General features: G+C 38.9%; 7 protein-coding genes and 1 pseudogene across 8 annotated transcripts; 5 read left to right on the top strand and 3 right to left on the bottom strand.

Moving 5' to 3' along the window:
• Nucleotides 1–4,703: 4,703 nt before the first annotated feature.
• Nucleotides 4,704–8,317, bottom strand: LOC144627934 (uncharacterized). The gene has a single exon (XM_078485957.1). The coding sequence runs from the start codon at nucleotides 7,564–7,566 to the stop codon at nucleotides 5,857–5,859; it is 1,710 nt and encodes a 569-aa protein (XP_078342083.1). The 5' UTR covers nucleotides 7,567–8,317; the 3' UTR covers nucleotides 4,704–5,856.
• Nucleotides 8,318–9,454: 1,137 nt separating this feature from the next.
• LOC144667299 (uncharacterized) lies at nucleotides 9,455–24,410 on the top strand. Its single transcript, XM_078528691.1, has 12 exons — nucleotides 9,455–9,484; nucleotides 9,531–9,563; nucleotides 12,811–12,896; nucleotides 13,395–13,467; nucleotides 17,450–17,512; nucleotides 19,072–19,103; nucleotides 19,404–19,434; nucleotides 19,858–19,959; nucleotides 20,917–20,973; nucleotides 22,047–22,078; nucleotides 22,993–23,032; nucleotides 23,927–24,410. Exons 1-12 carry the CDS (start codon nucleotides 9,455–9,457, stop codon nucleotides 24,017–24,019), a joined length of 672 nt encoding a protein of 223 aa, XP_078384817.1. The 3' UTR covers nucleotides 24,020–24,410.
• Nucleotides 24,411–28,317: 3,907 nt separating this feature from the next.
• LOC144667506 (uncharacterized) lies at nucleotides 28,318–31,529 on the bottom strand (annotated as a pseudogene).
• Nucleotides 31,530–33,156: 1,627 nt separating this feature from the next.
• On the top strand, nucleotides 33,157–49,745 carry LOC144667296 (uncharacterized). The gene is made up of 5 exons (XM_078528690.1): nucleotides 33,157–33,677; nucleotides 34,282–34,823; nucleotides 44,300–44,374; nucleotides 46,957–47,362; nucleotides 47,741–49,745. Exons 1-5 carry the CDS (start codon nucleotides 33,157–33,159, stop codon nucleotides 49,743–49,745), a joined length of 3,549 nt encoding a protein of 1,182 aa, XP_078384816.1.
• Nucleotides 38,155–41,799, top strand: LOC144629229 (uncharacterized). 2 transcript variants are annotated; one of them, XM_078487462.1, is made up of 4 exons: nucleotides 38,155–38,812; nucleotides 39,101–39,181; nucleotides 39,854–40,119; nucleotides 40,797–41,799. In XM_078487462.1, exons 2-4 carry the CDS (start codon nucleotides 39,109–39,111, stop codon nucleotides 40,896–40,898), a joined length of 441 nt encoding a protein of 146 aa, XP_078343588.1. In that variant the 5' UTR covers nucleotides 38,155–38,812; nucleotides 39,101–39,108; the 3' UTR covers nucleotides 40,899–41,799. The 2 variants fall into 2 exon arrangements, with proteins under 2 accessions (XP_078343588.1, XP_078343589.1); XM_078487463.1 differs by having other exon boundaries at nucleotides 38,155–38,868.
• Nucleotides 49,746–49,896: 151 nt separating the features above from the next.
• On the bottom strand, nucleotides 49,897–52,619 carry LOC144667295 (uncharacterized). The gene has a single exon (XM_078528689.1). It carries the CDS (start codon nucleotides 52,617–52,619, stop codon nucleotides 50,475–50,477), a length of 2,145 nt encoding a protein of 714 aa, XP_078384815.1. The 3' UTR covers nucleotides 49,897–50,474.
• A 403-nt stretch (nucleotides 52,620–53,022) lies between these two features.
• LOC144667294 (uncharacterized) lies at nucleotides 53,023–54,825 on the top strand. The gene is made up of 2 exons (XM_078528688.1): nucleotides 53,023–53,727; nucleotides 53,884–54,825. Exons 1-2 carry the CDS (start codon nucleotides 53,023–53,025, stop codon nucleotides 54,772–54,774), a joined length of 1,596 nt encoding a protein of 531 aa, XP_078384814.1. The 3' UTR covers nucleotides 54,775–54,825.
• Nucleotides 54,826–56,220: 1,395 nt separating this feature from the next.
• Nucleotides 56,221–59,520, top strand: LOC144667293 (uncharacterized). Its single transcript, XM_078528687.1, has 3 exons — nucleotides 56,221–56,933; nucleotides 57,186–57,258; nucleotides 59,234–59,520. Exons 2-3 carry the CDS (start codon nucleotides 57,189–57,191, stop codon nucleotides 59,518–59,520), a joined length of 357 nt encoding a protein of 118 aa, XP_078384813.1. The 5' UTR covers nucleotides 56,221–56,933; nucleotides 57,186–57,188.
• Nucleotides 59,521–61,399: the final 1,879 nt, after the last annotated feature.

The raw sequence follows: 61,399 nt of genomic DNA, 5'->3' as shown, positions 1-61,399 counted from the left end.
TCGGCTGCAGTATTTTGAACAATCGCGATTCTTATTCAATGATAATCAGGGATTAGTGAGGTACGTGCGATGTACGGGAGGGGGGAGTGAGGTACTCAAGGAATTCGTCAATGGGGTGTACAGCTGGGAGCCGAAAACCCTTGTCTTTTACTGAGCAGATGATGTTCAGCTGCAATTTTGCCAACCAATATCAAACTAGGCACCAGAATTTCTTACCACATCCAATACTAATTATAATATTATATGAAGCATAAACTTTAATTTTCATAGAGCTGGATCTTTTTTTAAAAAATAAGGGTGTGCTTGACCGAACTCACCGAAGTTCATTTATTTTAATAACCTATTCCAGACTTAACTGCTTAAAAGCTCTACCCTTGACAGCGCCACATACCTCACCTATTAAGCCTATGCATGGCATTTCCCTACGGGGGGGGGGGGGGGGTGGGGGGGGGGGTGGGGTGCTCGGCATTTAAAAGTAGTTGTGTTATATGAGAAGAAACGTTTTGTGCCGTTAGCATCAAATGTCACATTAATGTAGACTGATCTCCTAGAAAGGATAAACGGTATATTTTGACTTGCTAAAATGGAAAAGTATATAACAACAGTATAACAGTTCATTAGACTTGATTTCGAAATTAAAGCATATTGAGCTTACACTTAATTTTTACAGTGATGATAGCAACAAAAGGTTTGTTGAGCAATAATGCAAATAACTACGATTAGAATAGAGAGATTAAAATATTGTTTATTAGCTGATAGATGTTTTGACAAGCAAATAACACATCAATAAACTATAAGGGGGGCATTAGCTCTCAAATTATTTATATGCCATAGTCCAACATTTTTTTGTGCCAAACTCTATTCTGGCTACAGTGTATGTCAAGCTTGTGAGCATAATCATATCCGTAAATACAAGGCAGGGACAGCAGTCGGACCGGATCAACTCGGATCGTTTCTTTGAATAAAAACAACGATTCGAAGGAGAAGAAGCTTTTTAAGAACGAGGAAATAAATAAATAGCCGCCATTCTTATACAAATCAACAAGTGCTTTCCATTTACCCAAAGGTTTCGGAAATTTCGGTCTGAAGCCGAATGGAATGGTCCATTTTGGTTCTAAACATTTGGGACCACCTCGAGGATGATCGACATTAGTCGGTCGGACCGGTGAGAACGAAATTTACCGATCCATTTGACAAACAGTTCAGTTGCCTTTCTTCAGTTCAGTAGCTTTTCACAGATGCAGAGCACTGGGGAAAGGAATGCAAAATGGAAAGGACCGTTCGGTTAGCCCGGTTTAATCGGAAACTGTAATTCCATTTTTCAAAGGTCGTTACCTGTTGGTCCGACTGGTCCCACTGTGGAAATGAAAAGCAACAAATGATCCGAGTTGATCCGGACGGACGTTTTTTCTTGTCCTTTTTGCTTTCCAGTTTGAAACTTAAAATGTACATTTGTACCCTGGGTGCCAGAGGTTTTTCTTGCGCGGTTTCCGGTGTCAGTCATGTCTTCATTGTGACCCGCGCGAAAAACCTCTGGAAAAGAGCGCTATTCCTTTGATAGCGCCGAACCAATGACAAGCTTGTTTATATCAGTTTAGTCCAGAATCTGGACTAGAAAGCTGATTGGCTTCTTATGGCCTCCCATGGGTCTTCTAATCTAACCAACGCTGTGATTGGTGTATAAATATAGCGAACACTGCGTGAAAGACGCCTGTGAAATGTCTTGAGGTTTTCGTAGTAAGTGCCGCCGAAATGGGGGATTCCGAGGATTTAGAGATTGCGAAAACGTTCGACAAAGATCTGTTGGAAGCTGCTTCGCGCTACCCGCAAAATAAACCGCCCGTTCTGCAGGCTAATGGTGTTGATAATCTAAGCGCCGAGCATTTAGATGGAATTTCAAATTTTATTCGCCGAAAGGATGTTTTGGCGATCTAGTCTCCTCGAGAGGGTGCCGGTTAGTGAACTCCGTCGACGAATCATGAGACTTTTTTATTCCTTTACCTGGCGAGCTGGAACAGCGCTTTGAACGCGTATTCTCAGTTTTAGCTTCTGCTTTCCAGCGGGCAAGATTTTCTTTGTAACACAATATTTCTATTCGTCGGTCGCACTTCTTATAAAGGACATGCAGCCCTACAGACAGATTGTGCATTTTCCGAAACAAGGCTGTAATACCCGTCATTGAACACAACACTAGCTTCACATAACCGACACGACAACGAAGACTTTGAATTAGGAACCTTTTTCACGCGGGAGTTGTTTTAACTCCAGCGAACGCCATCAACAAATACCGCCACTTGACACCTCGTAATATCTTCACGTGCCAGTGCATGTGATTACAGCGGGAGATGTTCACTGTGATTGGTTTAAATGTAATACGAGAAAAAAGATCAAAGTTCAACGAGAACGGTAAATCAAACCACTCTGCGCCAGAGGTTTTTTCTCGCGGCTTCGCCACTCGTGGCAACGGCCTTCGGCCGCCGAAGTATCCACTCGATCGTGGCAACGGCCTTCGGCCGTCGGCGCGGCCTTTGGCCGCCGAAGTATTCACCGCGCGCGAGAAAAAATCCTCTGGTACCCAGGGTAGTACATTTGGGGCCTTTTGGGAGAAATGCGACCACGTGGGTTCAGCCTAATGATCACTCCAAGTCCTACAGAATCAAATGAGTTCCCTCACATGGGGAACTCAAAAGGTGATTTTTGGCTCTTGTAATTTTAAATGCCAACTCCTAGGTTTAACATTATTTTCACTCCAGATCCACCAAAAAGTGCCAGTTTAAAACTTAAAATGTAAATTTGGAGCTTTTTGGGGGAAATGCGACCACTTGGAATCAGCCTAATGATCACTCCAGGGCGAACAAAATCAAATGAGTTCCCTCACATGAGGAACTCAAAATGAAGGCTTTCTGCCCATTTGATTCCAAACCCAAGTTTAGTTTTTTAGACAATTGGCACGAGTGCACTAAAATGTGAAAATAAAAAGTCCTTTACAGCGAATTTTTCATAAAATTGAGAACCAGTGTCAAATTAGATGGGATGTCAACAAACTAAATATGACTTCCAGAATTTTCTCTTGTGTAAATGCATTGCGGCAACTCGGCTGGATTAAGTTCAAGTAAGTTTAAGTTCGATTAAGCTGTGTTTTCCAAATTACAGAGTTGAATGAATTATCCATTAATGCGGAAAAAACTTCGACAGTGATAAACTTATCTACATTTGCAATATTTGTTTATCAGAGGAAAAGTTTTGAATTAAAACATATTATATAGGCTATAATTTATGCAAGAACTGACAACTTTGATAGCACAATGGCAACATATTGGCTTTCAAAAATTGTGAATAATTACGTCAACGGAAGCTGTTAAAAGCGTTTGAAAAACAAGGTTGGAAGGGATTACACCGGAAGCTGGGAAAGACTTACGAAACAAGCTACATAAACCCATTTATTTTTGCAAAATAAATATCTTTTAAATAGTGCCCCAAACTTAGACTTGTTTACAAATCGAGCTCACAGGAACGAAAAACGAACAACTTTTTAGCGGAAAGTCAACCTTAAACTCCTAGCTATAATCAAATAAGCAAATTAACTAGTAATTACATCAGACATGAGCAAGTTTTCAGAGGCAAAAATGAAAAACGAAAGGAATAAAAAGAAAAGAAAAACGCTTAAGTGTTGGCACGGCATTCAAGCTTTGTTCTCGGGGCGCCCTTCTATGACGTCAGAATGACGTATCTAGTCTAGGTCATGAGAAAATGGAATATATAAAATAAATAAATAATATAGTAGGTTTAATGGTCTCTAACTGTTCCCATATAAAACACCATAAGGGGACAAATCTTCATTTAATTAATTTCTAAATTTACATCTTTTAATTTTTTGATATGAATCTTTGCAGTTGTGGCTAAGGATTGCGAGTCTTTACAAAAAGATAAGACCTTGAAGAAATCAAACTGTACAGGCTACGAGATCGCAGTACATACTGTTTGGACTGAGCTTCAGTGTCTGGATAATTGCTTCCGTCATCCACACTGTTTAAAATACATTTTCTATGGAAAAGGAAGCCAGAACTGCAAGCTAGTGAATACAGGCGATATTGACAATATTACTGCTAAAAACTTGCTTAAGATAACTGGTGCATGTGCACCAGACAATGTTAAAGTAAGTATGTTACGCACACACTACAGAAGTAGTGTTTCTTAGGCTTCGAAACCCTTGATTTCTATATTTACACTAGCAAACATCTATTGTTAGCAAAAAATTAATGTCTTAATCTGGTACTGCTGAGGCGAGTCGTATAGAAAAGAAGCGATCGCAAGTTGAGATGAAAAAGTGAGGCAAGAGAAGGGAATAGGAGAGGAGAGGAGAGGAGAGGAGAGGAGAGGAGAGGAGAGGAGAGGAGAGGAGAGGAGAGGAGAGGAGAGGAGAGGAGAGGAGAGGAGAGGAGAGGAGAGGAGAGGAGAGGAGAAGAGAGGACTGGTGCATGTGCACCAGACAATGTTAAAGTAAATATGTTACGCACACACTAGATAAGTCAGGCTATGAGACCTTTCATTTGTATCTTTACTCTAGCAAACATCTATTGTTTTTTTTTTGTCTTTTTTTATTGATGCAAACAACACAAAGTCCAGCACGTTCACTTTATAATGTTCTTTGACATTGTAATATAAACAACTTTATGTATGATTGTATTACTAATTTTGTTTGATTAATATTGTATTGTTTGTTTTGCATTAAAAATTAAAAACGTCCCAAAAGACGTCGACGTTCATTTCAAAAACTTTAAAGATCAATGTACCAATTGGATAAAAGTTCAAAATCTTAGTACACAAGAATATACAGTCTATACATTATGTACGAGTATTAGGATGAAACTTAACCCCATTTGATTCTCTCTTAGTAAATACAAATGAAATCTAACAGATTTTTCCCTAAATGGTCAAAGCACAATGACCACCAACAAGTTACTCTAATGTAAGCCAATCTGTGATTATAAAGCTAAATGGGATATGATAGAGTTGAATGTGCTCAGAGACAAACCTACAAAGTATTCGTTAACTGTATCATCAGTCTACATTCTACAGTACAACATTCTTGTATTACAATTTTGCCATGAACAGTACTTCAGACCTAGTGATAGAGTGCACAATCCCTCTGATATTATTTACAGTTCCTGTACGTATAGCATAAGCTAAGAAGAACAACATTAAAAGTGCTAAGCGAAGCAATATTCCCTTTTTTAGCCTTGTAAACAATATTTTTACCTTTTTAGCGAATATTATGTCAACGAAACATTATGATTAACATACTTATATTTGAGCACTGAAATTTTCTAGTATCTAGTATTTTCAGCCGTAATTCATCCTCTTACAATGCCTTTATAGAGGGTCAGCATGGGGTTAACTGATAGCTGAGGATTGGTCAAAATGTTATCTGGCAGCTGAGAAATGACGCGTTTTTTAACTGATAGCTGAGATCTGAGACCTGAAAAATTTACTGATAGCTGAGAAAGGGGCTGAAATTTGAACTGATAACTGAGAAATCGCCACAAATTTAACTGATAACTAAAAATCAAGCACCCCCATTCAGACCCTCTTTATACCCTAAAAACACTGTCAGGCGATTTGCAACCATTTCAGACAATATTGAACAAAGAGATCAATAATAGCTTTTTGCATCTACATACCGATTTTCTGTCAAATCTGTGCATGTTTTTCGTTTATGTCAACAAGGTCTGTCTAATATTGAGCTACCTGTTATGCAAACTACTCTCCTGCTCTAATATAGTTCAAATTGCCTTTTTGTTCACTTTTTCTTTGCGAAAACAAATTTTTCCTAGTGATCACAAGGCGCTATGTTATTCACACGACAAGCACTTTGCTTTCTTTATGATTAACTTGAAAAACTGCAGCAACGTTTTCGTTAGTAGTCACTGTGATTCCTTGTAGAGAACTGGAAATAATACCATCGACATGGATTTGAGTGCTGCGGACAAACTCGCCATCTTTGGTGTATACTTGCACGTGTAGGCGGTCTATCCCTTTCTCTACATCAGCGACGACGATATGTTCACTTGTACGATGAAATGCGATTCTTGGAAAGGTGTAACAACGTTCGAGTTCGACCTCGTTAAGCAGGTCGCCTTTTTTACCAAATATTTTAAAGTGTCCACGGTCTTCATACTTGTTCACTACCATCACACGACCATCACAAGCAGCGGCGATATCTGATGTGTGCTTCAATGTATCCTCACCAATTCTATGATAAGTGCAAATACATCGTTCATCAGACTCGATCATATCAATCACATCACCTCCGAAAGTAGCTCTCCAAGCCATCCAAACCTTGTGGCTGTCGTCCATTGTCAGACCGATCCATCTCTTTCCGGACATTTCCTTCAAAGTAAACATGCGATGTACGCCAGCGATACAGTTAAATTCGTATACTTCATGCCAGCTTCTCCCAACTGGGTGATCTAATCTGACAAGTAAATAAAAGTTGTCGTTCGTGTCTGAGGCTACGTCAATAATTGTTTGTGTTTCATATGCTTTTGGGAGACTGAAATAATGCAAAAAATTCCCGCGACTGTCGAAGAACTTTACGTTCCCATCCCTACGTATACCATTTCCATGGTCTGCTACAATGAATTTTCCGCTGGAATTGGTAGCGATACCGACCGGCTCCTTCAGCTTGTCCTCCTCCTCGCCCCCCTGGCCAAATGACCATGGTGTGACGCAGCAGTGCTTCATACCCTGTTTACAAAGAACTTCAGTAAGTCTTCCGTCACGTAGTGGATCAACTTTTCCTTCTCCGGTATCAACAGCTGGCCACACCCAAAAAGGCTCGTCTTCACCAACTGCTTGCGTGACATCGTAGACGACGCGATTCGCTTGACAGACACTGGAGATTATCTTCCTGCGTTCTTCTTCACTAAACAAAGTCTTCACTTCCTGGATGCCTTTCTTGAGATGAACATCAAAACTATTCTGAACTTCTGACAGACAGTTAAGTTCTTTAATACACACCATACACGGTGCTACTCCGTCCGCAGGATTGTCTACTGTCTCTAGTATTGTTGCCATCACCCGATACTGCATAGCTAGAATGCGGTCTGTCGTACTAAGAGCTTCATTTTTAAAAGCCCTTGTTGCTTCCCTACGAGCGTCTTCGAATCTTTTCTTTGCATTGCAAAGCGCCCTCGTAGCTGATTCATCGAGGTCAGTAAGCTCCAAGTTTCGCAATCCTTCGGCGAGAGATAACGCTTCAGCACAAGCTGCTTGTGCCGTTTCCTCGCCACGGTGCTCGCTTCTGGTTCTTGCCTTGTCAAACACTACGTACAGCAGCTCGATCCCTTCTTCAAAGAAGCTGATACTTGCGAGCAAATCTTTCCTTAAAGGTCCATCCAACTTCGATTTAATGTCGTCTATTTCACGGACGATCAAGCCACGGAATTTTTGATCCGTGACATCACCATCTCTCAGCTTCTCTGCCGCCTTATCTCTTCCTTTATTCACAAGCAAGCCAATGGTGGCTTTGAATACGGCTGTTACAATCGAAGACATTATTCTCATTGAGTAAAAAGCTAACGAAGTCTTCAATTCAGATGCAAACAAAGTAAACAGATCCTACAGATTTAAATCTTTACAACATTTCAAGACAAATTCTTTAAGTTCTTGAGCTGTTCTCATATTTCTGATATTTCGGCTCTAAAGGCAAGTGAAGATTTTTTTAGATAAGTGACGTAATTGTCTGCAAGAGGGTGTAAAAATTAATTGGCAACTGGTAAATAACCATAGCCCACGCTGCGTCATGTGATCGCAGGTAACTTTGAAAGGCCGCTTTGTTTATGCGAGAAGAAGGATTAAAGGGGATTTTCGCTGAAAAGTGGTTTTGAAGGTGAATTAAGGAGTTCGGATATCAAATCAAACTTTTTAAAGACATTCAAGTGCTATTTACATCACAAGCAAGAAAAACAACGACGCAAACAACGTAACCAGATCCTACAAATCTTTTCTAAAATACAATTTCAAAACAAACCCTTAAAGTTCTTGACCCGTTCTTATATTTCGGCCCCAAAGGCACGTGAAGATCATTCTTGCAATAAATGACGTAATTGTCTGCAAGAGGTGGTAAACAACCATAGCCCGCGTTGCGTCATGTGATTGCAGATAACTTTGAAAGGCCGCTTTGCCTATATGAAAAGAAGTATTGGGGGAGATTTCCGCTGAAAAGTGGTTTTGGGGGGACTTTAGGCGTCCGGATTCGAATGAAATTATTTAAAGACATTCATTTTCATCACAAGCGAGTAAAAAATGTCCGCCAAAAAAGGGCAACGATCAAGCTTGTTTAGAGATCAAACAGGAATATGAATAAACCGACATCCGGCGTTATGTCACGCCATCACCGTGATACGATACAATGTGATTTTGTCGTTTTTTTAGTCTTTCTTTGCGTTCTTTATTTATCTTTTATCATATTGTATAGATATAACTGATAGATTTATAACTACTTTGTCTGTAATCACAGATAACATGATAATCCTAAAAAATTGATTCTGCAGAGCAATTTCGAGAACTGTTTTCCCGTGCACGAGACCGCGCCAAAACAAACCAATTTAGAGCAGTTTTTAATTGAGTGTCGAAAAACCATAACCAAAGTTACTACTTTGGCCAATCACAAACGGCACAGACAATCCGTGAACCAATCAAAACGCCAAGCAAATACATTAAACTGGCGCGAAGTACGGGAAAACATGCAAAGTGTGTTTGATTGGTTTATGTTTTACTTCTTGTTGGACGAGAATGTGGCGGGAGATTGTTTAACCAATCACTAAGCTTAGTTATGTGTTGCCTGCGTCGCAGACGTAATAAGGGTTTAGTTTCGTCTGCGGCACAGGCTAAGTAATGCGTAACCAAAGAAAATGCGAATTACTTTCGATACTCAAGTGACTTAGATTTGTGGATTTTCAACAGAAAGCGGCTGAATGTCCCATAACTAATTCATAGGACAAAGAATGCCTACTCATTCATACAATGTTTACTTATTCACATAACAAAGTAATTGGACTTTCAAAAACAATGAAACTGACCCACAGAATGTAATTTATAAAGGTATAGTATGTTGGAACTCTTAATGGAACCTAACATTTCAAAATGTTACGGTCTTACTCGCGGGTTTTTACTATATTGCGGACCATGTACACTTAGCTAAATCCAGTTCTCTGTGAGTCTGTTTGTTCTCGGCCATGCGATAGGGAGGCATTACAGCTCACGGTAAATGCGGATGGGATGGCAGCGCATGGCTCGTTAATTTTTTTTCTTGTATTTTTTCGGCCATTTATTCAAACTGTAAAACAATGCAGTAAGCTAGCGTGTATCTGAGCTCTGCCAGGAAAAGGGGAGAGAACCTGGGATCTAGGTTGACAATGATCGCGCGCAAATAGTTCCATGTTACGTCATAATGGCAAAAGCCATTAAGAAACCTTTAAAGGTGATCGTCGAATCGACGCTGAGAAATAATTCAAGTGTTGTTTGAGCTATTAAAAGTACGATGGATCAAAACGAACCAGGTTAGTAAAGAAAGAGTTTTTCGCATGATTAGATACTCTGGTTCCCCTGATCGCAAACGTGAACAGTTTATTTTATGAAATATTTTCACAAGGAGATAAGCGCGCTAAATTTTTACATATCGCAGGAAAGTTGAAAAGCGTTAATAGAGAAATTCGCTAAAGTAGAAGAAAGCTTTACAAACTAAAGCAAACTAAGTTTTAATTTCTTGGGATGGGGCAACCCACCACACCCAAAGCAATTCTCGCAAACATTTTTCCCACGGAAGCGGCGAGGGATCTTGGCAACTGGATGCTCTGCGTAGCAACGGAGGAAATGACGTATAATTAATTGCATGATTACTGTTAGTTCATTTTTTATTTTATTTTCTGCTTAGCTGTTGCTCTTCCCCTGTAATATATCAAGGCAAAAATAGTTGACCTTCTAATACACGTTTATCACAGTGAGATAGAGCGGTTTTCACTTGAGTGTCGAAAGTTAATTGCGTTTGCTTTGGTTTTGCATTGCTATGCTTAGTGATTGGCTTAAAAATCTCGCTTCATGCCGGCTACATGTATTTGCTTCGAGTTTTGATTGGTTCACTGGTTTGTCTGTGTCCTTTGTGATTGGCCGGAGTAATTACTTTGGTTTTGGTTTTACGACACTCAATTGAAAACTGCTCTATAGGAAAACGAAGTTTGTGAAAGTTTTTAACCTGTCATTTTTACTTTTGTTTTTGTTCGTGTACAGAAAAAAAGGAGAAAGTAGACGCTGAAAGAACAAGCGAACAGAGAGACGCAGAAATAAAAACCCAGGTATTAATTGATTTTAAAGTTCCCGGCTTTCGATCAAGCAGTTATAATGATGATTTTGCGTTCTTGCTCCGCACTGTTTTGGAAAAACTATAAAAGGAAAAATTCAAAGGTAAAAAGGAAAGAAAGTGGGAAATTAGAGTTTGGCTGGATAAATAACTTCCACGCTATCGGCGATAGTTTTTATGAAAGAAGCAGATAAAAGCGCAATAATAGACAAAAAAAGGCAGAAACCAAGGGCCAGATTCTTATAGCCCTTCTAAGCTAATATAAGATGGACGATCATGTACACCAAGAAAAAAAAACAGGATTCTGCACGCGAATCTGAGTCTAGAGTCCACATGGAACGACACGAGTTTACAAGAGGACCGGAGAGCACTTGATCGGCTATTGTTGGAACCAGGATGGCGGACTACGAAAATTCGACTAGCGGAGTACCTTGGGTACCAGAGGATTTTTTCCACCGACACCGGAAACCGCGCGAGAAAAACCTCTGGGATCCAGGGAACTAGCCGAGGAATTAGCCTGAAAATTCGTCGGCGTTTTGGAAAACGACAAACTTTTATTTTCCTGCTACATGAAGAATATGCTGTTGAGGCCCTTCTAATCTTGTCAGCTAAGCAGGCTGAGCTGACATTAATTTGCATGAACTAGCTAGTCTATGTTTTGTAAGTGCAACAGGCATCGGCGAGAATCAGAAGTGTTTTATGAGTGTTAACAAATTATGCTGGCAGAAAACGTGAGTTTGAAATTAAAGATTTTAACGGGTTACTGAGATCGTTCTTTTTCTAATTTTGTTTTCCAGGAGGCAAGCGCTGAGAAGGCCGATGATGTGTAAGTACATGTAGTTTCTTTTATTTCTCCCCCGGTCATGCATTTTTGTTGAACTATAATTTCACATATCTCAAAAGATGTCAGCCACATTTTCTGCCCCAAATCATCTCCTCTGCATGCATTGCGTGCCGGTTTGGCAGCAAGAGAGTGCAAAGCTGACATGGTAATCCCCTTCAGAATGAACCCAGTTTTTTCAAAAACCCTTTAGAAAAAGCCAACTTAATATTCCGAAGATCAACGAATGTCAACAGGGTTAGCCCCTCAGAAATGACTTTCAAAACCCTTTCAGAAAATCTCATCTTTGTGGGGTATGGTCAATGTAAAAATACATGGCCCTCAGCCGCCATTTTGATTTTCAACCTGTCCACTCCTTCCTAATTGAGCAGTCTATTGCGAGTGACTTAAAAAACAAAATGTTAAAATTATTATTTGCAAGGTTGAAGGTTGTGATTGTTCATAAATGATATTAATTTCAGGAATTCCAAGACATTGGAGGAGTTAAAAGCAGAAAACTTGAAACTGCAGGAAGTCATCGAAATGCAAAAAAAAGAAAATCAATGTAAGTAACTACCGGTATTTGCATTTAGCAATTGGATTATTTTAATTAAAATTACTCACAAATAATATTACAGTCAACGTGCTTGACGCATAAACACAGAACTTTAAACATTCAAAAAATATTTCATTCACTAATTTTGTTACTCGATTAAAAATGAAATGATTCTTTGAACCTTCAACTGAACAAATGTAAATCAAATTAAAAGTATTAAAAAACAAATATGTTAGTATTGAAAAAAAGACATCTGATATGTCACTTATTGATTTAAATACGGATATGCACTATCAGAAATTTCCCTAAACAAACATTGACAAGCCAGTATAAAAACTGTTTTTACACAAGCCACATACCATATAAATAGACAAAAACTCGCCCCTAGTTGTGACTCGAAACATTAATTCTCACAATAGCAAAAGGTAAATTCTCTGGTTAAATTGCATGTACATGTAGGTATAAGGCATTTTCAAGCAGATTATAGGAAAGTCGTGAATAGGAGCCAATAAGGAATTTATTCAAAGTTTGTTTTCAACATGTGCACTGGAAGGTTTTCCCACTTTTGAAATCATGCTAAATAAAACATTACTTATATAGATAACTAGATTCTTATTTTTTTTAGATTTTTAAGATTCAGAGAGCTTTTATTAGCTAAGATAAGATTTGTCTCTTTTGCCTCTTTGATCTTGATCTTGACCTATAGTGTGAGCCTTAAGAATCGAAAATTACACTAATCATAAATTGATCGTTTCCTTGCAATCATGAGCTGAATAAATGAAAATCAAACTCGTTAAAAAATATTCACCTTACGCCGACAAACGTTTATGCGTTAAGCATGTTGACTGTAACTCTATAAAAGCTATACTGTTCAAGAAAAAAAAAACATTTCTTTCGTTTATTTGCACTAAGGCAGTGGAAAATTACCTCTTTATGAATTAAGCCCTGAAAAGAATTGACAAAATCCTTGAATTATAAATGACAAATCTTAGATTGAAGCGGTTTACGCGGCTTTTGTAAACTAACTGAACTTGCATTTTTTTCCTTTTGCTGTGCTTGCATGTATAAAACTAGGAGTTAAGGGAGAAATCCTGGAAAGCCAAGGACGAGCTGGCAAAAGTTCAACAGGAGAAGAGATCTTCCAGAAAAGACTCCACCAGGTATTTTTCTTTGATATCCACACTCTGTTGAATGGCTTTAAAAAAGGTACCTAAACATAATTGCTGTCAGTATTTCCTTGGGAAAGCGCTTATATTACTCAAATAAGCGCCCCAAACCCCCCTTTACATCAGTGTCGTTCTCACATAAACACTACACAGTCCATGTGCAAATTTCCAACAAACGTACCCTAAAACAGCCTTGAAAATTACACAAATCACAAGCAATGCTATTCAGTGATGATTATTATTTACGCTCGCCAAATAAGTTTTCCATTTAATTTTTAAAAACGTGTAGTTTATATAATTATTAACGGCGCTCAAAGCTGCGCCACTACTTATCTCTCATTATATGTCACATGTTCCAACATGCTATGGATATAATTGGAATTTTTATTCTGCTGGATGGCAAAATGGGGAAAAAACTATTGGATATTACTTGATTGTAAATATTAAATCTATATTCAGCCTTAAGATTAAAAATGCTTTTATTTTGTTCAGCAACAAGGACAAGCAAGCTGCTCAAATAAAACAGCTGGAGAAAGTGTTGAGTAATGTAAAAGAAAAGAACAGTGTATGTATTATTACAGGTCCCTCGTTTAGTATTAATTTTTACATGCATAGACTCACCAGTAAACAGTTGTCATTCGAGGCTTTTGATATTCAGGGTTTAAGATTTTAATATGCCAATATAGTTTTCTAACATTGAAAAACAACAAAGGAGTAAAAATAAGGGAAAAAATAACCAAAGATGGTTGTCACTAATAATAGTCTGGGAGCAATGGTATTCCCGTGGGATTTTCGTGAAGATTTTTGCCGACTAGTTTAGAAGTGTTAAGGGGGACCTAAGGAACACGATAAGTGTTGTTGGCAAACTTGTAACCCGTGCAAAGGCCTTCAGAAGGGGAATTGAAAAACATCGCCTATTTGGCTTAGCATGAAAACGAGGCTGAATGATGAACTTCACAAAAATGTGGTATTTATTGGTATTTTAGAATAACTATAAGCAGTTTCGATAGACTGAGATGTCCAAAAGAATATCTTAACTGATATGGATAGTCTCGATCACGTGACCATGAAATCGAGGCGGCATTTTCTTGTGGTTCATTGAGCCTGGAACGGACCTGGAACCATAGTGCCTCCCGTCCCCTCGCCAAACTGTTTCCAAGATATGTCAATAGGAATCAATGAATATCCCGGCGTTGGGCAATTTAACGAAATTAAAAGGCTTTGTATGGTCTAGTGACGCTAGTAAAAACCGTCTTTTCAATATATGTAATATGTCTACAGACCCTCCCATTCCCCCTCTCAGATTGTAGCAAGTTTTGTGGATGCACTTTCTACGCATCGCTACAGTCGTCCATTCCTCCTCCCTATTTTTTCCATCCGTAACCGTCTGGTTGTGGTAACTTAGGACTGCATATTCTGTCGTTGTTAAAAGCGATGTTCTGGTATTGGGTACAGAGAATTGCTTCATAAAGTGCACCCTGCGTAGGTGGTAGCCTGTTCTTTTTGCACATCTACCACATGAGGTCTTTAACATCATGATTCGAGATGCTTGTTCTGAGCTAAAAAGTCTGGCAAACATACTGCTATATTATTATTGCTGTCTTCTATTCTGGATACAGAACAGCGTCGTACCAAGACATCCCAAAGCATTAATTACGTCCTTGTCTGTGTCTCTGAAGGCTTTTCAGCACGCAGGACTATCAGGAAAAAAACTTCCAGTTATGTTAGCCTGCAAATAAAGCCGCCTCTCATTCGCTTCCGCTACAGTAGCGGGAGTAAATGAGAGGCAGCTGTATTCGCAGGCAACACGTAGAGCTGCAATTTTAGCACTGCCAAGAGCGCTAGCAGTCGACCCAAGTTCAATTACATGGTGGTTCTGGCCAGTGCCAGTGACTATGAACAGACCTTGATACCGTCTGACCTATCAAGGTACTGCAGTTCTACCATAGCGTTAACAGCAGGGACTCGTAGTTGCAGTTAAGGCTCCGCGTCCACATTTATTATGTCATCTTCGATATTCTGAGTAGCCGTGTTCGTTTTCTGCTGCGATTCACCATCGTGCTTGTAAAGAATTATCATTAACGAGCTCTTTGCGGAACAATGGGGCATCATACCGTCGGGTGCAAACATAGATTTCGGGACCACAGTAGATTGCCCCGTCTGGCTCTTGCATACTATCATTAGTCGAGAAACTCGACCACTTTATCCTTGCAAGATACTTTGATACCTTTCCGCTGTCTTTCCAAGGAAGAAGTTTGCGTTTATTTGTTCTGGGACCAGCGGTTCACTATGTTCGAGTGAATTCTGTCTTTAGCAAAGATCTTACAAAGTGCCCTATCTCTCTCACTTTTATGGCAAAGATCACTCTTCATTGCTTCAGGCATAATCATGACCACTTTGGTTACTACAATTTTCAAGTTCTTTACTCTTTTCTTTAAACGGGGTAGCAAAGTTCCGCATTGTGGTCTACAACCAATCAATAACCTTGTCTTCGCGTTATGAAAAGCTGCATCACTGAAGACATCCCAGCCTTTTGCTTTGCCTTAGGAAAAACTTTGCTCTAGCACTTAGGTTTAGAGTGATCCCAGTAAGTCCTCCTGCAACCTTCATGCAACGGTTGATATGATCGAGAGTGGTATCCCATCCTATATCGGTTTCTTGTTCACTTCCCTATTGCCATGAAAAAATTTCTATAGACCTCAAGGCTTCTGTAAGTAATAACAACGGTTATTTTCTACCATTTATTTTCACCCGGTTTTCACTACGTAGACATAAAAGCAGTCTAGTTTTGAAAGACCAAAGAAACAAAAGTTCAATAAATGATTGATTTTCCTCTTTGTCCACATTCAGAGCCGAAAGACTCGCACTTCATTCTATTAGGACATTTTGCAAAATAATGGGCATCTTTGATCTCTTATAGTTCACACCCAATAGGTTTCTGTTGCTGCAGTTATTGTTAATTTGAAACTTAACATGTCGAGGTTTTAACAGTTTTAAACAATATACAAAAGTAATTAATATTTAAAATCTTAATTTGATATTGGAAGTAATCAGTTGTTTCAAAGCTTGCCATACAGGGCAGCTTTTTTTTTTAAAAAAAAAAAAACATAGCTCGTCCCTTCAGACCGGGCTTTTTTTGGACCTTCTTAGACCGAGGGAACCCCCCCCCCCCCCCCCCCCCCCCCACCACCACCACCACGTAGCTTATAGAATAACTTTCGGCAATCACAATAAAGCTAATAAGATGTATATATGTCCAAACATCTAACTTTTTGTATACGTCACGTGGGATGACTACGTCACACCACTTGCAATTACATCACAATGTCAAAACAGCCGCCATGTTGGATCCGCCATCTTGGATTTCAAAAATTTTCCTAAACGCAAGAAAATCACCCAAAAGTACTGCAAAGTACTTAAAATCAATAAAACTGTGCTTACGAACCGTAAAAAGGTAAAAATATTTGCATTAAAGTTAATTTTCATTAACAGAAACACGAAAATTACGAATTTGGAAAAACATGCCTGTCAAAATGCCGTTGCCATGGTGATGTCAAGTTCCTGAAACAACAATCTATCCTACGAAATTATCCTCGGATAAATTTTAGATAATCTCGCAAAGTTTGGCAGCGTTTGGTTGAACCCTGAAAAAGTTATAAGCGTTCAAAGTCAGCGCAGGCGTGAAAAGCCCCCTCCCCCCGGGTCTCAATAGGCCTAAGACCTGTGACCAGTGTAATCAGTGCAAACATAGTATTTTTATTTCACAATTTTAAGGGCTAGGAAAACTCGGTCCTAAAATACAAAAAACGGCAATATTTCAACCAATTTAGAGCTTGCGGGAAGCAATTTAGAACTTCAGCCTCGTTTTCATGCTGAGCCACACAGGGCACGTTTAAACGCCCCATAGAAACCGTCTGCACGGGTTACAAAAGTGCCAACAACATTTATCGGGTCCCTTAGGCCCTCCACAACACTTTTACACTGGTCGGCAAAAATCTTCACGAAATTCCCACGGAACTTTTTTTAGCGACATTTGCTCCTGGACTATAACGATTAAGACAAATTGTGAATGCTAAATGTGTTGCATGTGACCCAGGGGGTTGGGGGCACACTGTATATTTTTGCGTGGGGGTGTGCAGCTATTCCAGACCATGTTCAGCTGGTTTTTGCAACCCTTTACTAGACCAGACACCAAAAATGCCTACCCTATTTAGTCCTTCCTTTTTTCTTAAAACTTTATCACTATGAGTGTTTTAATGGAAACCATCTGTCAACAACGATGCCGCGATGATTTTATTTACGTTTAGGAAAGCCTCTTTCTCTTCTGAGTTTTTATTCCTATTCTGGACTTTATTTGTCATACCACCAATCAGTTTCCCTGCAAATGCTACACTTTCTAGACCAAAACTCTCTGATTTCTATCCCAGGCTAAACTGCTTGAAAACCATACCCTTCACAGCGGCACATACCTATATAGCTCATATATGGGAGTATCCCTCTCCCGGTCTGTGAATTAGCTCCTTTAACATAACTTTTGCTTTGTTTAGGAGCTACGTGACAAAGTATGGCAATTAAAAGACGATCTCTACCACAAAGAGACAGATTTGAAGGTAACCATACCAAAGGAATTTTTATTTATAACCTAATTTGTTATCATTATGCGATTAGAAAGTTCGGTTAAGGATCTGATGGTTGACCCTCAGTGATAAGTGAGCAGCTCTTAAATTTGACATGCTCACGGGCATAATTAAGCATAATTGGCTAGCAGTTTAGGTAACTGATAGTTAAACTACTTTAATTTATCATTAGTTATTATTTTGAAAATTTAATGTTATGCTCTGAACTGCTCTAACATAACTTTTTAAACTTTGCCAAAAGTTGTATCAAAATTACAAAATTTAAAATTACACATAAATTTCTATAGCTTACTCGCAGATAAATATATTGTATGTCCGAACATCTTTCTTTTGGTATACGTCACGTGGGATGGTGACGTCACATCACGTGACAATTACATCATGATGTCAAAACAGTCGCCATCTTGGATCCGTCATCTTGGATTTCAAAATTTTTCCAAAATGCCAGAAAACCACCCAAAATTACTACAAAGTACTCAAAATCAATAAAAATGTGCTTTAAAACCGTGAAAATGTAAAAATAAATCCGTTAAAGTTAATTTTTATTAACAGAAACACGCAAAATTACAAATTTGGGAAAACATGCCTGTCAAAATGTCGTTGCCATGGCGATGTCAAGTTCCTGACACATCATTCAACCCTACCATTTTATTGCCAGATAAATTTTAGGAAAACTCAGAAAGTTTGGCAGCGTTTGGTTGAATCTTAAAAAAGGTATAAGAGTTCAAAGTCACCGTGGGCCTCAAAAGCCCCTTCCCGGTCTGAATAGGGTTAAGGCGAGTGGAGATGCCGGGACCTTAAGTTAATCTGGATCAAGTAGTCCAGGTTAGTGCCTTGGCTGGGTTCACTGTTGTGTTTTTGGATAAGACACTTTACCCTCATGGTGCATTTCTCCCCCAAGGGGGGGGGGGGGGTAGAAATATTTCTTTCAGCTTTCGCCAAATCACTGCAAAACAGTGATGAGTGATCCTGGTGCTAGTTCCTGAAGGTACAGCGAATGAAACATAGCAAGGCTGAAAATACTAAGCCCTTATTCCGGATAAAATAATTGAGGGACGTAACAAGAGTTTGTCTAACTATACCAAACTACAGTCAATTTTCTCTAAAACAGACGCTGTAGGGACCGGTACCACCTGTCCGTTTTAGAGAGGTGCCTTAGAGAGGCAGAGACGAGACCAAACCTTTTTCTCATCTTTAAGAGGTGTCCGTCTTATAGAGGGGTCCGTTAAAAGAGAGTTGACCTTATGTAAAAGAAAAAAATACAGCTTTTGAAATGTTTAGGCGTTCCCCTTGGAGCTGCGCGGGGGCATGCCACATTGTGCAAGTTCAGTTATCGCCGTTTTTTGTTAACACGTTTCATGCTACAAAAACCGGGATAAGCTCCAGCCTGATGGGTCACTAGGCTCGACGCATACTTAACTGTAACTACCACCAATTCGCAATTGTGTTTGAAAACATTTTTTCCTATTTGATTCAAAGGACGGCATAACAATAAAATTATAACAATCTTCGATTTTTTACTTTTCTTGCAGAATGCCAAGAAAGAGAAAAAATCTCTTGGGAGGTACTACCAGTAACATCAATTTTAACTTATAATTTGGTCCTTTTGAATCTTAATTGCTTATTTAATAATGCACTAATGTTAGCACAAAAACATTTCAATTATTTTATCGTAAAGAGTTGTTGAGTCAACGGTGAAACGAGGATTGTTTGTTCAGGCTTTATTTTTGTGGTGATTGTTTTCCTTATCTTTGGACGTAATTGATTTTCCTCAGTGAAAGATGTTGTATGGAAGTGTCACTTGTTTACTAGTTTGGACATCCTGCATAGCGATTACTGATTTGCAGTTATCTTTATTTTACAGTCAACTCACGGATGTAAAATCCTGTCTGGAGGTATCATTAATTATTTATTCTTACTTTTAATTACAAAGTGCTGTACAGATCTAAATTGTGTCAGCAAATAGATACGGATAATTTTTTACCAAATTGGAGCAAGCGTACACACTGTTTATAGTGCTTCTAGCCACTTCATGCAACAAAACCCTGAATTACCCAAATTTGTATCACAATATCATAATGTCACTTGTCTATTACATCAATACACTTGCATGGTGATTTTTACAAAATTGGACCACTATTCGTAGTTTCCATGTCTTTAGGCTCTTTGGGTTTTAAAGTGAAACAAGTGAAAGTGTCCCTTTAACTTGTATTTTGTGATAAATTTTTGTCGAGTACACGTTCTTTAATCACTTCCATAAATCATTCTAAGCTGATTAGTCGCGTTCCGTGTTAACTGTTTGATTGCAATATTTTCAGAGTAAAAACCTTGCATGGGAAGCTGAGAGGGCAACGCTCAATGAACAAAACAGATTGTCCAAGGAGAAAGAACTACGTGCGCTGCATGAGCAAAATATCAAGGTGAATAATTAGTTTGATTCTTTTTTTCTTATCAAAAAAATTGAGATGGTTAATAATAGCACCGCTCTACGGCCTTATGCACCTACTGGCGCAAAGATACACTACGATGCTGAATAGCACCTCCTCTGACCTGTCAGATCTGTTGCATGGTTAGCTTCCAAGGCAAGACTGTCACTCTTTTTTTAAGATTTGGAAGCTGAGAAGTCAATGCTTATTGAACAAATCAGTTCGTCCAAGGAGACATTAAAAAGAGGTTTAAAGAACTTAGTTCTCTTCAAGAGCAAAATATCTAGGTAAACAATTAGTGTGATCATTTTCTCCTATCATCAACATTGAGGTGGTTAATAGCACCCCTCTATGGCCATATGCGCCTACTGGCTCGACGAGACATTATGATGGTGAATAGCAATTTGTTCAAGTTACATAATGTTAAGGGTGTGATGGCCTAATGGTTAACAGCCTAGAAAACAGACAAATAGGTTTAGATCTTAGCCCTGGCTGGGGTCATTCTGTTCTGTTCTTGGCCAAGAGGAGACATTAAAAAGAGGTTTAAAGAACTTAGTTCTCTTCAAGAGCAAAATATCTAGGTAAACAATTAGTGTGATCATTTTCTCCTATCATCAACATTGAGATGGTTAATAGCACCCCTCTATGGCCATATGCGCCTACTGGCTCGACGAGACATTATGATGGTGAATAGCAATTTGTTCAAGTTACATAATGTTAAGGGTGTGATGGCCTAATGGTTAACAGCCTAGAAAACAGACAAATAGGTTTAGATCTTAGCCCTGGCTGGGGTCATTCTGTTCTGTTCTTGGCCAAGACCAATATTTTCAAAGTGCCTCTTTTCATTAACGTATATAATTAAAAAGTGGTGAATTAAATGTTGCAGTGGTGGTGTACTCTAGGCCCTTAAATGGAAATTGCTCTTGTTTCTGTTCTTCGTTTCCTGATTAGGAGCAGGTTATTTCCAACTTAACAACACAAAATGAAGAACTGGCCTCCAATGTTCAAGTGAGTTTACTATGGCTTGAGAAATTAAAGGTACTTATTTTAACCTATCTTGACCGTTTCAAGCAAAAAAAATAGTGTAGTTCATAAAGTTACTGCAAGCCAGTTCTTCATTTTGTGTTCTCACGTTATTTCCAACTTGAAAACACAAAATGAAGAACTGGCCTCCAGTGTTCAATTGAGTTTACTCTAGCTTGAGAAATTAAAGGAACTTAGTTTAGCCAATCCTGACCGTTTCAAACAAAACAAAAAAGTAGTGAAGTTCATAAATTTACTGCAAGCAAATTTAATTTCTGCAGTGTTCTTCTCTTTTGGCAGCATTTCTTTCCAAAAGGTGTACTATAGTCTTATGCTTAAACACGAAAGGATGGTGTAGACTAATTTATTCCTGCTGTGATGGATTTTCTGGTTCATGTTGCTCAGGGGTGAAAAGGAAAAAAAAAGGATATTCGTAGTTTGAAAAGCCAATCAGCAGCGCACTCCAGAAACGCTGTCCCAAGTTTTAGTATATACCGTATTTTCTCGATTAAACGCAGGTACCTATTAACCCTTTCACTCCTAAACGCGCATTTTAGGCGCTATTCGGAGGTGCAATCATTGAACCTCTTGTGACGTCATCAATTAGCACGTCAGAGGAATTTCATGATAAGAATCTGATAGAGCTTGGATTGACCTTTCTTAAGTCCAAATTTTGGCTTATGCGCATGCACCAAAGTAAAATATTGTACATTTGTAAACGGAATCTTTATCAAAATGTTGCGTCCAAACTCCTGTGAAAAACGTGGAGATCGGAAATGAAGAGAAGAATTATAATGGTCTGCAGACAAAGCTGAGGCAAATGTTAAAATTGGAGTTGACTCATTTGATAATTATTTCATTTAATGACACATCAGTGAAAATTGTTTTGAGGCAAGTGAAATGTCAGGAAATTTTTTGGTTTTTAATGAGAAGAAATCCAGAGTCGATACACTGTGCTATACTTGATACTATCCTACAATGTAATGTTGATTTTTAATAAAAACATAAAAGCAAATTAAAGCTTACATTTAATATGAAATTTTTATTAATTCCATCAGATCGCTAACAGTGAAAACGAAGCCGTCAGAAGGTATGTTAATACTGTAGTATTAGCCAACTAAAGGGAAAAAGTCACGAGAAATCTTGTAGGTTTCAAGTCAGATCTTAGGCCACTTCCTTTCTACCAGTGTAAAATCGGACCACGTTCTAACAACTGTCAGGTCTTGTAAAGTACGTTTTAGCAAGGCCAGGAGACTATCAATAGATTTATAATTCATATCAAAACCTTCATGGAATTTTCAATTGGCATTCAATCTCCGTGATACTTACTGTTTTTCTTAAGCATTTATTGATTTTCACTTCTACCAACCGTTTATTAAACGCTTAATTTAATGACGATCGTGATGTAACCAGCTTTCTGTTTATTGTACACGACAAGGTGACGGTTCGAATTAACATACAAATGGAGGCTGTAGTAGAAGAACGTGTGTGGGGCAGCGACATAAAACGTTTGGCCTTTTTCAATTTCACAGCTTCGTGCTGTGTAGTATTTTGTGCTCCTGTTTTGTATCTTTATTAAAAAATAATAAATAATAATAATAAATGGTGTTTATAGTGGTCATGCACTTAGCTTCGAGATAGCTAGTTTACAGGCATTCCACTGAAACAGAGGAAACAAATATTTTTAAATGAACATAATAAGGTTAAAAATCCCATCTGGCAGGAGTCAGACCAGTTGGCTTTATACAAAGCGTGATCGAGGATTTGAACTCGGGACAACCAAGAAACAAATCCAGCTAGTGGCAAGGGCAGGTCTTGAACCGGGGACCTCCGGATTACAACACCAGCGCCCCACACCACTCGGCCACGCTTGCCTCCATTAAATTGTGGGACAAGTTGTTTTAATGTACAAACTTAATTGTTACACTGCAAACTCTTTGCCTCAAAATAGTGTCATAATTTTTTCACCACTCATTTCTAACTGTGTCTCCTTTTTCATGACAGTGAATTGGAAATTGCCGAGAATACAATAATTGAATTGAAGGTATGTGACTTGGTGTCTACACTATTCCTCACTTTATTTATTTTTTATTTTTAAATATCAAACACCTTTATTAATTTGCCACCTATTAAGTTGCCATCCCTTATTAACCTGTCAGTTGGCAGTTGGTTAAGTCCTAAAATTAATTTAAAACCCTATTATTAAAAAAAAAACCTACCCGACTATGGCCACCTTTAAGTTGTCCTGATGACCGTTTTCTATTGTGTTTTCTTCTATTTAGCAGCCACCCAAAATTTAATGTGCTCGGTTTCGTTTTGTTTTTGATCAGGGATGACAGATAAGAGTCCAAAACGTAATTACATGCTTAATCCATTGTTCATTTGAGAGTAGTATAGTATCAACCGTCTGGGCTGTTTTTGCGAGTGGATACATAACACTTGCATTAATGACATCATAGACTCATGAATAAAATATGGCGGATTTTATTAAACTGTGGGTGATGTGATGTTTTATCTTTACTTTTGTTGATATAACCAGTTTGACCGTTTCATTTTTTTTATCTTAGCCAAGTATAGCAAATTTGACAATCTTTATTTATATTCGAAATCACTGCGCCACTCAACAAAAAATTGAATACAACATCACTGGCAGTTTATTTATTCTAAGCTAGTTTATTCCAACTAGAATTAGTGAGATTCTCCTGTAAAAAGCCGGTCTTACCGGTGCCTATACTGCTTTTTAATTGAAATCCTTCTTTCTAAAACTTTGATTCCCAACAGCACTCACAAGCCAAACGCACATTTAAACATTTTAAGTGCTCTTAAATAACACTTTTAAGTGTTATTTAAGAGCACTTAAAAATATGAGGCAAACATGCCGTGAGAAATTTACCTGACTGTTTTCTAATACATTATTTTACTTCTTTTTTTTGTTTAGAATGCTTCCTTCCTGAAAGAAACCTTTAATGACATCTCCAAGTATTTCACTTTTACCAACCTGGCCTATACATTTTTAACTTTCCGCTACTAATTTACTTTTACTGTTATGACTTACTTCATATTACCTAAGCCGCCATTAATTGTACTATTACATGAACAGTCTTCACTCCAATTCTGATTTCCTTAAGAACTATATTGAACCTATACTTTTAACCTATACCTATACTTTACTTTTTTTAAGATCATGGGTAAACAAGACCAACTACTTTTTAAGAGAAAGGTTCAAGTTATTCTTATTATACAATTTGTTTTTATTCAGTTTAGATTCTTACATTCCGTGAATGAAATTTATTTTGGCGAACACAAGAGCTAATTATTTTAACTATATATTAAAGTTGGATCATCGACCATTATTTTTGTGTTAAATTAACTGTTGTAAGTGGTTTTCTATCTCTTCACCATGTTTCCTTAACAGTTTTAGAGATTTTGTGAGGAAATCCCTTACCCAGACTGCGAGCTCTACCCCAAGCACCTTGGAATCGCTAGTCTTAACCACAGCTCTAAGCAATCCCATGCCTAAATCCTTACACCATCACTTAAACTTTACTCTACCCTGAACCTTACGGTACTCCCATCTCTAGCTCTACCCCTACCCCTATTCCTCGTCTAGGACCCCTTACCCCACCCATACCCTGCCTTTAACCCTTGCCCTAACCCCCTAGGGTGTTAGGCAAGGACTCAAGGCCAGGGTCCCTTTTCCTTTCACTCTTTCGCTATCCCTAGGCTCTTACCCCTTGTCCTAATTCCCTAGGGTGTTAGGCAAGGAGGTAAAGCAAGGGTCCCCCATCCATTGGTATTTCTCCCTTTACCCATCCCTTTCGTTTAACCCCTTGTCCTAACCCCCTAGGGTGTTGGGCAAGGAGTGACGGCAAGGGTCCCCCATCCACTAGTATTTCTCCCTTTACCCATCCCTTGCTTTTAACCCCTTATCCTAACCCCCTAGGGTGTTAGGCAAGGAGTAAAGGCAAGGGCCCCTCATCCATTGGTATTTCTCCCTTTACCCATCCCTTGCTTTTAACCCCTTGTCCTAACCCCCTAGGGTGTTAGGCAAGGAGTAAAGGCAAGGGCCCCTCATCCATTGGTATTTCTCCCTTTACCCATCCCTTTCGTTTAACCCCTTGTCCTAACCCCCTAGGGTGTTAGGCAAGGAGTAAAGGCAAGGGCCCCTCATCCATTGGTATTTCTCCCTTTACCCATCCCTTGCTTTTAACCCCTTGTCCTAACCCCCTAGGGTGTTAGGCAAGGAGTTAAGTCAAGGGTCCCTCATTCCATTTCTTCCCTCTTTCCCTTTTCACAAGGCTCTTGTCCTTTCCCTACCCCCCTAGGGTGTTGGTAAAGGGGTTAAGGCCAGCGTTCCCTGACTCCCTTGGGTGAAGGCGTGGAGTAGGGATAGGGCTTAGAGTTGGGATGGGGGGCACAGTTAGGTTTAGTGTAGTGTGAAGTTTAGGGGTTTGTGTTAGGATTTGGGTTATGGGATAGCTTAGGGCTGTAGTTGGGGTTAGAGGTTCTGAGGTTCTTAGGTCAGGGTTTGCAGTTTGAGTAAGGTTTTTTCTTGTCTTTTCCATCTCTTACACATGGAAGAGCAGATTAGTTTGGAATCGCTTTAATTGTTAGGAATCATGGTGCAAAAATAGAAACCCACAGATATGTATAAAATCTGTGAACAAATTCTGTGCTCTATCGTTTTGTTAATTTTTTCATCATACTTTTTATTTATTTCATTTCCTTTCATTTTTTTAAGTTGGTCTTGTTTAATCATACATTGATCATGATATTTTTTTAAAAGAAAAAATATACAAAAAAAGAAGAAGAAAAAGAAAAACCAAAGAATACAAAAACAAAAAATACGAAAACCACAAAAAAAGCTTAAAACATAAAAACCAAAAAAAAAAAAAAAAACAAGTGTAATTAAGCACAAGTGTAAATTTTGATGTACACTTGTGTTTAATTACACTTGTTTTTTACATTTGCATTTGTTGCTTAATTGCCTTCTTCAAGTCAATTTTATATTGTTTGGAGCTAAAGCTGTGTCAGGTGTTTTGTCATTCAGTTTGAAAACCAAAAAAACCCTAACCCTAACCATTCTAAAAAGCAAAGCAAAGAAGGCATGGTGACAAATGTAAATCCAATTTTATTATTAGGTGTTATAATACAAGAAAGATCTTCTTGTAAATATTCGTGGCATTTTTGTGTTAACTTTTGCTTAAAGTTAGTATTGATCTGTTTGTAGAAAAAATCGATGTATTTTTAACAATTTAGAAAAATATCAAGTCACATAAAATGTGTAGTACCGTATCATTGGAATGGAAAGAAATGATATCATTGTTATTTCATAGTGATAACAGGTTATTTGAGTTTTTGCATGGCCTTGAAACAATTAATGTATTTGCAAATGGTTGGTGTAACCATCTTTTCCAAAAAAAAATGATAGCTGGTCTTTTCATATTTAGGAAGGGTATTGAGTTGTGCTTTAACAGACCAAATAGCAGAAAAAATCTGTATATTAAGTTTTTTATTTTGAATAAGTTAGGTTACACACAATTTATAGTTACAAAACTTTTTAAAGTTAAGTATATTTAAATATGGATATAGTACGTGCTCTTTTACAGTTTTCTGAGAATGTAGACAGTTAAAGAACTGTAACGAACTATATGGAATGAAATTTGCAAAGTGTGACATATAGAATAAAATCTGTTATCTAAAATACAAGATGTAAAATCTTGTATTATTGTAAATCAATATTATAAATAGAGGGTCATAATCAACCTAATAAATTTGTAAGAAACAACCCCGCTTGTATTTTGTTATTATTATTAAAATGGTAGAAGTCTATAATAAAGTGAGTGCCAATCTTGCGTGACAAAACAATGTCACACCTTCTTCTTCATCAAACAAAATTCGTGTGGAAACATTCCATATGCGAACACCATTTTATGTTTTCCACCTTATATAGAGTGTTTTCATATGACTTCACAATGTAGAGAGGGTCATACAGGGGGGTTTCTGGCAAGATTCACGGGCGAAAAAATAACGAATCACGGATATTGAAATTTCATTCTCCCGAATAACTGAAATAAGTACTCTTTTATCCTGTTCTTACTCTGTAAAGAGTGTTTGAAGAAATTCGTCAACGAAGAATGAGCGAAGATCAGCAAGGGAAGCTCTCGGCTACTTGGTAGTTCCTGATGTCTAACGAGACGTTACGATAATTATACGGAGGTCACATTTGAAACCATTTGAGGTCTTGTGTTTCAAAATCACGCAGAATAAAGCAGTGGAATCACAAATATCGGTTATTAATTCAAGCTCTTCACGTGTCATGCAAAACCTTCCGGTCACGAAGAATAAATGTATTAAATTCACGTTTCACAGAAAATAAAATCAGCTAATCACACGTCACGAGAATACCCCTGTACGACCCTCTGTAGAGCAGTTTTTAGGACAGTGCGGTAAAACCAAAACCAATATCATACTGGCCAATCACAAACGACACAGACAATCCAGTAAATCAATAAAAACGCCAAACAAATACGTAAAACTGGCGCGAACCGCGGGAAAACCTGCAAAGTAGGAAATAATAATAATAATAATAATAATAATAATAATAATAATAATAATAATAATAATAATAATAATAATAATAATAAACCTTTATTTAACCACGATCTGTTTTAAAGCGAATACATGCTTGAGAGATCGTGTGTACGTGTGACTAACTACCTACCTAAGATAAATTAATATTACATTGTAATAAACTAAAATAAACGATATTATCTTTAAATAAGAATAAGATTTGGAGTTGTCTGGATCGACAAACTGCCAAAATTAAGTTTTTTAAATATGGGGTCCATTTTCGCTTTTTTGCAAAACTGCTTGTGGTTGGTAGCGTTATTAAAGTAGCATGACACACAATTACATAAGACTACACCTCTGTGCTGGATTGAGTTCTTTAAAAAGGACGTTGAAAGTCGTGGGACAACCGCTTTTTTGTGTCCTCTTAGGTTGTAGGGTCCGTGTCTCCACGTTACTAAATCTAAAATCGTTTTAGGAATCTTTTCGATTACAATATTTCATTGGTTTCATTGGTTTTGGTTTTACTTTTGATTGGACGAGAAAGTGGCGGGAGTTTGCCTAACCAATCACCAAGCGTAGTTGATGCGAAACCAATGCAAATGCGAATTACTTTCGATACTCAAGTGAAAACCAATTAGATTAATATTTTGTGGATTCCCAACAGATAACGGCTGAATGTCCAGAAATTTATGAACAAAGAATGCCTTCTCATTCATATAATGTCCACTCATTCACAGAACAAAGAAATCCGTTTAATTCAAATTTAATGAAACTGGTTTATAGAATGTAATTAATAACACTATATGTTGGAACCCTTAATGGAAACTAAGCATTTTTTAGTACATATTTACGAGTAAAAAAAATATAAAAATAATAAAAGATTTATATTGCGCCATATCCATGGCCCATGGCACTTTACAGTAAAATGTGAAATTTACTTTAAAAATTTACATCAGTGATAAAAGGAAATACTAACAAATAAAATAGCACGTTTTTCTCTAAAAGTTGACTGTATACAGAGTACAACCTACGAAGTATTCCTAAACTGTTTCATCAGACTTTACATTCTACAATTCAATATTGTCTTCTTACAATTTTGCCATGGAAGGTACTTCAGACCTAGTGATACAGTGCACAATCTCTCTGATAATATTTACAGTTCCTGTACAGCATAAGCTAAGAAAAACAACAACAAAAGTCTTAAGGAGGCTCGATGTAGTTTTTTTTAGCCGAAGGGTGGTTGTTTTAAAAATTAAAATTATCTAGGAAGCCAATGTTAGATTTTTGCCAAAACACACCATAACGATCAAATACAGATTTTTCTAAAATTTTTTCAACAGTTAGTCAATCTACTATACTTTAACATATCAAAAAATTAACACCAAGTGTCAATCTAGATTTCGAGAAAATCAAGCTTGTTTGAGAACAAAAGAAAACGTCAATGGTTGCTATGGTAACCTTTGTGACTAAGTGACGGGTAAAAAATTAAAATTTGGTCATATTTGATCATTATGGTGTATTTTGGCAAAAATCAAACATTGTCTTCCTGCGTAATTTTAATTTTCAAAACAACCACCCTTCGGCTAAAAAAAACTACATCGAGCCTCCTTAAGTGAAAATTATAATTGGCATACTTATATGTGAAAACTGTAATTATTAGCAGTCTATGTAGCATTTCCAGTCCCTAATTCATCCTCTTTTAATGCCCTTAGAACACTGATGGGCGATTTGCAACCATTTCAAACAATATTAAAGAAAGAAAGAAATAATAGCTTTTGGCACCTTTATCCTTCTGTTTTGCCAAATCGGTGGTATGCTTCTTATGTCAACTAGGTTTGCCTAATATTGAGCCGCTTGTTCTGTTAAATACTCTCCTGACCTAACATACATTAAATTGTCGAATTTGTCATCTTTTTGGCAAAAACAAATTTTCCGTTGTAAACACAAGACTTTAAGTTATTCACACAACAAACACCGTGCTTTCTTTATAACTTACTTTAAAAACTACAGCAATGTGTCCCTCAGTAGTCACTGTGATTCCTTGTAGAGAACTGGAAATAATACAATCGACATGTATTTGAGTGCTGCGGACAAACTCGCCATCTTTGGTGTATATTTGCACGTGCAGGCGGTCTGTCCCTTGCTCTACATCAGCGACGACAATATGTTCACCTGTCCGATGAAATGCAATTCTTGGACGGGTATAACAACGGTCGAGTTTGAACTCGCTAAGCTGGTAGGTGTTTTCACCAAATATGTAAACGTGTCCACGGTTATCATGCGTGTTCACTACCATAACACGACCATTACTTGCAGCGGTTATATCCGATATGTGCTTCAATTTATCCCCACCAATACTGCTAAAACAGCGAACATATTGCCCATCAGCCTCGCACACGTCAACCACATCACTTCCGTCAACAGCTCTCCCAGCTATCCAAACCTTGTGGCTGTCGCCCACTGCCAGGCCAGTCAAGTTATACCAGCAATCTTCCCTCACAGTAAACATATGATGTATGCCAGCGATGCAGTTAAACTCGTATACTTTATACCAAAATATCCCATCTGGGGGATTAAACTTGACCAATAAATAAAAGTTGCCGTTCGTGTCTGAGGCCACATCAATAATTTGCATCGGGGAGACTGAAATAACGCATAAAATTCCCGCGACTGTCGAAGAGCTTTACGTTCCCATCCTTACCTTTACCATCCCCATTGTCTGCTACAATGAATTGTCCGCTGGAATTTGTAGCGATACCGAGCGCTCTTTTTAGCTTGTGCTCCTTCTCGCCCCCCAGGCCAAATGACCATGGTGTAAAGCAGCAGTGCTCCATGCCCTGTTTGCAAAGAACTTCAATAAATCTTCCGTCACGCAGCGGATCAACTTTTCCTTCTCCGGACTCTCCGGTATCAACAGCTGGCCACATCCAAAAGGGTTCGTCATCACCAACTGCTTGCGTGACATCGTAGATGACACGATTCACGTGACAGACATTGGAGATTACCTTCCTGCGTTCGTCTTTACTAAACAAACCCCTCACTGCCTGGATGCCTTTCTTGAGCTGAACATCAAAACTATTCTGAACTGCTGGCAGACAGTTAAGTTCTTTAATGCACACTTTACATGGTGCCAGGGCGTCCGCGGGATTGTCTACTGTCTCTAGTATTGTTGCCATCACCCGATACTGCATGGCTAGAATGCGGTCTGTAGTACTAAGAGCTTCATTTTTAAAAGCCCTTGTTGCTTCTCTCCGAGCATCTTCGAATCTCTTCTTTGCGTTGGAAAGCGCCCTCGTAGCTGATTCATCCAGGCCAGTAAGCTCCAAGTTTCGCATTCCTTCGGCGAGAGAAAGTGCTTCAGCACAAGCGGCTTGTGCCGTTTCCTCGCCACGGTGCTCGCTTCTGGACCTTGCCTTGTCAAACACCACGTACAGCAACTCGATTCCTTCCTCAAAAAAGCTGATACTTGCTAGCAAATCTTTCCTTGAAAGTCTGTCCAACTTCGATTTGATGTCGTCAATTTCACGGACGATCAAGCCACGAAATTTTTGATCCGTTACATCACCATCTCTCAGCCTCTCCGCTGCCTTATCTCTGCCTTTATTCACAAGCAAGCCAATGGTGGCTCTAAACACGGCTGTTACAATCGAAGACATTTTCCTCGTTGGGTAAATAACTAACAAAGTCTTCACTTCAGGGGCGACGCAAACAAAGTCGACAGATCCTACAAATCTTCACTAAAAATAAAATTTCAAGACAAAGCCTTTAAGTTCTTGATCTTGACCTGTACTCATATTTCGGCTCCAAAGGCAGGGGAAGATTATTTTGGCAATAAATGACGTAATTGTCTGCAAGAGGGGATGAAAACTAATTGGCAACTGGTAAATAACCATAGCCCACGTTGCACCTTGTGATCGCTGGTAACTTTAAAAGGCTGTTTTGTCTATGCGAAGGATTGGAGGGTATTTTCGCTGGAAATTGGTTTTGAAGGTGAATTATGGCGTTCATATTTTCATCACAAGCGAGAATAAAATTTCCGCCAAAAAAAGGTCAACGATCAAGCTTGTTTAGAGATCAAACAGGAATATGAATAAACCGACATCCGACGTTATGTCACGCCATCACCGTGATACGATACAATGTGATTTTGTCGTATTTTTAGTCTTTCTACGCGTTGGTTTTCATCTTTTACCATATGTATAAATATGATAAGCGTATACAGCAAGCCTACGCACACTGATCAGTACTTAGCGTATGATTCACATCACCCTTAATCAGTAAAACGCGGTATTGTTAAGCGTCTTTACGAGCGTGCTAAACGCCTCGTAACAAAACCATCTGTTATCTCCAAATAGAAAAAAAAACATCTGTCATCTGTTCTTGTATCTAATGGTTATTTTTTTTCTTTCTTGCAGAAGATCACCAAGACTAGAAAACTGAGCATCAATGCTGGACCCGCGACCGAGTTTAAATCCACTACGGTTTTCCCTACGTCAAAGGTCTTTCCGAACAACTTCGCCGCTGCCTACAGCAACGGGCTGCAAGCTGTTTTCAAGTCGGAAACCACACTACGATCACACCTAGTACGGTCGAAAGACGCTGTTGATTCCACTAAGCAAGATGGCGTTGTTTACAGGACTCCCTGTGAATGTGGCAAAGTTTACATCGGTGAGACGTGAAGACCTATGCAACCTGTCGGGAGACGGGATGACCTAATGACCTAATGCTACCTCATCTCATAGCTATGTCTCAGTTTGCTGAGATCCACGACTCAGTACAGTCTTAAAGCGTCAAATTGACTTATTTAGCTTCTCGATAAGGCTCGGGAAACGAAATCGTATCAGGGTTAGTTTGGTAAATAAAGGCCTCTGACTGCAACTTTTGGCACACGCTTGGAGAACGGTTATTACGTCATAAAGCTAAATCTCGTGAACAATAGAAACTAAGTGGGGTACCGGTATACCTTTAATCTATTTGCGCTAGGCTAAAAAAAGCATTGCCTTATGGCATGAAATGGAAACTGGCGACGACTAAGTTTCCCAGTAGCACCAAATGTCAGTAGGCCAAAGAATCTCGACGAGACTTTATGCTACCCTATTTATTGATTGGTTCTCTTGAATCCTATATCACAGTTTCAAAGAAGCACAGGGAGTGAAGGCAATGGTCTGAAACGTGATATTAATTTCTCGCAAAAAAAGAAAAAAATATATAATTATAAAATCTCATTAATAATTCTTAAAGAAAATACAATAGAAATTAATGTTTAATGAGTGTCTTTATAGCTGATAAAGACACGGCTAAACTTTACGTCCAATTTTCCAGCTCAAATTAACCCCAAATCTAAATATAATTGCAAGAATGAGTTGGTCTACATCAGTTTAAACTTGATAAAACACGGCTGCTCATTTATTAAACATTACTAAATGAAGCATCATTTCTAAAACAGTGCATATCTTGTGTTGTCTGAGTAATCAATAACAGTCCATAAATAAACTTAGAAAACGAAATTGCTATGACGTTTGCTGTGACATTTCCCATTGTTTGTATGCTTATAAAAACCTAAAGCAACACCTCAATAACACTTCATTTTGTAAAATGGCTGCTTCAGTAGATGTCAATTCAAGCGATGAACTTAACTCCATCTTAAAAACTCTGGCAGGGAGAGACAAGGAGGCCGAAATATATAAGAAATACAACGATTTTTTTACTGGTTCACTTTTACCGCAGTTGTCTTCCACGTCGAACAAAAGTGAAGTTGATGGTGATTACGTAAAGATGTGGGCTTATGGAAGCGCTGCTGAAGATTTACAGTCTTTCGACCACTGTGATGCTGGCGACATGGATTTCATGATCTTTCCGAATTTAGATGAGATGATAATTCGCGAAGAGATGCTGGAATATTCACTCGAGAATCCACTGCACGTAACAATCAAAGGAGGCGATAATCTCGTGTTACAGTCCTGCCTAGTGGAAAACTCAGAGTACGTCGCCACTTCAGCCTTAAAAAATTTCCATCCTGCAATATTTGGATCCAAAGCACCTACGTATACGCTTATCAGCCTTCTTTCCTTTTTTGCCAGATGGAGGAACGAGGTACGATTCTATCCCTTTTTAACGCCCAGATCCCCTTTTACAACCTGAAGAATAGCCCGACCAGCCCAGCTGTCAGTCTTGGTATGTCTAGCTGGATGGATTCTGCTACCATATTGGCAACCGACTATTTAAATATTCTTTCTAACGTTACAGCAGCAGTAGTGGGGTGCATCATTCATTTAGCGTACAGAGCCAACGGAAAAGAGTATGCTAAAGAACACGCCAATTTTCTCAAAGATTCTTTAATGTTGGTGATGGACTATTGCAACTTACCTATGCTTAACCCTTTAGCAAATTTCCTTTTTATTTGTGGGCCAGCGTATCAGGAACAAGGGAAAAAACTTTTCGCTCGGCTTGAAGGTCTCGAAAGTCGATCATTGAACGATGCAGTGCATGATAATGATCAGGAAATAGTCTAGGAAATCTAGCATAATCGAGAAAGGCCTACCTGACACACTCTGACATTGTCCACAAAGTTATTCAGGAGGGGTTCCACTTGGTAGTAAAACCCCCAAAGAACAATAGCAAACCAGAGTGCGACTTCAGAATATCCTTTTCTCATGCAGAATACCTGCTGAGCCAAGAGATGAACGACATCCAGCGTGAGTGTTACCGTTGCTTGAAAAGATATCATCGCGCTTATCTTTCCACTCAGCCAAAGAGTTTGGTGTCATTTCATCTGAAGAACATTTTTCTGCAAACGATCGAAGAAACCGGTGCTGGGGTGTGGACCGAAAGCAACAGAGCCGAGTGCATGATGAAACTCCTCGGAAACCTTTTGAAAGCTCTTATAAAGAAGAATTTGCGACAGTTTTTCGTGAGATCCTACAATCTGTTTGATGATGATTACATAGAAAACCCCGAGATTCTTGAATCCCTGGCAGGAAAAGCTGAGGAAATCATGGGAAATCCAGTGAGATTTGCAAAGCAACTAATTCTGAAACAAGAAGATGCAAAAGAATGTAAAGAGGAAAAAGATACTGCCAAGGAACATTTTTCATTTGCAAAGCCTGTACCTCGCCAACAACAGACGAAAACTGAAGGAGTTTCCTCTGAAGGCAACTATGCCACCCAATGGAAGAAAGGTAGTGCAACAGTTCCACTACCAAAGCAGGCGACTCAAGGAAGTGATCCGCCGGAGCATCGATTCCACGATCTGGTACCTTCTGGTATCTTGACGCAGTTTGCACAAAGCGCTTTTTCCAATATTTTTGGGACGGAGTCAACTCAGCAAAATATGCATGGTGACATTCCATGGTGAAATGTCCCATTTGTAGTAGACGTTTGGCATTTTCTCAATCAGAGAATTTCTCCTTCGATTAAGCGTTGCAGTCTGGTTGGTAACACGCTTAGTCGTTGAGACACTGACATTTTGAATCGTATGCCCTGAAATCAGTAATCAGAGATTAGTGAGGTGAGTTCAATATCCGGTGGGGATGGGGGGGGGGGGGGGGGGGAAGGGGGTACTTTAGGAAAAGTAAGTAAAAATAAGTAAAACTTTATTTGCGCAGGGTAGCCAATTCAGCTCATAAGCTGGTATCCAAACGTGCCATAAGGAATTCGTCGATGGAGGCGTTCAGCTAGGAATCTGAAGCCCTTGGCTTATAGTAAATGATGTTCAGCTGGAATTTTGCCACCCTGTTCTAGAGTATGTGTTGTAGGTCAAATTGGTTATCAGGTTAAATCTGTTTCCAACCTAGCTGAATCTGTTTCAACCCAAATATAGAACGTTTGCAATAACATAAGACAGTTTCAAATAAAAAAAAAGAAAACAAATTTGAAAACCAATTTGACCACAACATTATGTCATAGGCACCAGAAATCTATACATTGTCCCATACCAAGTATGTAGTAGTTGTGTAAAGTGAGGAGAAACGTTCTGTATTGTTTCTAGCATCAAATGTCACATAAACGTAGAAAGAACTAGGTTTAACAGTATATTTTGACTTGTTAAAATGGAAATGTATATAAAAACAGTTATAACAGTTCATTAGACTCGATTTCCAAATATGAACATATTTAGCTTACATTTACATTGATTTGAACTTGACAGCAAAAAAGGTTTGTTCAGCAATGATGCAAATAATTCTGATAGAATAGAGAGATTAAAAAAATGTGTATTAGCTAATACATGTTTAGACAAGCTAATAACATTTCAATAAACTACACGAAGGCAATTAGCCCTTAAAATTATTTGTTTGCAATCGGTCAACATTTTTTGTGTCAAACTTTATTCTGGGCACAGTGTATGTCGAAAAACCTTAACCAAATCCGTAAATACAAGGCAGGGACAGAAGTCGGACCGGAACAACTCGGATCGTTGTTTTGAATGAAAATAACAGAATTTTCAGAATGAGCAAAGAAAAAATAGCCGCCAATCTTATACAAATCAACAAGTGTTTTCCATTTACCCAAAGTTTTCGGAAATTTCGGTCTGAAGTCAAATGGAATGGTCCGTTTTGGTTCTAAACATTTGGGACCACCTCGGAAGTAGTACCCTTTGGTCGGTCGGACCGGTGATACCAAAATTTACCGTTCCATTGAAACAATCTGTTCAGTTACCGTTTTTAAGATCAGTAACTTTTCACAGATGCAGGGCACTGGGGAAAGGAATGCAAAATGGAAAGCGCCGTTCCGCTCGGTTGGCCCGGTTAAATCGGAAAATGTCGTTCAATTTTACAACTGTTGTTCCCATTTGGTCCGACTGGTCGAACCATGAAAATGGAAGGCAACAAATGATCCGAACTCTTATTTTTGCTCCAGATCCACAAAAAATTGCCAGTTTTTGAAATTTATAATGTACATTTGGGTCATTTTTAAAAGATGACATCAACTGGATTCAACCAAATGGTCACTCTAGGTTCCACAGAATCGAATGAGTTCCTTCACATTGGGAGCTCAAAAAGAAGATTTTTTGCCCTTATTAATTTAAATGCCAACTCCTAGATTTAGCCTTATTTTCACTCTAGACCTACCAAAAAAACGCACGCCGAGCTCCCGCGCTGCCATTTTCGATCATTTCGGAAATGTAGCCTGCAATCCAGGTCTCAGCGGTCTACCGCGCAGCAGCAAGTCGAATTTCCAAGATGGCGGAATTTGTTGTGGCAGTTCATCGTGTGGTAGACGAGGTTGTTAGTGCGTCTAGTGGCTCAAAGAAGAAATTAAATCAGGAGATTGGTAGAGAACTGATGGAACTGACTAGAGCGGTTGTAAAAAAGCATACGTTTGCCCCGGAAAAAGGGTACAAGTTTCACCTTGCTCAACCATCCCGTATGTTATCGAGGTCAGTCGTCCAATGGAACAAAAGCATTGTGCGCAAGCTGAGGCGAAAAACAAATGGCTCAGCTCCTTGGACCGTCAGGTTAAAGCGACATATGCCATTGGAAGTGTTCGTCTGTTTCAAAACCGCTTCACTTACAGATGAGACTGGTGGCGTGTTGACGAAAAACGCTAAGAACGTAGAGGAAATTCAGTTCCAAAATGGAGAATCTTTCAAAAGATTTCTTTTGGGATTAGCCAACAAGTACACGAAATGCATTAAAGAAGATGACATGATGTTTAAAATGGAAAAAAGATAACTCTTACAGTAAGGTCATTATTAATCAAGCCCACCCTGCCACCTTTCACTAATCTAAAACACTGGAAATGCTGCAGGTGAAGGCCAGATATGGACATTACAACCGACTGGGGGTGCCTCAGTTTACTTTGAATTTAATGAATAGTTAAGATTGTTGAGTTAACTGGCCGTTTGAACCCAAATGTGCATTTTTCTTTTTTGGGGGAAATGACAGCAAGTAGATTCAGCCCAACGGTCACTCTAGGTAAAAAAGAATCAAATACTGAGTTCCCTCACGTGGGGAACTCAAAGTCATGATTTCCCTCACATGAGCAACTTAAAATGAAGATTTTTTGGCCCAAGTGATTTTAAATACCACCTCCTAAACTATGGGAATTAGCTCCTAAACTATGCCCCATTTTCACTTCAGTTCCACCAAAAACTGACAGTTTACACCTTAAAAAGTACATTTGAGGCCCTTCTGGGAAAATGCTATCACGTGGATACAGCATATATATGCATGGTCACTCCATGTCAAACAGAATCAAATGACTTCCCTCACTTGGGGAACTCAAAATAAATATTTTCTGCCCATGTGATTCCAAACCTACAGTATATTTTTAGACAATGCGCACGTGTGCGCTTATATGTGAAAATGAAAAGTCCTTGACAGCGAATTTTTCATAAAATTGAGAGCCAGTGTTAAATAAGATAGGATGTCAACAAACTAAATATGACTGCCAGCATTTTCTTTTGTGTAAATGCATTGCGGCAACTCGGCTGGATTAAGTTCAAGGGAAATCACGTAAAAAGGTCAATGGAAAGGTTCGTTTAAGCTGTGTTTTCCAAATTACAGGGTTTAATGAATTATCCATTAATGCGGAAAAAACTTCGACAGTGATAAACTTCGATAGCACAATGGCGACATATTGGCTTTCAAAAATTGTGAATAATTACGTGAACGGAAGCTGTTAAAAGCGTTTGAAAAACAAGGATTCAGATAATTGACGTTTAAGAAATTAAAAGTAACAATTATCCTGACACTGATAACGACGTTAGAATATACGAATGTGGAATATTGATGTCATTCCCCACGCAGTCTGACAAAGCAGTTATCTTACTTGAACTCAAAACATCATCTGCCGTGTGGCCATCAGGTAAGATTTCCACTGTCCTTCACCATTTAAAAACGTGTTTATCTTGTTGAAACTGATTCTTATCAATGGATAGTAGTGGTAGTCGCTTTTTAAATGATTAGCTCTTTTAGACGACTGCAATTAGAAGAGGTGATAATGACCGTACATTAAAGTTTACTAAGGAAGTCTCAGAATCAGATCAATGTATTCAAAATAACGATTGATACCTGTAAGTGCAAGAGTCCAGTATACAAAGGAAATGTCTAAATCATAAAAGCCTGTTTGTTTACTTGATTGAAATGTTTGTTTTCGATGACAGAAATACATACGAAAGTTACACATGACGATTGAATAAGTCAAGCTTTTCGGCTGCAGTAATTTGAACAGTCGTGTTTCTTATTTTACTAAGCTGCTAAACGTCACAAGCTAGTCATTTTCAACGGCAAACTGGCTGAGCCAAACGAATGTAAGTGTTAAAAGTCTTAACTTATTTTTTTAACCATCGATTGGCAGTCTGATCAGGTAAAGGTAACTACAAATCCATCTAAAGCAAAATTTAACTTTTCACTTGCTGACAAAATATCTAAATATCAATTAACATCCTCGCAAAAAGCCACTTTACTAACCTTTCATCTCTTTTGTTTTGCGAAAATACCCATTCGATTCAATCATTGTATACATTCGTTTTCAAAACTTTTTAACCAGAAATTAAGCCAACCTTTTTTTAGTTCTAATTTTATTATTAATTTTTTAGTTCAGAATATGGCTCGTTTTGTGAGGCGCAGTTTGTTAAGTTCTGCTTTGGTCTGCTTCACGTTTTTATGCATTGGCGTCGGTAAGTATCAGTTATGCATGACTGTTCTGTACGGTAATAGCGGCCGTTAAGGCAAGATGATCAATAAAATAACATAAGAGCTGGCGACACAGTTCTTCTTAAAGATCTTCTACTGTCAACTTTGGAAAGAAATTGAACAACCGAAATTCGCGCTTTCGACGCTTTTATTTTCTGCACCTTCAGCTAACTTCGAATTTTAGACAGGAATATGCAGTTTTAACGTTATTCGCCCCATAATAAATGTCTTTAAATACTGCTCCAAACATAGACTTGCCTATAAGTCGAGCTCACAGGAACGAGGAGCGAACGACTTTTAGAAAGTCTACCCTAAACTCTTAGTTATAATCAAATAAGCAAATTAACTAGTAACTACATCAGACATGAGCGCGTTTTCAGAGGCAAAAATGAAAATCGAAAGGAAAGAAAAAGAAAAGAAAAACGCTTAAGTGTTGGCACGGTATTCGAGGTTTGTTCTCGGGGCGCTTTTTTATTACGTCAGAATGATGTATCTAGTCTAGGTCATGAGAAAATGGAATATATAAAATAAATAAATAATATAGGAGGTTTAATGATCTCTAACTGCTCCTATATTAAACACCATAAAGGGTCAAATCTTCACTTTATTAATTTCTAAATTTACATCTTTTAATTTTTTGATATGAATCTTTGCAGTTGTGGCTAAGGATTGCGAATCTTCACAAAAAGATAAGACCTTGAAGAAATCAAACTGTACAGGCTACGAGATCGCAGTACATACTGTTTGGACTGAGTTTCAATGTCTGGATAATTGTATCCGCCATCCATACTGTTTAAAATACATTTTCTATGGAAAAGGAAGCCAGAACTGCAAGCTATTGAATACAGGCAATATTGACAATGTTCCTGGTGCTAAAAATATGCCTAAGATAACTGGTGCATGTGCACCAGACAATGTTAAAGTAAGTATGTTACGCACACTCTAGAGAAGTAGTGTTTCTTAGGCTACGAAACCTAAATTTTTATCTTCGCACTAGCAAATATCTATTGCTAGGAAATGTCTTAATCTGGTACTGCTGAGGTGAGTCGTATAGAAAAGAACCGATCGCAGGTTGAGATGAAAAAGTGAGACAAGAGGAGATAATAGGAGAGAAGAAGAGGGGGGAGGAGGGAAGGGGGAGGGGGGGGGGGGGGGGGGGGGGGGGGGGGGGGGGGAGGGGGAGGGGGGGGGAGGGGGGGGGGGGGGGGGGGGGGAGAGGGGGGGGGGAGAGAGGGAGAAAAGGAGGGGAGAGGAGAGAGGAGAAAAGGAGAGGGGAAGAGTAGGGCGACATGTTTTAACACCAGGATCACCACAATACCGGAATAGCACAGAACAGCCCGGGAAATCCTTACAAAAGCTCACCCTAGCCAAGAAAAACACTACTCCTAACCAACAGAAACATCAACTGCTAACCAAACCACCGATAACCTTCTTCTTACCCTAATCCTTACCGTAAGCTAGACATGTTTCTGTGTGTTTCGGTGTTTCGGTGCTCCTGGTTTTAGTACATGCCGAGCAGAGCAGAGCAGAGCAGAGTTTACTGCGATAAGCATTTAGGGCTTATAAAAAAAAACAACTAACTTTTAACTTGAATTTCAGACCATACAAGAAACTCTTCTTGGAACTAAAGGCTGTCCTGAACTTCAGACTGACACTGGCACTGACATTGAAAATGAGCCCTATAGAAGTGGAAGAAAGTAAAATCCAGTAGATAGCGATGACATTGGATGGCTGTTGATAAATTTATGCTGGAAGTCGCCATCTTCCTTCTTCAAGTAATGACCTTAACCTTGACTTTGCTTTCTGCTAAGCAGGAATTTCTGACAGGATTGTAGAAAACAAAAACTATATTCTGTGAACCACAGTTATTACCTACACGTTGCATATGAACCTTGGCGATTTGCACGGACCCAATAAGTTTAACTAATCACCTCTATGTGCAGTACTGCCCGAGTTCGATTTCGTTTTATAATTTCGTCCGTTTCCGTCGTTAAATTTTTATGGATTACAAATGAAGCTATTGTTTTTAGTAAAAAAAAAATTGTGTACATTTTCACGTTTGTCGCGACTTTTACTCTTTAGCGAGTCTAAATAAGAGAATAAAAGGGAAGGGGGGTGGGGAGGATAAGGTAAACATTTCATCAATCACGCACCTTGGGCGATAACTTTTTGATCATAGCTTAGAGTTATTGTTGTTGAAACCATTTTTGTTTCTTCAGCTGACCTCAAGAAATGTTGACCATTTCTCTCATATCAGGCTTTTACATTGTTTGATGTAAAGACAGTGTGCGTTTTAGCATCAAGAGCAGAAAGTAATTACGTGCAAGAACTGTTACAAATGTATTTTGACTTTATTCATTATTATTTACTAAACAAACAAGTAATTGGTGATTTTTAGAGCTAGTCGGTTGTAATAAAAATAAACTGCTATCAACAGAGTATCTCTTAGCTTTGGTGGTCTTTAGTCCTTCTACATCAGTGAGAATTCGCTCCCTATTTATTTTGCAGTGTCTACCTGCTGGTAGGTCAAGTTAATCACGATGAAGATTTTAACCCACAACACTAGGGGTTAATACAGGGTCAGTTAAAAACGTCTTCTGCCGCGCTTCAGCGATGCTCTCCGAGAAAGATACCTCAAAAACGCTACATGCTATTGGAGTTACAATCAAACCGGATGTCCCTTTGACGGGAGCTTTCCAATGTTGATTGACAGTTTGATCGAAGCAACTTGCAACTTTCAATTCGAGTGAGTTGCCAAGTTCCACTTTTCATTTTGTGGTATAATACGAGGTAGAACTTCCTCTGTTTCAAACAAACGGAAAATAATTGGCCCTTAGTCGACTGTTTATCAAAGAATTTAAGAAATTAGATAGAGCTTTAGTTCAAATCAAGTAACTTAAGGACGAAATTTGAATTTTTAAGTGCAATTACCGGTTTGGCGATTTGAACTATGCTTGTCGCCAATTTCTCGAAGTCTGGTGATAACAGTCGCCCATAGGGTAACTTTTTCCTAAAATAGAGGTGGAATTGTTATGTTTTATAAGGGAAAATGAAAAACGGAACTTGAAATTTAAATTAAAAATGTTGCGAGTTGCGACAAGCGAATTGTCAATCAATATTGGAACATTGCGCCACAGCATTGTAGAGTTCTCATAAAAAAACCACCCCATTTGACGGTAACTGATACCCGTTGGTTGTAATCTTTCCATCCTTGATCTTTCTTTCGTCGCTTTCGACAGCTGTTACGGCCGCTGTTTGAAAACTGAAATTCTTATCTTAAAGTGTAAGAAGTTTATTGAAATCTTGCTGTCACTCACTAAAACTGCGCGGTAGCCACCTTTACCTACTACCTAAGTTTCGTTTCATATGGAATATAAAGTGTGTGTTGTTGTTTTTAAATACACGCGGATGTTTTACTAGTTAATATGCGCAGGATCTGAGTAAAAGTTTGTATATAAACCCATTGTCGTTCCTAAAGCCTCCGTTTCTTCTGGTCACGTGATCGGCGAAAAAAAAAACTAACAAAAAGGGATAGGCATGCTCCGCAGGGCGAGATTAATGAAAATCTGGCACCTCGACTCTTCGCTCGTAACTGCGCATGCTTGTCGAAACGAGTGATTCTCGAATGTTCCAGTCGGAGTGTTTTCGGATTTCTAATGGTCGCTCTCAATCATTTTGCGAGCGATGCTCAAGGGGAACAAAGACAATGGGTACGAGTGCGATTAAGTGCCGAGATAAAATGTGTATATGAAAAAAAACAGTAACAGCGAAGTTTTCATAAAATTGAGAGCTGCTCAAAACCATTCTTACTTTCGACAAAAACAGATGTTAAATTAGATGGGATTTCAACAAACTTAAGTAGATACCAACATTTTCGCTTGCGTAAATACATTACGACAACTCGGCTGGATTAAGTTCAAGAGAAACCCTGTAAAAAGGGTCAATGGAAATGGTTCAATTACAGGGGATAAATATTACCCACTAACGTGGAAAAACTTCCACAGCGGAAAAATTATCTAATAATTTGCTTATTAGAGGAAAAGTTTTGAAGTAAAGCATATTAATTTATATAGCTATAATTTATTCAAGAACTGACAACTCGATAAAATAATGGTGACATTGGTTTTCAGACATAAATTGTGAATAATAACGTGGACGGAAGCTGTTAAAAGCGTTCGAAAAACAAAGATGCAGGTAATTGACGTTATAAAAATTAAAACTAACCATTTCGACACTGACAACAAGAGAAGAAAATACGAATGTCCGATATTGTTGTTATTCCTCACGGAGTCTGAAAAGGCCGTTATCTAACTCGAATTTAAAACGTCTGCCATCAGGTCAGATTCCCACTGGCTCTCACCAACTACATGTAATAAAAAAGTTTTCTTGTTTAAACTGATATCAATAGACGATAGGGGTTGTCGCTTTTCAAAGATTCGGGTCGTCTAGATGACGGCAATTAGAGAAAATGATACTGACTGCATATTCATGTTATTTATAAAGCAAGTCTCGAAAACGGATCACTAAAATGACGATTTAAAATTGCGGGTACAAGAGTCTAGTAATCAAAGGAAATTTCTTATTAATAAAAGCCTGTTTCTTTACTTGATTGAAATGTTTGTTTTCTTGAGCAAAAATACATTAGCAAATTACACATGAAAGGCTGTCTGCAAACATAAAGCAGGAGGCCGTTTTAAAATGAATAAGTCAAGGTTTCCGGCAGTATCTGGAACAAACGTGTTTACGATAATACTGAATTGCTAAAAGTCATAAGTTGCACAGTTTTCAGTGAGAAACTGGCTGAGCCAAACATGAGTAAGTGTTAAAAGCCTTTGCAGTTTCCTTTAACTATCGATTGGTAGGCTTACGAGAACATGTTTAAAAATCTATCTAAAACAAAATTTAAATTTTCGCTTACTGACAAAAGATTCAAAAATCAATTTAAGTCCTCGCAAAAAAACACTTCACTCAACTACAGTCTCTATTTGGTTGGTAAAAATATCCATGGAATCATTTTATGAATTCATATTCAGCTTTTTCTTCAACCTTAAATTAAACCCACATTTGTTTATTTATTTTATATTATATTTTTTTGTTTTTAGTTTGGAACATGACTCGTTGTGCGAGGCGCAGTTCAACTGCTGCTTTGGTTTTCACCATTTTATGCATTGATCTCGGTAAGTATCAATTATGCTGGACTGTTCTGTAAGTGGATGAGTTCTGATAGTAGGTTATAGTGGCCGTTAAGGCAAAATGGTCATTAAAATAACAAAGGACTTGTCGAAATGGTTCCTCTGAAACTTCTGCCACTAGTAACGTCAGTGCGACGCAATTGATCAACCTCCGGGATCAATCTCAGTAGGGTCTGTTTTCACATCGTGTCTGTTTGGATTAAAAAAATACTGCAGCAAGTGTAGGACACTCTGAACCCCAAATTTCGTATTTTGAAGATGATTATCTGGTCTTGATAAACCAAACGCTGCTTTTAATATACATTTCGCAATACAAAACACGTTTCGGATGAAACATCAGCCATCGTCAGTGTCTACAAAGGTGCATCGCCGATTTGTTACACTTGTAGAATCTCATGATGCTTTTTACTTTTTTATCCTAAATATATTATTATTATTGTAATAAAAACAAGGGCATCAAATTAGCGTACTATACTTTTGCCCTTTTCAATTTTTCTTTTTTCCAGTTGTTCTGTTTTTGAATATAATTATTGTAAATTTTGGAACTCGGGAACAAATAAATTTCCTTTAAAAAGTTCGTTCGTTTTCATGATCAATATATAGGCATGTCATTTAATTATCATAGATTACAAAAAAGCGATTGCTGTATTTAGTAAAAAAGCCAAAAGCTGGTGTACATTTTCATGTTTGTCACGGCTTTAACTTTTTAGCGAATCTTAATGAGAGGAGTGGGTGGGAGGGGGTAAGGGAAGGTTGCTCATTCAATTCTAAGCTGTAAGCTAAAAATTTCATCCATTTCTCATTTTTGCCCAGAATTTTATGATCTCAGCTTAGAGTTATCGTTGCTAAAAATTATTCGTGTTTTCAGCTGACTGAGAAATGATGGCCATTTCTCGGCTATCAGGCTTTCAAATTGTTCGATATAGAGACAATATACGTATCCATAAACAGAAGTTTACATAGTTAAAACTATGTTTTAAGGCCTGCTACAAATTTATTCAACTTTGTTCTTTGTTTTTTGCTAGACGAACAAATCAAATTGTGATTAAAAAAGTTACAATGTCACTTTTATAGCAAGTCGGTAGTAATAAAAATAAACTGCTTTCAACAAATGCGTCGTGTGAATGTATTTTTTGGTTGTCTTAGTGAGAATTCGTGATCCTCCAGCTTTCTTCTTTCTTTGCCCCTATTTATTTTTCAGTTTCTACCTTTAAGTACGTGAAGTTAATGCATGCAGGTTGTAATTTTTCTATCTTTGACCTTTCCTTGCCACTTTCTGGTTGTCATAGTATGTTTCAAAACTGAAATGCTTATCATCAAGTAAAACAGGCTTATTACAATCTTACTGTCACTTGTTAAAACTACGCGGGAATTTCGGTTTCTGTGCTGTTACCTGATGTTATTAGGCAATTCATGAAATCTTTGGTACCTCTTCAAATAGCTATGTTTCAGTTTGTTGAATTTGACCGGTTCAGTTAAGTTTCTAAGGGTTTAAATTATCTAGGTTCTCGGAAAGGAAATTAAATCTTTTTAGGGGTTATTAAAAATTGGTGCATAAAATTTAGTAAATTTCAGATCAACTTTTGGGAAACACCTGTAAACTGAAGCTCACGTCATCTCGTGACCAATAAAACCTAAAATTGAGTAGCTGAATATGTTTATTTCAAGTGTCCTCCAATTAGATTATTACAAAATGCAAACGTCTTGAGACGTAAATATTTTTTTTCATTCATGCATTTTTGCTAATTGTGTTAGGCCTTAAAAGAGCACTCCCTCGCCACATGAATTACTGACAAGTAGAATACCAAAACTCCTTTCTGTTTCAAGTCCTTTCTATTTCCCAACCAATACAGGTAAGAATACATTTCGAGCGAGTGACAAGGGAGTTGAAAGGCATACCAAATGTACTTTTAGGAAAATGAAACGCATCAGCTTTGAGAAACGAAACAGATTCTTGAATAAAGGTGATTGGTTAATTGTTCAGTTCGATGATCAATTCTCCTCGATCCAAGTGTAACCCGGAAAATCATTTTTCTTAACTAGTCTACATTTTATCAAAGACCATCAGCTAGAAAAATGGCAAAATACTGAAAAAGGCAACGTAAGTAATTAGGCAGAGATCTGAAGAGCGGGAATTATAATTTTCATGTTGAATAAATTAACCAGTGTACTTTTATTTGACACATTACGGATGTCGAAATGGCTGGTATTCGATAACAGTGCAGAAATACTGTCAGAAAACGAAAATTCTGTGACATTTCTGCCTCTCTTTGCATCTTTATAAGCTTTATAAGACCCTGAGCTTAAACTTGAATATCATTTTATTTAAAATGACTGCAACAAGAAGTGTAGAAAATGAGGAACTAAACTTCGTATTCAAGTCTTTGGCAGAGAGAGGCAGGGATGGTGAAATATATAAGAAATACGACGATTGGTTCACAAGCCGTTTGTTACCACAATTTTCTGCTGAGTTGAACAGAGCTGAATTTGATAATGATCGCCCCATGTTTTGTCTTACGACCCCTGTGATGCTGGAGACATGGATTTCATGATCTTTACGAATTCAGATAACTTGATGAATCGCGAAGAACTTCTGGAATATTCATTCGAGAATCCACTGCACGTGAGAATCAGAGGAGGCGATCATCCCGTGTTACAGTCCTGCCTCGTGGACGACACAGAGTACGTGGCAACTTCAGCCTTAAAGAATTTTTGTCCTGCAATTTTTGGGTCCTCGTCATCTTTTTTAGTTGACTTCCTATCCCTTTTCTGTCAGCTGATGCCGCGAGATGATTTACAACTCGGGTTTACCGCGCGCCTGAAGAACAACGCGACCAGTCCCGCTGTTACTCTTAATATGTCACAGTTACTGGGTAGTAGTATCTACGAATACTGGGAAATGTTAAAAGTAGACTCACTAAATGTTCCTATTAAAAAGGCAGCAGCTGAAGTGGAGTACATTGTTCACTTCTTGTGTGTAATCCGTGGAAGTAACTATACTCGAGAACACGCAGAACTTCTGAACGACTTTTTGTTGTTTATGAAGGACGCAATGGAAATAAGTTCAGGTTTTACACTTTTTCTTTTTTTTCCACAAATATACGATAGAATTTGTAAGCTCATATCTCGACTTAGAGTTGTCGAAAGTTGATCAAGGCACAAAATCGTGAATACGAATTACAAGCAAGTTGCCACGCCCACAAAGTGTGACGAAAAAGAAAGTGGAAGAAATGTGGTTAACTCCTCGGGAGTAAATTTGACTTCAGATGGCAAGTCACACACGAGTGTCGCACCACAAAAGTATGTTGTCGATCAGATGAAGTCTCCTGAGGATATATAATTAACCTCAAGCCCATCGACAACGAAGGGAGATTCAGCAGAAAATTCTCACCGGTTGACAGAAATACCGATGTCCAAAGAAGTAACTGAAAGGCAAGCTGTAGAAAGCAACTGCAAAAACATTGAAATGAATGAAGACTGCAACGTGGAAGAAAATCAGTCAAAAACAAACCGAAAGTCCTTAGATCAAACTGGAGAGCTGACCCATAAAGACCTACCATGCAATCTAGATAGCAAAGAGGAAAAAGAAAAGATCGAACTTGGACGAAGATTTTGTCGATTGGTTGACATTTTGTGTGGAAAAATGAATGAAAAAATGGTGACGAAATCTAAGGACACTGGGAAGGTTACAAGCGGAGCTGATTTTCTCCCTGCGTTTAGATCCCGTGGATGGCCGAAGGTTGCAAAGGAATGGATCAAACGGGAGCGTAAATGGCCTTCCCCTAACGTTGTCGAGAAGGTTATTCTGGAAGGGTTCCACTTGGTAGTAAAGCCCCCAAAGAGCAATAGCAGTCCAGAGTGCGACTTCAGAATATCCTTTTCTCATGCAGAGTACCTGCTGAGCCAAGAGATGAACGACATCCAGCGCGAGTGTTACCGTTGCTTAAAAAGATATTATCGTGCTTATCTTTCCACTCAGCCAAAGAGTTTGGTGTCATTTCATCTGAAGAACATTTTTCTGCAAACGATTGAAGAAACCGGTGCTGAGATGTGGACTGAAAATAACAGAGGGGAATGCATGATGAAAGTTTTCGGAAACCTGTTGGAAGCCCTCGCAAAAAAGGAATTACGACATTTCTTTGTGCGATCCTACAACCTGTTTGGTGAGGATTACATTGAAAACTCTGAGATTCTTGAATCCCTGGTTAGCAAAGTTCAGGAGATCATGGAAAACCCCGTGCAATTTGCAAAGCAGTTAGTTCAGAGCCAGGAAGAAACAAAAAAGGTCAAAAAGGAGGAATACGTCTCTAAGAAAAAAATTCCAAGTAGCGAGTCCTCTCTGTGTGGAAAACTTTCTGCAGGTCAAAGACATGAGGAAATTGAAGAAATTAAATCCAAACGCAGCCGTGGCAGCCAATGTACGAAAGAAAAGGTGAAAGTTCCTTTGCGTCCGACGGAAACAACACAAGAATGCTGTCCAGTTTATCGATACCATGACCTGCATGACATTTTCCAGGAGGTCACTAAGAAGCTGTTCGATGTGGCTTTTGACGACACCGATAACAGGCTTGAAACTAGGGAGCCTCTTGAAAGAACCTTAGTTGAAGATCGCAGAGAGCTTGAAAAGAAATGCAAGATTCCTGTGGAAGTGTTCCCAAGAGTGTTTGACACCTTCTGGCACAAAAGGGTCTACTACTGGGTTTGGATCAGCACTGAAGCAGACGTAAGGCACCGTGTGCTTGTTGCAATTCAGGGTGCAGTTGAAATATTGAAGTACTCTTTGAAGAAAGACGACTTCTGGCAAGCAGTGAAAGGAGAAGGGCTTGAATCTTTAGTCGACAGAATGCTTGACCATTCCGAGGGAAAATTATCAGACACCCTACCACCTGCAAGTTTTATACAATTTTTGCACAAGTTTGCCAACACGATTGCTATGCGTAATCAGCCACGGGGGAACTTGAAAAGGTCTTCAGAGAAAAACCTTGGAGACCTTGTAATGAAGTATTTTAAACTCAGCGGTCCTGAAGAACTCTTTGACTTCTGGGAAAACGTCCTCAGTCTGTTGAGCAATGATCCGGGTAGTACGCCTGCTAGAGTTCAAGGTGTAGTTGAATCAATGAAACGCTTTGCATTGAAGGATGACCACCTTTGGGAAGGGAACGCACGAGATATACTTGAGATATTTTTTGATCTAATGATTTCGGAATCAGCTCAGCCAAATAAGCAAGCATTGAATAACGAGGCACTTGAAAATTTACATGAAATGTTTTTTGATCTAATAAAAAGGACTCTGAACAGCTATTCTGCGTGCCTGTCTGAGTCAAAAGTAGTATCTCATACGGATAACATTCCATAAGACTGACTTTACCTATACGTATGGAAACTTTGACATTGCTATGCCAAGGACACAGCAATGTTATTAACGGTGCAGACTGGACACTGTAAGTCATTGAAACGGACTGAAAAACAGTCCTCAGTATTATTATTCGGCTTGTGGATTATCCGCGGGTAATAGTTAACAATTATTCACCGAAGTGGAGGTGAGTAGTACTTTGCTAATCACCTCCGAGTTAACCAATCAGCGTGCGCGAAAAGCACTATTTACTAATAAACAACTATTCACCTCAGTGTCGGTGGCTAGTGGTGGATATTTACCTCGCCGCGAAAAAGTTTTAGTGTATACTAAAACAGTGAGATAATGTAACCCGAAAGGATGATTTTTGACTAGTTTATTCCTGTAAGCGGTTTAGACTAGAAGTGTGTTTAAAAATTCTCTTAAAATTGCATATTGAGCCCTCTAAGAAGTGCAATGTAAACAAAGTTTGAAATTTAACGAGTGTTGTAAAATGCAATTCCTCTTTAGCCGGAGCAGTATTCATGTGATAACACACATATAATAATAATAAAGTATTATTTCGTTTGTCTCACGACGTAGTCACGTGTGATGGAGATCGCAACGTTTCGACTGCATACTGCTAGTCTTCATCAGGCGATAAGGTCGACTGGTTGTGCGTTAGGTTATAAAGCACACGGCTGCGCTGTGATTGGTTGGTTTACGACAGCTGTGATTGGTACATTTCGATCCTCAGTGTTCTGCATGCTGGTGTACTGTTGCTCCCTCGGCGATCCGCAGTCGTACATTTCTCCTGTTGTTGTGTTTTTTGATCGTGGGCATCCATGCTTCAGGAATTTCAATTCCACTGTCCCTGTTGATATTATTAGGGTGAAGTCTTATGTGAATCGCCTCTTTGACTCGGCGTGTGTACCAGTGCGAGTCACGATCAATAAACTTTACCTCATTCCAAAGCGGGTAGTGTCCGGTGTTGTTGGTATGCTCTGCAACGGCGGAAGTCTGGGTGCGTGCGAGTCGGATGTCCCGGTCGTGTTCTTTGATCCTATCTTGCATAGGTCTTCCAGTCTCGCCGATGTAAACTTTGCCACATTCACAGGGAATCCTGTAAACAACGCCATCTTGCTTGGTCGAATCAACAGCGTCTTTCGGCCGTACTAGTTGTGATCGTAGTGTAGTTTCCGACTTGAAAACAGCGCGGACGCCTTGTTGTTGTAGGCAGCGGCGAAGTTGCTCGGAAAGACCTTTGACATAAGGTAGAACGGCAGTAGATTTAAACTCAGCCACGGGTTCAGCACTGGTGTTCGGTTTTCTGGTCTTGGTGATCTTCTGCAAGAAAGAAAAAGGATAACCATTAGATACAAGAACAGATGACAGATGTTTTTTCTCCTTGGAGATTACAGATGGTTTTGTTACGAGGCGTTTAGCGCGTTCGTAAAGACACTTTACAATACCGTGTTTTACTGATTGAGGGTGATGTGAATCATACGCTAAGTATTGATCAGTGTGTGTAGGCTTCCTGTATACGCTGGTGGTGAGGCGGCCGTCTGGTTCTCTCGAAACTGCGGTGTCAAGAAAGGCAAGTTTGCTGTCACTCTCTGTTTCCATGGTGAAGCGAATGGAAGGCTGCTGGTTGTTAAGATGTTGTAAGAAGCTATTGACGTTCTCGCGATCCAAGATGGTAAAGGTATCGTCTACGTAGCGTTTCCATATCTTAGGTTTGTAGGATGATGAAGCTATTGCCTGCTCCTCAAAGCTCTCCATGTAGAGGTTAGCAATAACAGCGGAAACTGGGCTTCCCATGGCTGCGCCTTCTTGTTGTTCGTAGATTGATCCGTTATACTGGAAGTATGTGGATCTCAATACAAACTTCAGAAGATCAGCGATCTGAGCAGGTGTTAGCGTTGTGCGGTCAGCAAGGCTGGGGTCATCCTCTAGTTTCCGTAGCGCGGCTTGTACAGCGCCGTCGATAGGAACGTTGGTAAACAGCGACTCTACGTCGAAAGACACCATGACCTCGTTGTTCAGGATAGTCTCACTGCTGATGGTGGACACGAAGTGGGCTGAATTATTCACCGTGAAATCCGGATTACCTGTTAAAGGAGACAAGATGTTAGCTAAGTAGGCGGATAAATCATATGCAAAGGTGTTAACACATGATACAATAGGTCTTAAAGGTATATCGGCCTTGTGGATTTTTGGTAAACCGTAGATTCTCGGCGGCTGTTTATGTCGCGGTCTGATCTTATTGTAAACAGCCTCTAATAGATCTCCGTTTCGTTTCAAGGTCAGCAGTTCTTTAGACAACTTTCGGGTCAAACGGTCTGTCGGGTCTTTGTTCAGGAGCTGGTACGGTCCGTTCTCGATTAGGGTAGACATCTTAGTGCGGTAGGTATCAGCATCCATGACTACGCTAGCACGTCCTTTGTCGGCTGGGAGAACCATGATGGACTCGTCCTCCTTTAGGCTTTTAAGCGCGTCACGCATTTCCTCCGTGATGTTAGGCTCTGGTGGTTCAGCCTGTTGAAGGATACTGTTGACAGTTCTTCTGACCGTGTCTGCTTGTTCGGCGTTTAGTTGTCTTATAGCTGATTCGACACTGGCGATAATCTCCTTGGCAGGGACGTTCGCAGGAGTTACGGCGAAGTTCAATCCTTTCTGCAGCAGGGCTTTCTCGGCGTCGTTGAGGGTCCTAGAGGATAAATTAATAACCCAGTTAGTTTTGTCCAGGTACGATGTATCAGCTGGGGATACAGCCGTCTGTTTTTCGCGCAAAAGTTTTTCAAACTTCTGCTTTTGTCTGTCTTTGCTGGTATTAAAGACGCGCTGGGTGGCCAAGGCAGATGCGAAGAAGGAAGCAGGTTCCACATCACAGAGCATAACATCTGCTCTCTCGACAGAGGACACTGACAGAGTACTGGAAAAGATCAAGATCAACACCCAGCGCGTCTTTAATACCAGCAAAGACAGACAAAAGCAGAAGTTTGAAAACCTTTTGCGCGAAAAACAGACGGCTGTATCCCCAGCTGATACATCGTACCTGGACAAAACTAACTGGGTTATTAATTTATCCTCTAGGACCCTCAACGACGCCGAGAAAGCCCTGCTGCAGAAAGGATTGAACTTCGCCGTAACTCCTGCGAACGTCCCTGCCAAGGAGATTATCGCCAGTGTCGAATCAGCTATAAGACAACTAAACGCCGAACAAGCAGACACGGTCAGAAGAACTGTCAACAGTATCCTTCAACAGGCTGAACCACCAGAGCCTAACATCACGGAGGAAATGCGTGACGCGCTTAAAAGCCTAAAGGAGGACGAGTCCATCACGGTTCTCCCAGCCGACAAAGGACGTGCTAGCGTAGTCATGGATGCTGATACCTACCGCACTAAGATGTCTACCCTAATCGAGAACGGACCGTACCAGCTCCTGAACAAAGACCCGACAGACCGTTTGACCCGAAAGTTGTCTAAAGAACTGCTGACCTTGAAACGAAACGGAGATCTATTAGAGGCTGTTTACAATAAGATCAGACCGCGACATAAACAGCCGCCGAGAATCTACGGTTTACCAAAAATCCACAAGGCCGATATACCTTTAAGACCTATTGTATCATGTGTTAACACCTTTGCATATGATTTATCCGCCTACTTAGCTAACATCTTGTCTCCTTTAACAGGTAATCCGGATTTCACGGTGAATAATTCAGCCCACTTCGTGTCCACCATCAGCAGTGAGACTATCCTGAACAACGAGGTCATGGTGTCTTTCGACGTAGAGTCGCTGTTTACCAACGTTCCTATCGACGGCGCTGTACAAGCCGCGCTACGGAAACTAGAGGATGACCCCAGCCTTGCTGACCGCACAACGCTAACACCTGCTCAGATCGCTGATCTTCTGAAGTTTGTATTGAGATCCACATACTTCCAGTATAACGGATCAATCTACGAACAACAAGAAGGCGCAGCCATGGGAAGCCCAGTTTCCGCTGTTATTGCTAACCTCTACATGGAGAGCTTTGAGGAGCAGGCAATAGCTTCATCATCCTACAAACCTAAGATATGGAAACGCTACGTAGACGATACCTTTACCATCTTGGATCGCGAGAACGTCAATAGCTTCTTACAACATCTTAACAACCAGCAGCCTTCCATTCGCTTCACCATGGAAACAGAGAGTGACAGCAAACTTGCCTTTCTTGACACCGCAGTTTCGAGAGAACCAGACGGCCGCCTCACCACCAGCGTATACAGGAAGCCTACACACACTGATCAATACTTAGCGTATGATTCACATCACCCTCAATCAGTAAAACGCGGTATTGTAAAGTGTCTTTACGAACGCGCTAAACGCCTCGTAACAAAACCATCTGTAATCTCCAAGGAGAAAAAACATCTGTCATCTGTTCTTGTATCTAATGGTTATCCTTTTTCTTTCTTGCAGAAGATCACCAAGACCAGAAAACCGAACACCAGTGCTGAACCCGTGGCTGAGTTTAAATCTACTGCCGTTCTACCTTATGTCAAAGGTCTTTCCGAGCAACTTCGCCGCTGCCTACAACAACAAGGCGTCCGCGCTGTTTTCAAGTCGGAAACTACACTACGATCACAACTAGTACGGCCGAAAGACGCTGTTGATTCGACCAAGCAAGATGGCGTTGTTTACAGGATTCCCTGTGAATGTGGCAAAGTTTACATCGGCGAGACTGGAAGACCTATGCAAGATAGGATCAAAGAACACGACCGGGACATCCGACTCGCACGCACCCAGACTTCCGCCGTTGTAGAGCATACCAACAACACCGGACACTACCCGCTTTGGAATGAGGTAAAGTTTATTGATCGTGACTCGCACTGGTACACACGCCGAGTCAAAGAGGCGATTCACATAAGACTTCACCCTAATAATATCAACAGGGACAGTGGAATTGAAATTCCTGAAGCATGGATGCCCACGATCAAAAAACACAACAACAGGAGAAATGTACGACTGCGGACCGCCGAGGGAGCAACAGTACACCAGCATGCAGAACACTGAGGATCGAAATGCACCAATCAGAGCTGTCGAAAACCAACCAATCACAGCGCAGCCGTGTGCTTTATAACCTAACGCACAACCAGTCGACCTTATCGCCTGATGAAGACTAGCAGTATGCAGTCGAAACGTTGCGATCTCCATCACACGTGACTACGTCGTGAGACAAACGAAATAATACTTTATTATTGTACTCTACCACGATGAATAACCACAACATTTTTTATGACACACATATAATAATATATCCACTCTTATTTGGTATAAACTCAATAACGTTTGATAAAAACTATTGTTATAGAGCTTACTATTTAGCCTTTACGTGCAAGTGTTGACTAGCAATAGCTATTTCCAGGTGGAGCAATGTTTCGCAGTGTATATTTTGAGGTTGAACTACAGATTTAATAACATCTTTCAAGTTTGATATGGTTGTAATATTTTGAGTGGTTTATACTGTATACCATAAGAGTACATAAAATATATATTGATGAGGGTTGAGGTGGGAGTTAACTCACAACCAAACATTTACACGGTTTTACACGGTTTTGGAGCTACACAGTTCTGCCACATTTCAATGGCCTCCAAATGATTGAATCTATTATTGTGAATACACTCTATAGTGTCATGTCAATCGGGTATAGATATTCAAGCACAGTGTTTATCTGGCAGTTTCCCCATCTCTCTGCCTTAAATACGGCTTTAATTATAACTCAGAAATTAATTAATTAATCTTTCAAATTATTCAGCTTATAGTCACCCACCGTGATTAACTCATTTGCAGGTTGTACCTGAACTTGTTTCACCATTTAGTAAAGAAAATGCTATTGTTGTTTGTTCTGGTCGCCATCTTCACTGGCCTTTTCTTTCTCGGTCTTTTAAACCTGATATGGTTTTTTCTAGGAATGAGTTTTCATTAACGTTTAATGGGTGTGATGCTAGTTTTTAGGCGGAATCTGGGGGCGAGCTGGTGTAGGGACCAGTCTTGCAGATACATACGGTCAGCAGGGCGAGGTTATGAACAGTCTCGTTTCTAGACTCTCCGCTTCTTACCGCATATGCTTGACGAAACGAGTAACTCTCGACAGCTCCATCGATCCACTGCAGAGTATTTTAGGAGTTCCAGTGGTCGCTCGTTTCCCAATCGATGGTCAAGGGATAAAATTGTCTACGAATGCGATAAAGTGCTGAGGAGAAATGTTAATATGGGGAGCAGATTGAAACGTCTTATTTGAAGCAAAAACAGGTGTTAAATTAGACAGGATGTCAACAGACTAAATGTGGCTGCCAGCGTTTTATTATCGTGTAAATACATTATAACAATTCGCGCGGATTGATGGGTTAATGGAAAATGGTTCAATTTAAGCTAATGTTTCTTGAATTACGAAGTATAATAAATTGCATAACACTCTGGAAAAAACGACCACAATAAAAAGCTAATCTACGTTTTCCAATGTTTGTGTATTAGGAAACGTTTCAAAGCAAAGCATAATTGCATAACTATAACTTATGCAAGAAGTGATAACTCGATAGCACAATGGCGACATTAGCTTTTAGAAATTGTGAATAATTGCGTGAACGGAAGCTTTTAAAGGCGTTTAATAACCAAGGATGTAGGTAATAACCGTTGAATAAATTTAAAATAACAACACTGATAACAAGACTAGAACATACGAATGTAGGATACTGCTGATATTCAGTCCTCGCGGAAACTGAAATAACTGCCTTGCTGCCATCTGGTCAGATTCCCACTGGCCTCCAATATTCAAAAACTTGTTCAGCCTAATGTATGAAATTTTAGTCGCGGTAAAATGATCCGGGTCTTTGCTGCATATTCTTGGTAACTGCGAAAGACTGGAAAAATGATCATAAAAATGACGATTTAAAATTGCGGGCACGGGAGTCTAGTAAACAAAGGAGATGTCAAATTAATATAGCCTGTTTCTTTACTTGATTGAAATGTTTGTTTTCACGGCCAAGAACACATTAGTAAATTACACATGACAGACTGTCTGCAAACGTGAAGCGGGATATCGTTTAATAATGAACGAGTCAAGCTTTTCGGCAGTATTTTAAACTAACGTGTTTTCCAATTTCACAAAGCTGCTAAAAGACATATTTAGCTTCCTTTCGGCGGGACATTGGCTCAACTAAAATTTGGGTAGGTGTTAAAAGCTTTAACAGGAAAGGATGATTTTAAAGCTTTCTGAAACACAATTTAATTTTTCGCTTGCTGTCAAAAGATTCAAATATAAATTAACATTATTGCAAAAATCCCACTCCACTAACTAAATGTTTCTGTTTAGTTGGCAAAAATTAAATATCCGTAGAATCATTCTATGAATTACTATTCTGCATCTTTTTTATTTGAGCTGGAATTTGTTCAGTTTATAGTTTATTTTTTATTTTCAGTTCAGAATATGACTTGTTTAGCGAGGCACAGTTGGTTAACTGCTACATTGGTCTTCACGCTTTTGTACACAGATGTGGGTGAGTATTAGTTTTAAAGGACTGTTCTGTAAGGTAATAGTGGCCGCTAAGGCAAAATGGTCAATAAAATAACAAAAGAACTGTCGAAATTGTTCTTCCAAAACTTTCGATACTGGTAACATTACCACAACAGGATCTGAACAATCCCAGCAGGGTTTCGTAAAGCATATTATGCAGCAAATGTATGACGCTCTGAGCTTTTTAACATTACCGAACTTCGTCGTATTTTGAACACGAATATGTTGTTTTAAATGTATTTTTCCTGTAATTAATGTTTCCAAATATTGCCACAGACCGAGGATATGATATGCAAACTTGACACGAACACTTGATTAAAATCAAAATATGCAAGTGACTACGAATAACAAACATACAAAAAAATAATTTCAAAAACGGTTTGTTCCTTCGTGGATTTTATTATCCTCGGAAAACAGGGACAGCCTATTTTTGTAAAATACATTTACGGTTTGGGAAACCCAACAATTTCAATGGATTCGTGGTAAGTCTAATAGCCTAAAGTTCATTCAGTTACAGTAAAAACCCGCGTATAAGAACCTAACATTTAAGAACCTACTGGAACCAGTAGTGCGATCGGTAGAAGACATTTAAAGAAGATTTTTTAAGCCGATCTGTTTTTCTTTTCTAAATTTTCGGTGACATCTGTTCACCTTCATCAGAGTTATTGAAAGTTTGTAGGAGCTCGCGCTACCAATCCGTGCGTTAGTGCGACATTTTAATTTTGAATTAACGGCACATAAGCGCGAGGATTTAAGAACCTGTTAGGCTAAAATTTCATTTTTAAGCACCCTTCACATAAGAACCATTTTAGGCTAAAATTCTAAAGCAGGTTCTTATTTTCAAAAAAGAAAAAAATAATCTTCTCAAAAATATAGAATTAAAAAGTCTTCTCAAAAATATATTTATAACACAGTCTGTACACATTACAGTTACAGCATAGTTACAAGATTTATTGGGAATTATAGTGAAGGTTACAGTATAGTTTTGATTTTAACGGAATCAGATTAAAAAAGTATAGTATTTTGCTTACCGAAGCCTCCAAGAATACTGTTATTGGACATTAAAGAGCAGATAATTTAGAAATTCTACTTTATTTCCTGAACAAAAGTTAAGAACCTAATTAAGAACCTAGTAAGCCTAATTTACACTAAATACCATTTATATAAGAACCTGTTTAGGCTAACTTGAAAAAACCTAGGTTCTTATACGCGGGTTTTTACTGTATTCCTAGATACTACAGCTGATAGGATGGAAATGAAGAAAAAAAAATATGGTCTTCGGTGTGCAGAAGAAGAAATATAATCGAGTCTCTCACCTAGATTCCTATCTATTTCTCTACCTGAGAACGAGGATGGTATCACTGTGCGTAATTCGAATAACGTCACAATGACGTAATCTGAAAGAATTGAAAAGAAGAAAATTGGATGACGAAGCTATACGGTTTTCATGCAGTAAAAAAATGCCACAATAACATGTCTGTTATCCGTAGATGACAGTTATCCTGCGATATACGTAGGTTGTCAAGATTCGTCCGAAATCTTAGAAATGCTGCACGACCCCAGTTATTTCTAGCTGCAAAATGTATTTTGTTGACAATTTGTTAAATAAAAAAAACAGTTATTCTGCTCAATAGGGGCAATGAACGGTCCATCAAAGTGTTGCAGTGCTTGCAAAATAACGCTTCTGCTCAGAATGCTCGCAAAATTTTAGTGGGTGTTCGTTTGCTCGTGCTCACATGCTCAGTTGTTAGTGGAGGTAGCTTTTTGAATAATGCTTGTTGCTCGCAAGACTAACTTTTGTCAATCTCGTGCTCGCAAAGAAAAACCACTCTCAATCTTGCGGTATGTCGCTTGATTTTAGCCAACTTAGCCTAAGGCCTCGTCGGCTATGTATCTGGCGATATTCCGCGTGATTTTGCGGGATAATTGTTTCATATCTTGTCCAATGTATTTTTCAGTTGTAACTAAGGGTTGTGACCATTTGCGAAGAGGTAACCTCTTGGAGAAATCGAGCTGTGCGGGTTACCAGGTTGGAGTGCGTTCCGTTTGGACTGAGATCCAATGTCTGGATAATTGCCTCCGTCATCCACACTGTGACAAATTCATTTTCTATGGACAAGAAAATCAGAACTGCAAGTTTGTGCATACTGGTGATATGAGCAATGTTCCTGGAGCCGCTGACTTACCAGAGATTTCTGGCCAGTGCGCACCAAAGAAAGGAAGGAAAAGTAGGTGTATTTCATAGTGGTACCCCAGAAAAAAAAGTGTTCAAAACTTCCTTTTGTATTGACCTCTGCATTATCCAAATGTGACACCTCTCGGGTCACTTTTGTAAGCGGAAACATCAATTTGTAGAAGTAGGGAGGAATAAGGTAAGGTAAGCAAAAGCGAGGCGAGGTAGTGCAAGAGTGAGTGTGTGAGTGAGTGATACTTTATTTAACCTCGAAATTCCATCAATTACATTGGTTTTCATGAAAGCCGAGTGAGATTTAAAAATTTAAATAGAGTTAAATAACACATAAATATTAGAGTGGGATAAGCTATCAATAAGAAGATAGTAACATATCAAAGTCAATATCTTCCAGTCCTCTTTTAAAGGCTGCAAGAGATTTGGCTGACTTAATTGAATTAGGCAAGGAATTCCACAATTTAGGACCAGCATAAAGAAAACTCTTTTTCAAAAAATCAGTTTTCGGTAATGGTAAATTAATATTTCATTCACTGTTCCTAATATTGTAAGGATTTCTTGCCTCGACTTTGCAAAATCTGTCAGTTAAATAGGATGGGGCTTCACCAGTAGAAATTTTAAACATTTGAGTGGCCTTATGCTTAGCTCTTCGGGTTTTTAGATCAGACCACCCAAGTTCCTTTAAAACATCCTTTGAGCTTACATCATAGGTAGCCCTTAAAATAACCCTACCAGCCCTATTCTGTAATTTTTGTAATCTGGTTGCTAGACCTTTAGATAAATTATCCCATACCAAATCACAATAGTCAAAAGATGGCTGGATAAGGGAATTATAAATAGTTATAAGAGTATCATCATTAACGAATTGCCTTATTTGTCTCAAGCCCCCGATTGCAGATGAGACCTTTTTTGCCACATGGTTAATATGAGTGGACCATGAGATAGAATGGAGAGATAGAATGGCAGAATAGAAGAGGTTAGGAGATGGCTTAAGAAGAAGGGAAAGAATGGGAGAGAAGGGACGGGAAGGGAAGGGGAAAGAAGATGATGAAACAGGGGGAGTGATGGTAGGTAAGGGGAGGAGAGGATAAGAAGGAGGAAAGAAGAGAGAAGATGTGAGATGAGGAGAGGAGAGGAGAGGAGAGGAGAGGAGAGGAGAGGAGAGGAGAGGAGAGGAGAGGAGAGGAGAGGAGAGGAGAGGAGAGGAGAGGAGAGGAGAGGAGAGGAGAGGATAGTTTCCCAAAATTTCCGTTCCTTCCCGTGTGCTGGTAAAAATCTCTTTTATGTAGATACTTCAATCTGCTTTTAGTCGCTTGTTGTGATAAAAAGGCACTAATATTATACTTGTTCTGTGTTTTGTTTCTTCTTGTTGTGAAAATCTGTTTTCAGAGAGCGTTTTTAAAGAAACTATGGGGCAATGAAACAGAAAGATAGGTCCAACAGTTCCCAATCTTGTTATTTCCGCAAAGTCCGGGAAATCCGCCGTAATGAAAATAATCTACCAACTAGCCAACTGCCATATCAAACTGGAAGTTGAAACAATTTCTAAAAAGATCCTAGTAGTGTGGAATTCACGGATATTGCGGAATTACTTGCCAAACTGTAATATCAAACTGGAAGTTCAAATCCTTTCGAGAAATGCTCATGTAGGGTGGAAATCACGGAACTCACGGATTCTTACTTATATATAATAACATCCATAAATATATTATTATTATTATTATTATTATTATTATTATTATATAATAATAATAATAATAATAATAATTATATAATTATATTCTTTATAGAATAAAATCCGTTAAATCCGTAAAAACCGCTGCAGTGAGAAAATATTGGGCAACTGTAATGTGAAACTGTAAGTTGATTTGCTTTACCAGTGATATCCGATAAATCCGTAAAATCCACTGCTTATAGAGAATATTATCAACTGGCC

The sequence above is a fragment of the Oculina patagonica genome, chromosome 10 (genome assembly GCF_052425735.1).
Source record: "Oculina patagonica isolate OP01 chromosome 10, crgOcupat, whole genome shotgun sequence".
NCBI lineage: Eukaryota > Metazoa > Cnidaria > Anthozoa > Scleractinia > Oculinidae > Oculina > Oculina patagonica.
Note: the sequence above shows the minus strand (reverse complement) of the source record. Positions and strands in the feature narration are given on the sequence as shown.

Coding starts and splice junctions, on each gene's coding strand:
- LOC144627934 (XM_078485957.1), bottom strand. CDS start 7,566: ATGAGAATAATGTCTTCGATTGTAACAGCCGTATTCAAAGCCACCATT.
- LOC144667299 (XM_078528691.1), top strand. CDS start 9,455: ATGGCAAAAGCCATTAAGAAACCTTTAAAG. Junction 9,564..12,810: donor GATGGATCAAAACGAACCAG/GTTAGTAAAGAA, acceptor GTATAAAACTAG/GAGTTAAGGGAGAAATCCTG. Junction 17,513..19,071: donor ACAAAGAGACAGATTTGAAG/GTAACCATACCA, acceptor CTTTTCTTGCAG/AATGCCAAGAAAGAGAAAAA.
- LOC144667296 (XM_078528690.1), top strand. CDS start 33,157: ATGGCTGCTTCAGTAGATGTCAATTCAAGCGATGAACTTAACTCCATC. Junction 33,678..34,281: donor CGATTCTATCCCTTTTTAAC/GCCCAGATCCCC, acceptor TTGCTTGAAAAG/ATATCATCGCGCTTATCTTT. Junction 44,375..46,956: donor CATTTTATGCATTGATCTCG/GTAAGTATCAAT, acceptor TTACGAATTCAG/ATAACTTGATGAATCGCGAA.
- LOC144629229 (XM_078487462.1), top strand. CDS start 39,109: ATGGCTCGTTTTGTGAGGCGCAGTTTGTTAAGTTCTGCTTTGGTCTGC. Junction 39,182..39,853: donor GTTTTTATGCATTGGCGTCG/GTAAGTATCAGT, acceptor GAATCTTTGCAG/TTGTGGCTAAGGATTGCGAA. Junction 40,120..40,796: donor GTGCACCAGACAATGTTAAA/GTAAGTATGTTA, acceptor CTTGAATTTCAG/ACCATACAAGAAACTCTTCT.
- LOC144667295 (XM_078528689.1), bottom strand. CDS start 52,619: ATGCTCTGTGATGTGGAACCTGCTTCCTTCTTCGCATCTGCCTTGGCC.
- LOC144667294 (XM_078528688.1), top strand. CDS start 53,023: ATGCGTGACGCGCTTAAAAGCCTAAAGGAGGACGAGTCCATCACGGTT. Junction 53,728..53,883: donor TGGGAAGCCCAGTTTCCGCT/GTTATTGCTAAC, acceptor AACAACCAGCAG/CCTTCCATTCGCTTCACCAT.
- LOC144667293 (XM_078528687.1), top strand. CDS start 57,189: ATGACTTGTTTAGCGAGGCACAGTTGGTTAACTGCTACATTGGTCTTC. Junction 57,259..59,233: donor GCTTTTGTACACAGATGTGG/GTGAGTATTAGT, acceptor TGTATTTTTCAG/TTGTAACTAAGGGTTGTGAC.